The following is a 72,089-nucleotide window of genomic DNA, read 5'->3' as shown; positions in this document are numbered from 1 at the left end:
CGATGGCGCAGCGGCTGACAGCGGGCGGGGAGGACTTACCGCTGTTACGCAGACGCTGGAGAGAGCTGTGATCTGTGTGCCACAAGTCTGGTCTACTCAAGACCAGACTAGCGGCGCACAGATCACAGCTCCCTCTGCCGGCTGGAAGGACAGCGGTAAGTCCTCCCAGCCCGCTGTCAGTCGCTGCGCCTTCGGAGGAGACACATTAATCCGGAAGGGAGAGCCAGGAAAGGGAGCCCCAAGGTGAGGGAAGGGGGGGGGAGACTTCCCCCCTTCTCCGCCACTTTGCCACCAGCTCCCTTTCACTGGCTTCCTCCCTTCCTGGGGGCACCTATACACCTGGCTGCATATACTGGGGAGACCTATACACCTGGCTACATATACTGGGGGCACCTATACACCTGTAACGATCGGTGTAACACAGAGAGGGTCTGATTACCGGTGATCTGCAGTATCACCGAGAATACAGATATACACCCGATTATTGATGATCTGCAGTATCACCGATAATCAGATATATCTCTAACCTCTGGACACCTGGGTAAAGAGAGTGTTTGGTGCAACAGAAATACTTTGAGGACTGCACCTGTGGAGCAGGTGCACAGCAGTAAGGAGTACTGCACAGTAACACGTTCCTTCCGCAAGCCTGAGACTCTCCCGAGGGAGGGTCAGGCTAGGAGTAGGAAGGACAGAGTGTGAGTGACACCAAGGATGGGTGTCACCCCCAGGTCTGTGAGCTATCTCTTGACTGAGGAGATAGCTCTCGAGGTCGGACAAGCCGGGTCGGCAACAGACAGACAGATCAGGGACAGAGACAGGAGACAGATGCGGAATCCTAAGACAAGCAGAGTTCGGCAACAGAGTATCAGATATAGTGAAGTACCTAATCAGAGATCAGAAGAGTAGTCAGGAAAGCAGAAGGTCATAACAAATAATCAACAATGCCTAGTCTGGGGTGTGAGCTCCTTGATCATCAACACCCTGGAAACTGGTCTAATAATAACACAGATAATATACAGTTTTCCCTAGACTGAAGTGTGAGGTCCTTGATCATCAACACCCAGGAACTGGTCTAAATAATAACACAGATAATACAACAGATACTGACAAGGTCTGAGTGCTACCACGTAGTGATCGCAATGCCAGACACCAGAGAAATGACCAGCACCCAGTATATATACACCAGTGCTGGACCAATGAAACCTGATAGAATTGTCAGCTGATTGGCTAGATCAGCTGACACCCTTATGACTGCCATAAAGGCTCTGCCTCTCAGTGCGCGTGCGCGTCCTTCTGAACCTGTGTGGACTATCAGTCCAAGCCACACCAGACATGTGTTGTAATGCATCTCTAGGTTTGAACGCAGGGCCAGCCGCACCGCTGTCTAGAGTTGGGCCGAACGGTTCGCCTGCGAACGGTTCCAGGCGAACTTTGGGGGTTCGCGTTCGCCTGCATCAGGCGAACTTTTGCGGAAGTTCGATTCGCCCCATAATGCTGTATTGAGCAACATTTTTAGCCTCCATTTCACTGTCAGCAGACATGTTATTGTCAAACACACTGCTTTCAGTGCTAGAGAACCCTCTCACCCTCCCTTCAAGCTAGGTCCTTTATACCATTTGACTCAGTTGTCTGCCTACACTAATTAATTATGGGACAGCTGGTACACACTCTGCTAGGGAGATTTTAATTCCTCCCTCCTCCCCTTCTACCTACCGGAGGGAGGAGGGTCTCTTCTGCCAGGGAATTATACTATTTTAAAAACCAGTATACATCATACCATAGCTGGTACATCATACCATAGCTGGGAATACATACATGAGTATGCATCATACCATAGCTGGTACATCATACCATAGCTGGGAATACATACATGAGTATACATCATACCATAGCTGGGAATCGAACCCAGATCTCACTGTGTGGTGGACACGTCACCCTAAGCACTGTACCACTACAGAAGTAAGTGAAGCTAGCCTAAAATTTAACATTTATGCTCAATGCAATAGAACCATTAGGTTGCTTAAAGGAGAACTGTAGTGAGAGGTATATGGAGGCTGCCATATTGATTTCCTTTTAAGCTATACCAGTTGCCTGGCAGCCCTGCTGATCTATTTGGCTGCAGTAGTGTGAATCACACCAGAAACAAGCATGCAGCTAATCTTGTCAGATCTTACAAAAATGTCAAACACCAGATCTGCTGCATGCTTGTTCAGGGTCTAGGGCTAAAAGTATTGGAGGCAGAGGATCTGCAGGATAGCCAGGTAACTGGTATTGCTTAAAAGGAAATCAATATGGTAGCCTCCATATACCTTTCACTACAGTTCTCCTTTAAAGGGAACCTTAACTGAGAGTGATATGGCTGTTTCCTGTAAACAATACCAGTTGCCTGGCAGTCCAGCTGATCTTTGTGACTGCAATAGTGGCTGAATCACACCCTGAAACAAGCATGCAGCTAATCCAGTCTGACTTCAGTCAGAGCACCTGATCTGCATGCTTGTTCAGGGGCTGTGGCTAAAAGTATTAGAGACACAGGATCAGCAGGCAATTCAGGCAACTGGTATTATTTTAAAAGGAAAAATTAGCTGCATGCTTGTTTCTGGTGTGATTCACACTACTGCAGCCAAATAGATCAGCAGGGCTGCCAGGCAACTGGTATAGCTTAAAAGGAAATCAATATGGCAGCCTCCATATACCTCTCACTACAGTTCTCCTTTAAGCAACCTAATGGTTCTATTGCATTGAGCATAAATGTTAAATTTTAGGCTAGCTTCACTTACTTCTGTAGTGGTACAGTGCTTAGGGTGACGTGCCCACCACACAGTGAGATTTGGGTTTGATTCCCAGCTATGGTATGATCTGGTGTTTGACATTTTTGTAAGATCTGACAAGATTAGCTGCATGCTTGTTTCTGGTGTGATTCACACTACTGCAGCCAAATAGATCAGCAGGGCTGCCAGGCAACTGGTATAGCTTAAAAGGAAATCAATATGGCAGCCTCCATATACCTCTCACTACAGTTCTCCTTTAAGCAACCTAATGGTTCTATTGCATTGAGCATAAATGTTAAATTTTAGGCTAGCTTCACTTACTTCTGTAGTGGTACAGTGCTAAGGGTGACGTGTCCACCACACAGTGAGATCTGGGTTCAATTCCCAGCTATGGTATGATGTATACTCATGTATGTATTCCCAGCTATGGTATGATGTACCAGCTATGGTATGATGTATACTGTTTTTTAAAATAGTATAATTCCCTGGCAGAAGAGACACTCCTCCCTCCGGGAGGAGGGAATGGGTAGAAGGGTAGAAGGGTAGAAGGAGGGAGGAATTAAAATCTCCCTAGCAGAGTGTGTAGCAGCTGTCCCATAACTAATTAGTGTAGGTAGGCAAATGGTATAAAGGACCTTGCTTGAGGGAGGGAGGGTGACTTCTCCAGCAGTGATGTGTATTTCACTCAATTAGGTGTGGCTCCAGGTATTAGAGCTTTTTAAATATGTTTTCTATCATTTTTCCAGTTGATAGAATTTTTTTAAACTTTGAAAGTTCGCCTCCCCATTGAAGTCTATGGCGGTTCGCGAACCTTTTCGCGAACCGAACCTTTCGCGGAAGTTCGCGAACAGGGTTCGCGAACCTAAAATCGGAGGTTCGGCCCAACTCTACCGCTGTCAGAGCATGCGGCGGTTTCCCCGCGTTCCACCATACTGCTAGTGGTAACCCCATGCGTGCAAACCGCCACGTCGGACGCGGAATCCGCCGCCTTGTTCACTGGGCATGCGGCGGTTTCTCCACGCTCTGTCAGGCTAGTGGATGCAGGCCCATGCGCGCCAGCTGCCATGTTGAACGCGGAATCAGCTGCCTTACTCTGAGTACTCGCGGCAGCTTTTCCGCGTTTTCTCACAGTACCCCCCCCCCCCCCCCTGAGGAGTGGACTCCGGACAGCTCCTACCCGGTTTCTCAGGATACAAAGCGTGGAATTCCCTCCTTAATTTATCCGCATGCATGCGACACTCAGTTACCCATGTTCTCTCCTCAATACCATACCCTTTCCAGTGAACTAGATACTGCACTGAGTTCTGTACAACACGTGAGTCTAAAATCTTTTCTACTTCGTACTCAGGTTGGTCATCTATCATCACAGGAGGAGAAGGAGTGGAACCTACATGAACTGCTGGTTTAGGCAGGGACACATGAAAGGATCTTACACCACGCATGCTGGCAGGAAGATCAATGGCATAAGTAACATTGTTGATCTTCCTGGTCACTGGAAAAGGGCCCACAAATCTGGGTCCTAACTTGGGCGAGGGCTGTTTCAAATGACGTGTGGACACCCAGACCAAGTCTCCTGGCCGGAACTTCCACTCTAAGGAGCGTTTCTTGTCAGCTTGACCTTTCTGACTTTGAAAAGCCTTCTCCAAATTATTTTTCACGATCCCCCAAATGTTCTTAAATGACTTTTGCCAAGCCTCCAAAGCTGGAAACAGAGTGGAAGCTACTGGCAGTGGGGAGAACTTAGGCAACTTTCCAGTTACCACCTGAAACGGAGAAAATCCAGAGGAAGAGCTTTTCAAATTATTGTGCGCAAATTCTACAAACGGCAAGAACTTGACCCAATCATTTTGCGCGTCCGCAACATAACACCTTAGAAACTGTTCCAACGACTGATTAATTCTCTCAGTCTGACCATTGGTCTGTGGGTGGTAGCCCAACGAAAATGACAGTTCCATGCCCATTTGATGACAAAATGCCCTCCAAAATTTAGAAACAAATTGGACTCCCCGATCTGACACAACGTTTTCCGGAATGCCATGTAGCCGGAAAATGTGGATGATGAAAAGATCGGCCAACTCCTGGGCTGAGGGGAGTCCTTTCAGGCGCACAAAGTGGGCCATTTTACTGAAACGGTCGACTACCACCCAAATGACCGACATGCCCTCAGACCTCGGAAGCTCACCCACAAAATCCATGGACAAATGGGTCCATGGTTCATTCGGGGTGGGCAAAGGTTGCAACGTTCCCACAGGTGCCAGACGGGAGGGTTTGCTTTTTGCACATACTAATCTGCCCCTTTCTTAGTAAGACTGGTGAGTGGTGCTATGACTGTGGAGTACCCCTTTATGAACCTTCTATAGTAATTAGCGAATCCTAAAAATCTCTGGAGAGATTTCAGTACCACTGGCTGAGGCCACTCCAGGACAGCAGAGACTTTGACAGGATCCATAGAAAGGCCCGAGGTGGAAATTATGTACCCCAGAAAAGTGACAGATGTTACCTTAAAAATGAATTTCTCCAATTTAGCATAAAGCATGTTCTGTCTTAACTTATGCAGCACAAATTTGACATGAGCCCTGTGCTCAGAGAGGTTATCTGAGAAGATTAGTATATCATCCAGATATACCAGAACAAATTTACCCAACACCTCCCTAAATACTTCATTAATGAGTTCCTGAAAGACGGCCGGGGCGTTACACAACCCGAAGGGCATCACCAGGTACTCGTAATGCCCATCGGGTGTGTTAAAGGCCGTCTTCCACTCATCGCCCTCTCTGATCCGCACCAGGTTGTATGCACCCCGCAAATCCAATTTCGAGAAAATCTTAGCATTGGTGACCTGAGTGAATAAATCGTCTATCAAAGGCAATGGATAGCGATTTTTCACTGTGAATTTATTCAGGCCCCGGTAATCAATGCATGGTCGAAGGCCTTCGTCTTTTTTCTTTACAAAAAAGAAACCTGCTCCGGCAGGCGACCGGGAAGGGCGAATGAAACCCTTAGCCAAGTTTTCACGGATGTACTCTCACATGGCCACTTTTTCTGGCCCAGACAAATTGTAGAGATGACCTCTAGGGGGCATACAACCAGATCGGAGGTCGATGGAGCAATCGAAAGGGCGATGTGGAGGTAGTTTCTCTGCAGCTTTGGGACAAAACACATCTGAAAATTCAGAATATTGTTCTGGTACTCCCTCCACATGAATCTTGGTCTGACCCAAGGTTACCCTCACTAAACATTGATGAAAGCAATGGGCTGACCAGCTTGTTAGCTGACCAGTGGCCCAATTAATCTGAGGGGAGTGAAGGTGTAACCAAGGCATGCCAAGGATGATAGTGGAGGTTGTCATGTGTAACACACAAAAAAAAAACTTCTCCGTATGCAGCACCCCTATAGTGACTCCCACCTCTGGTGTCTGAGACAGAGGGCGGTTACGTTGCAGGGGGAAATCATCCACTGCCGTAACTTGGATAGGTGGTGTGTTACCGGGGTGAGCGGAATACCCAATTTCTTAGCAAATTCATAATCCATAAAATTAGCCGCTGAGCCCGAATCAATGAAGGCCTCAGTGACTTCAGATTTATCTTCCCATGTAATCGTACAAGGAAGAAGCAACCTTTTATCATCTAGGGGTAAAAGTTGTACGCCTAGGGTACCCCCAACTACTCCTAGGCAATAGCGTTTCCCGATTTCTCTGGGGGAATTCTGTACTCTATGACCCCCCTCTGCACAATAAAGACATAACTGCTCTGAAATCCTGCGTATCCGCTCCACTTGGGACAACTTTGACCGACCAATCTGCATTGATTCGGGTGGAGGTGAAACAGGAGGTGGAGTTACAGGAGGCGCAGCATAGGACATCATCCTTACATGGTCTCTACCTCGGGTCTGTTTCTGATAGCGTAGCCTACGGTCGATCCTGATGGCCGATGAAATGGCCTCATCAATGGTCTTAGGTTCAGGCTGACCCAACATAAGATCAGAGACCTCATCTGACAACCCTGATAAGAAACAATCTAACAGGGCAAAGGTGCCCTACCTTGCTGATACTGACCACCTTCTGAATTCAGCAGCATACTCCTCGACCGGACTCTTGCCTTGACGTAACAACTTGAGCTTCCGCTCAGAAGTCGAGGCAATGTCTGGATCGTCGTAAATTATTGCCATGGCTTTAAAAAATTCATCTACAGAGGTTAGGGCTAAGTCTCCAGCGGGTAGACTGTACGCCCAGGTCTGAGAATCGCCTGATAACAAAGTCTTAATAAATGTGACCCTTTGGGCCATAGTTCCTGAAGATCTAGGTCTCAACTCAAAGTATGATAACAATCTATTCCTAAAATTTCGGAAATCAGATCTGTGACCAAAAAATTTTTCAGGTACAGGCATGCGTATGTCTGTGCTAGGAGGAGATCACACTTCATCCACAGCCGTCTGGAGGGTTTGCAAAGACCCGGACAAAGCGTCAATTAATGCCCGGTGATTACCCAGCACTTGGTTGATGGTATCCACCGAAGTGGTAAGTGCGCCCAGATGGTCGGTGTGTGCGTCCATTTGCATTTTTTGGTCTGGCGTTCTGTAACGATCGGTGTAACACAGAGAGGGTCTGATTACCGGTGATCTGCAGTATCACCGAGAATACAGATATATACCCGATTATTGATGATCTGCAGTATCACCGATAATCAGATATATCTCTAACCTCTGGACACCTGGGTAAAGAGAGTGTTTGGTGCAACAGAAATACTTTGAGGATTGCACCTGTGGAGCAGGTGCACAGCAGTAAGGAGTACTGCACAGTAACACGTTCCTTCCGCAAGCCTGAGACTCTCCCGAGGGAGGGTCAGGCTAGGAGTAGGAAGGACAGAGTGTGAGTGACACCAAGGATGGGTGTCACCCCCAGGTCTGTGAGCTATCTCTTGACTGAGGAGATAGCTCTCGAGGTCGGACAAGCCGGGTCGGCAACAGACAGACAGATCAGGGACAGAGACAGGAGACGGCTGCGGAATCCTAAGACAAGCAGAGTTCGGCAACAGAGTATCAGATATAGCGAAGTACCTAATCAGAGATCAGAAGAATAGTCAGGAAAGCAGAAGGTCATAATTAAATAATCAACAATGCCTAGTCTGGGGTGTGAGCTCCTTGATCATCAACACCCTGGAAACTGGTCTAATAATAACACAGATAATATACAGTTTTCCCTAGACTGAGGTGTGAGGTCCTTGATCATCAACACCCAGGAACTGGTCTAAATAATAACACAGATAATATCACAGATACTGACAAGGTCTGAGTGCTACCACATAGTGATCGCAATGCCAGACACCAGAGAAATGACCAGCACCCAGTATATATACACCAGCGCTCTCCAGCGCCTCCCCTAAGTGCTGGACCAATGAAACCTGATAGAATTGTCAGCTGATCGGCTAGATCAGCTGACACCCTTCTGACTGCCATAAAGGCTCTGCCTCTCACCGCGCGCGTCCTTCTGACCCTGTGTGGACTATCAGTCCCAGCCACACCAGACATGTGTTGTAATGCATCTCTAGGTTTGAACGTGGGGCCAGCCGCACCGCTGTCAGAGCATGCGGCGGTTTCCCCGCGTTACGCCATACTGGTAGTGGTAGGCCCATGCGTGCAAACCGCCGCGTCGGACGTGGAATCCGCCAACTTGTTCACTGGGCATGCGGCGGTTTCTCCACGCTCCGTCAGGCTAGTGGATGCAGGTCCATGCGTGCCAGCTGCCATGTTGAACGCGGAATCAGCCGCCTTACTCTGAGTACTCGCGGCGGCTTTTCCGCATTTTCTCACAACACCTGGCTGCATATACTGTAGAGAAAAATGTGTCTGTGTCCGCACTCCAATTATTGAATTTATACATATACGGTGTGCTAGCCGCAGGATTTAAGAGCAGAATTTCATAGAGACAATAGTGGAAAGCAATCCTGCATAAATGCTGCACCACCAGTTATGAGTATAACAAAGCTTTATTGAACATTCTGTATAAACATCATAAAAACATCTAAAACAAATGCCAACCTTAGCAATTGACCACAATACAGTATTATGTGGAAAAGAAATCACAAATGCCTCACCTCCTTTGTAACAAATAAACCCCTATGGCTACCAAGGGATGATTGACTCAAAATGGGCTCATGGAATTGAGCCCACCATAGAGTATATGACCCGGGTCTGGGTAGGGACTCTGAATGTTACAAGTGACAAAACCATAAGTAAAAACCCCTTTTAGTGCAAAGGTGAAAGGAGAATCAGGATAGTGCTGAAAATGACAATATGCTCATGGACCATGAGAGATTGCAAATATATGATGTCAAACAGTGCATATAAGGATCAGGAGTTACCTGTATATAATGGAGTATACATACATGACCCGGGGTGACGTTTGGAGGCAGCCATAAAGTAAGGGTGGAGGGAGACACACAAAACGCTCCACGCGTGGCGTGGTTCAAAAAAGACCACTTCCTCAGGAGCAGTGCATTGTGGGTACCCAGTTGCTTAAGAGCTAAAAATCGCGGAGAAAGAAGCCCGCCGATTGGGCGGCTAAATTAGAGTGGGCAGGAAAGGGCGCGGAATGTGCGGAGGTAAGCCTGTTCTGTATGGTGTGCGTAGATGGGAGGTGGCATGACGTGTGCGAGCAACAAGCCGCATGCGCGTACCATCCGTAATCGAGATGGAACGCACAAGGAGGCGGGGATGCCGCTATGTACGCACAACGTCTTGGGTAGCCAATGGGAGACACGGAAATACGTGTTCCCTTACTTCTGGAGCGCAATCCGGAACTGTATGTTCCCTAATGCGCCTGTGCAGCCTATCTGAAAGATCCTCAATACGCAAAAACAGGTATTTAAAGGTACATTGAGTAGGTACTATGCCCATACTGCCCAAACAAATATTTAAAAAAAACGTTTTGACAAAATATACAAGAAAGCCAATACAATATAACATAATATTACATTTAAACAAGGATCTATGTACATATAAGGCACAGTAGTTTTACACGGAATACATTGCTGTTACCACTGCAAGATAAGGGGAACGCTGTCAGAGAATATATGTATAAAATAACGGAGATATGCAGTGGGCACATGACTCCAGCGTCCATACACTGCATAAATAAGAGGCACTGATCACAGTGTCACTTGATAATATCTTCAAAAGTTTTGAGCTGCAGAGAAAGTGTTTGACAGGGGAGTGTTCACCAGGCATTCTTCTATGGGTATCCAAGCAATAGTAATCATCAATCCATCATATGTTGAGATGGTCGTGAGCATACTTCTTAGGCTCCAGAGGATCTAGATACAAAAAATTGTCAAAAACAAGGTATTCTACTCAAAAAACATAAAGCTGGGCACCAAAGAGAAGGGCCAAACACTTCAAGAGAGATCTTTGAGATGTTATATATATTGTGGGCATAATAATGTGATGATAATTATAATATCAAATGTGAAAAGTGTAGTGAAATCCCATTAGGTCTGTTCGATCCCTTACCTAGGATCATCCCAGGCCTACCTATCCAATGTAAATACATGTATATGTGCCTGTGGTATACATGCCACCACACATGTGAAATCAAATGTGCAAGTAAAAAAGGTGAGAGTGGTCCACTCACCAAGGACCACCAACATCTCACCCATGCAGGTGAAGAATCCCATCAAAATAAATAATCCGCGCTTACCTTCGCAGCAATTAACCCATGCATATAAAAGTCAGAATTATGTGTATATTTCATGGTGGCCCCCGCAAATCCATATATTTCATTGTGACCAAAGATAAGTGAATAAATATATATAATGTGCATATACTAAAAATGCCCAACGTGATAATTAATATATAATGTATACTTACCCAAGAAATGATTTAAAGGAGAATTCCTCATTTAGACCTCTGGGGGCTCTACTCCCCATTTGGTAGATCCATCTTAGTTCTCTTTGAAGCAAACGCTTGGTTAAATCACCCCCTCTGGAACCGATCCTTATGCTTTCCAGGACAGCAACATGTAAGCCTGCTGTTCTCCCCTGATGATGGAACAGGAAGTGTGAGGCAACACTTGTAAGTTTTTTATGATTTAAATGATCCCTATTCGCTAACGAAATATTTAATAGGTGTTGTTGCACCCTCTTTCTAAGTTGGTTACTTGTCTGTCCTATATACATTTTATTGCAATACGCTATATACGCTATAGCACCACAGAGGGTGTTATAGCGGCTGGGAACGCGGAGAATCACTCGCGTTCCCAGCCTGTCAGCGGCTGTCGCCGAACACGGAAGTAGCCGCCGGCAGGGACAGGAGGATCAGAGCCAGGCTGCGAGGGCACCATACAGCTTCAGGGGGCTGAGGCATGCCCCAGGTGAGTAAAAATCATTTTTTATTTTTGACTTAAAGAGAACCCGAGGTGGCTTTGTATAACGTTAGTGGGGCACAGAGGCTGGTTGGGCACACTAACACGCAGCGTGTCGCCAGCACAATGTTTACCCTAGCGCTGTCTGTCAGCGCCGCTCCGCCGCCTCCTCCGCATCGCCGCTACCCGCCCTCGTCCCTTCCCTCACGCTGATTGGAGGGAAGGGACGAGGGCGGGTAGCGGCGATGCGGAGGAGGCGGGGGAGCGGCGCTGACAGACAGCGCTAGAGTAAACATTGTGCTGGCGACGCGCTGCGTGTCGCCAGCACTGCGGGAAGGATAGCGGCGAGCAGGGGGGTCTTTGACACACACCATGGGGCAACAGAGGCTGGTGTTAGTGTGCCCAACCAGCCTCTGTGCCCCACTAACGTTATACAAAGCCACCTCGGGTTCTCTTTAAGTATCCCTTTAATGTACTCCTGCATTGCCAGCTTCTCAGGCCCTGACAAATTATAAAGATGACCTCTAGGGGGCATACAACCAGATCTTAATTCTATGGGCAGTGGCGTACCTAGGGCATTTGACACCCAGTGCTAGGTATTGAAAGACACCCCCCACCCACGGTACACCACCTGCGGCGCGCAAAGCGCGCCGCGGCAAAAAATGGGTGTGGCTATGACCGGATGGGGCGGAGCTAATTGAAAAGTGCACCCAAGTTTTAGTCAACCTTTCTCCAGAAAATTCACATCATTGCGCAGCTTTTCTCCAGAAAATACACAAAATGTCAGAAGCTTTCAACATAAAATACACGTAATGCGAGAACATTTCACCAGACATTACACGTTATGTGAGCAGATTTCACAAGAAAATACATTCAATCATGTCGGCAGATTTGACCAGAAAAAAATCATTCAATCTTGCGGCACATTTGACCAGAACATACACAATGTCAGCACCAGATTTCACCACAAAATACACAATATCGGTAGTTAAACTGACCACAAAATACACAATGACGGTAGTTAAACTGACCACAAAATACACAATGACGGTAGTTAAACTGACCACAAAATACACAATGTCGGCAGTTAATCTGACCACAAAATACACAATGTCGGTAGCAGATCTGACCACAAAATACACAATATCGGTAGCAGATTTGAGTGTTGGCAAGCTGATAGCCTGGTGGGTAGGTCGTGAAGGGTGAGCAGCCTGATTGCCTAGTGGGTAGGTGGGCAGCCTGCTGGGTAGCAGTGGTGGGTAGGGGGGCAGCAGTGGTGGGTAGGTGGGCAGCCTGCTGGGTAGCCTGGTGGGTAGGTGGGCAGCCTGGTGGGTAGGTGGGCAGCAGTGGTGGGTAGGTGGGTAGCATGGTGGGTAGGTGGGTAGCCTGGTGGGTAGGGGGGCAGCAGTGGTGAGTAGGTGGCCAGCCTGCTGGGTAGCCTGGTGGGTAGGTGGGCAGCCTGCTGGGTAGCAGTGGTGGGTAGGTGGGCAGCAGTGGTGGGTAGGTGGGCAGCCTGCTGGGTAGCCTGGTGGGTAGGTGGGCAGCCTGCTGGGTAGCCTGGTGGGTAGGTGGGCAGCAGTGGTGCATAGGTGGGCAGCAGTGGTGCGTAGGTGGGTAGCAGTGAAGGGTAGGTGGGCAGCAGTGGTGGGTAGCCTGGTGGGTAGGTGGGCAGCCTGCTGGGTAGCAGTGGTGGGTAGGTGGGCAGCAGTGGTGGGTAGGTGGGCAGCAGTGGTGGGTAGCCTGCTGAGTAGCCTGGTGGGTAGGTGGGCAGCAGTGGTGGGTAGGTGGGCAGCAGTGGTGGGTAGGTGGGCAGCAGTGGTGGGTAGCCTGCTGGGTAACCTGGTGGGTAGGTGGGCAGCAGTGGTGGGTAGGTGGGCAGCAGTGGTGGGTAGGTGGGCAGCAGCGGTGGGTAGGTGGGCAGGAGCGGTGGGTAGGTGGGCAGCAGTGGTGGGTAGCCTGCTGGGTAGCCTGGTGGGTAGGTAGGCAGCAGTGGTGGGTAGGTGGGCAGCAGCGGTGGGTAGGTGGGCAGCAGTGGTGGGTAGGTGGGCAGCAGTGGTGGGTAGCCTGCTGGGTAGGTGGGCAGCAGTGGTGGGTAGGTGGGCAGCAGTGGTGGGTAGGTGGGCAGCAGTGGTGGGTAGCCTGCTGGGTAGCCTGGTGGGTAGGTGGGCAGCAGTGGTGGGTAGGTGGGCAGCAGCGGTGGGTTGGTGGGCAGCAGTGGTGGGTAGGTGGGCAGCAGTGGTGGGTAGCCTGCTGGGTAGTCTGGTGGGTAGGTGGGCAGCAGTGGTGGGTAGGTGGGCAGCTGCGGTGGGTAGGTGGGCAGCAGTGGTGGGTAGGTGGGCAGCAGTGGTGGGTAGGTGGGCAGCAGTGGTGGGTAGCCTGCTGGGTAGCCTGGTGGGTAGGTGGGCAGCAGTGGTGGGTAGGTGGGCAGCAGTGGTGGGTAGGTGGGCAGCAGCGGTGGGTAGGTGGGCAGCAGTGGTGGGTAGGTGGGCAGCAGTGGTGGGTAGGTGGGCAGCAGCGGTGGGTAGGTGGGCAGCAGTGGTGGGTAGGTGGGCAGCAGCGGTGGGTAGGTGGGCAGCAGTGGTGGGTAGCCTGCTGGGTAGGTGGGCAGCAGCGGTGGGTAGGTGGGCAGCAGCGGTGGATAGGTGGGTAGGTGGGCAGCAGCGGTGGGTGGCCGGGCCGGTGCACCTGTAAAAGAAAAAAAAAAACATTCACTTACCTGCAGATGAAACCTCTCTTCCGAATCCCAGGCAGCCTCTCTCTCCGCAGCTCCTCTTGAATGTCCCGCGCCGTCTCCTGCTGCGTCATCAGTGCAGGGCTACGGGAAGATGCCCGCCGAAGCCCGCACTGGAGACAAAAATAGACGGCAAGATGGCGTCGGCGGCCATCTTGCCGTCTATTTTTGTCTCCAGTGCGGGCGTCGGCGGCCATCTTCCCGTAGCCCTGCTCGGGTAAACTGAGGGTCAGTGTCCGTTGCCGGCGCCCGTGGAGTGGAAGCGCCGAAGGAGGGGACCCAGGTGAGGGAGATGTGGGGGGGTATTTCCCCCCTCCCCGCCGACGCTGCCACCCCTCCTTCAGCGCTGCTTCCCCTCCTGTGTCATCAAGGCTTCTGGGGAGGCCTTGATGACACCCCCCCTGGAGCTGACACCTGGAGCGGAGCGCTCCTGGCCGCCCCATGGTAGGGACGCCACTGTCTATGGGACAATCAAAACTCCGGTGGGGTGGGACATTGGGAGTTTATCTGCAGACTTCGGACAGAACACATCAGCAAATTTAGCGTACTGCACTGGCACCCCTTTGACCTGTACCTTGGTGGCGCAAACAGCAACTCTCTCCAAACAATGATAATGACAATGGGTTGACCAGCTCTGTAGCTGACCTGAAGCCCAGTCTATCTGAGGGGAGTGGAGTTGCAACCAGGGCATACCAAGGATAATGGTAGAGGTTGCCATTTGCAGGACAAAGAACTGTAATTTCTCTTTGTGTAGCACCCCTATACTACATAATAACAAGGGGGTCTGAGAAAGAGGCTGTCTACACTGCAAGGGAGAGTCATCTGCCGCTGTGACCAATATCTGTCGGTCTAAAGGGCGTAAGGGAATCCCCAATTTTTTTTACAAAGTCATAGTCTATAAAATTGGCTGCAGAGCCGGAGTCCACAAAAGCTTCTGTGAGTGTGGTCTGACCTTCCCAGGTAATGGAACAAGGAAGGAGTAAACGATTATTGTTTAGAGGTAAAGACTGCTCGCCTAGGGTATTACCTCTGACTACACCTAGGCGGCAGCGTTTCCCGACTTCTTAGGACAATTCTGGACAATGTGACCCTCCTCAGAGCAGTATAAACAGAGCCTTTCTGACCTTCTGCAATTCTTTTTGTAGTGGCTGGATAGTGTAATGGTTAAGGGCTCTGCCTCTGACACAGGAGACCTGGGTTCGAATCTTGGCTCTGCCTGTTCAGTAAGTCAGCACCTTTTCAGTAGGAGATCTTGGGCAAGTCTCCCTAACACTGCTACCGCCTATAGAGCGCGTCCTAGTGGCTGCAGCTCTGGCGCTTTGAGTCCGCCAGGAGAAAAGCGCAATATAAATGTTCTGTGTTTGTTTTGTTTTCCACTTGCGTCAGCCTAGAGTGTCCGATTTGCATCGGCTCGTCTGGCGATGACGAGGGTGGAGAGGAGGCGTAGGAGATAGATCTTACTGCATTCCTACCACGGGTCTGTTTCTGATAGCGTAAGCGGCGATCTACCCGCACAGCCAGAGAAATTGCTTCATCAATGGATTTGGGCTCAGGATGCCCTAACATCAAATCAGAGACTGCATCACACAACCCTGACAGGAAACAGTCTAGCAATGCATATGTTCCCCATCTAGCTGACACAGCCCACTTTCTAAACTCTGCCGCATAAACCTCCACCGGATTACGACCCTGCCTGAGAGCCTTGACTTTCCTCTCAGCAGTGATCGAAATATCCGGTTCATCATATATAATGGCCATGGCCTTAAAAAATTCCTGAACTGAGGATAGTGCCACATGCTCAGAATGAAGACTATACGCCCATGTTTGCGAATCTCCTGACAAGAGAGTCTTTATAAATGTTACCCTCTGGAGCTCTGAACCTGACAAGTTAGGCCTCAACTCAAAATAAGATAGCACACGATTCCTAAAGCTTTGAAAGTCAGATCTATGCCCTGAGTACTTCTCGGGTACGGCCATGCGAAGGTCCGTGACTGGAGGGGATCGCACTTTCAACAGCCGTTTGAAGTATCCGTACTGTCCCAGACAGTTGTGTGATTTGAGTCTATTGGGTATTAATCATCCCAGTGAGATTGTTCACCGTGGTGATCAGGACTTCAACTTGGCTGTGCAGTGCGTCCATATTGTTTGGTCTGCTGTTCTGTAACGATTGGTATCAGCTAAACAGATTTTCTGATTATTGGTGATCTGCAGTATCACCAATAATACAGATGCTATACCTGATTCTGTGGTGATCTGCAGAATCACTAATAATGCTAGTATAGCCAGACACAGGACTACCAATGTGAGTAGTGTTTGGTGCAACAGTAATGAGGAAGAGGAGGTCTCCCGAGGAGCGGGTGACTTCAGACAATACTGCAGCCAAGGATCACCTGAGGAGCAGGCGAGTCAGGCTGTACTGCAGCTAATGGACACCTGAGGAGCAGGTGCTACAGGCAATGCTACCAAGGATGATCACCTGAGGAGCAGGTGATTAAGACAGTACTGCAGCCAGTGGACACCTGAGGACCAGGTGTAACAGACAGTGCTGCAAAGGGTGATGCCCTGAAGAGCAGGTGATTAAGACTATACTGCAGCTATTGGACACCTGAGGAGCAGGTGTTACAGACAGTGCTGCAATAGAGCTTCACCTGAGGGGCAGGTGAATGCTACAGATCCCTCACCAGTGGCTAGGCCCACTGGCGAGGATAGAGTGGTCAGACAAGCAGAGTAGGCAACGTACGGACAGATAAGGTACAAAGGCAGAAGACTGATTCAGAGTTGAGTTCAGGCAGAGTCGGCAACGTGAATCAGATGGGCAGAGGTACAGAGTCAGCAAGCAGGAGAATAGTCAAAGGAAGCAGAAGGTCATAACAGATAATACAATGTAATTAGTACTTTAAGCTATCAACAGAATCTGGCTAAGTGTGGATCCCCAGCTCCGGCTGGTTCTAGCACACTTTGGGATCTGACTAAGGTCTGATCGCTCACACGTTAGCATTGGCAACAGCAGACACGGAGCAACTGACAGTCTGGTACTATATATACAAAGTTGCTCCGCAGCGCCGCCCCAGCCACTCAGCCATTCCGAAGTACTATTGGAGTCAGCTGACTTGGCAGATCAGCTGACTCCCCTTCTATTCGCATAAAGGCGCGCGCGTAGCCCTCAATCTATGTGCAATAGAAGGACCAGGCAGATCACCAGCATGTAACTGCGCGGCAGAGGCCGCCGGTTGATACATGGAGATAGCCACCATGCCGCTTGTCTCCGCGGCGGTATCTCCGGTCACAGCGTGACCAAGTGTCCGGTGTGACACGAAACGGCCGTCGCTCTCCGCCATCCTCACCCGCCACCCACCTCCTCCACCACCACAGTCCACGCATGGGTCAGGTAACGAGAAGGCTCATGTAAGACATCTGATATGATGGAAAAGTTTTGCTGCTAATAAATATACACTTCAAAGGACGGAAGGTGCACGTTTGTTTTTCCTCTGGTTATCTGCAATAAATGAGAGGTTACTCACCCTGCTCTCGGCATTCCACTGACGAGATCTCCCTTCAGTCAGGGGCAACTCTAGCTACTTAATACTGAGGTTTCTCTAGCTACCTAATACTTGAGGACACCTCTAGCTATTTAATATTGAGTGTACCTCTGGCTACCTAATACTAAGGCGCACCTTTAACTACCTGTGATGGGCAAGGGAAGTAAGGCAAAAGTGACAGCCAGCACACTTGCGGTGCAGTTCGGTGGGGGTTTGTACAGGGGTGTAAATAACTAGACTTAATAGGACTCCCTTGCAAAAATGATAGCATGGGTCCCCCTTGGCTCTGAAACCCATGAGGGTCATGTGATTGGGAGCCAGCGAATGGCAACAGAGAGTGCTCTGCTGTGAAGCAGCATCTAAAATCATGAAAAAAATTAGATGCTCCTGCTACTCGCTACTCAGCATGGCGAGAGGAATTGGAAGGGACAGTTTTTGTGAGCGAACGGGGAGGTCTTCTTGATAATTGGCCGCACTTGCGGTTGGAGAGAGGAAGGAGGAGGGGCCCCCAAAGTCTCTGGGCCCCTCCTCCCCTTTGGGTCGCAGGGGTGATTGCTACGCCCATGGGTTTGTAGGTTCATATAAAGAGAAGTCTAAGGTGCCAGGACATCTCCCCCCATTCCTTTAGATTGTAAGCTTGCAAGGGCAGGGCTCTCTCACCCTTTTGTGTTTTGGAATTTGTTACACATTTATTCATACTAATTATGTCACGGTTATTATCGATTCTGTACTTTGTACTGATTCTGTATTTTGTACCAACTCTGTATTTTGTATATTGGTGTATATCATTGTCTGTATTATTTTGTACCCATGTTTGTTTCTTACTTTGTAGAGCGACACAGAAAATGTTGGCGCTTTATAAATCAATAATAATAATCTGTGCCTGTAGTCTCCTGTGAGGTAAATACGGGCCTGCTTCTGCAGCAACTTTTGTTTGTTGGTTTTTGTTCTTATAGCTACTAACAGCTAGCCAAGTCTTGTTCCCAGTTCTCCTTTGGCTGTTTTTGTACCGCGTGTAATATCTGGAATATGCTTCCCTGTATTGCTATGTACTTCATTAAACTTGGCTTGCGGTAAACAAAAGTTTCACACAAACTTTGTATCTCTGCCACAATTCTGCAGCCAGCGAGCACAACCCACTCATCTGAATATCTACAGGATATACAGGGGGCTGGGCACACTAGTGCTGCGGTGTAATAAGCTTCCTGTCACTCTAACTGACAGATCTCTGCCTGGCCCCACAGGTTATACATCTCTGAGCATTATTTGCTGTGCAGATCTGAGATGAGCGGAATGCGCAGTGTGATGGTGACGGTGTGCCAGCAGGATGGAGCAGATACAAGTTACATTCTATCTGCAGGAAAAGAGCTGGAGAGGACAGGAGAGCAGACAGGCAGCTCACAGCCCACTGGTGAGTAGACAGAGGCTGCTGGGACACTATTAGGGGGACAAGCGCTGCAAAAGTCTGGACACCACCATAGGCGTCCAATATAAAGGAGGCGCGGGACCTATGCAAAATGCAGCTACAAATAGTGGGCACTTGCTACGGGGGATTATGCATACATGGGGGGAAGGGGGGTTGGTAGTGCTGATGGTCAAGGTCAGGCATCAAAGAGGAGGAGTCTAGGGTTAGGCATCAGAAGAGGGATGGTTCTTTGTGAGAAGAAGGTTAGGTTTGGCTGTAAATGGTAGCAAAATGTTACTATCAGTAAATTTTACAATATTTTACTATCACCTATTTCTGGGCGCCAAACTTTCCAGGCAATCTTTTTGCATGTACTGTATGCTTTGTGCCATGTTAACTTTTGAATCAGGATACAATTACTTGGCTAACTGTAAAAGATAAAGCAGAAGTAAGTAAGTAAGCCAGTAACTGTTATCAGGGTGACAGATCGGGGGGGAATCTTTAACCCACAATGGCCTCGATTCATAAACCATCACCACATGGGGTAATACAGAAAACAGCTGATTCTACAGAGCATTTAGGAAAATGTCAATTCATAAAAGCTGTTTTAAATGAACAAATATAGTCTTTTTATTTTTCTTATCAACGTCTTCACAGTTGCGGACACACGGATAAACACAGTTTTCAGATTTCCAAATCACAAATAAAACGACCGCCTGACACATGTTTCACGATCAAGGATCGCTTCTTCAGAGGCATACAGTATACATGTACATCTGTTAAAAAACACACACAATGGAAAGCCTTTATATTACATACCACTCAAGGTGCATACGCATCGCAGGATACAGGAACAAAAGGAAGAGAACCTTATCCTTGATCGTGAAACACGTGTCAGGCAGTCATTTTATTTGTGATTTGGAAATCTGAAAACTGTGTTTATCCGTGTGTCCGCAACTGTGAAGACGTTGATAAGAAGAATAAAGAGACTATATTTGTTCATTTAAAGCCCCATATTTATTTGTGTGTAAAGTTGGTATTTAATTCAGGGGTGGAACTGCACTATTGTGGTTTTATCTGTAACGTGTTATCATAAAAGCTGTTACCGCATGAAAAGCTGAAATTACTGAGCAGTGAGGTAAATTACCGCCTTGTGCGGCAAATACCTCAACACATGTCAGTAAATGTCAATTCATAAAGACTACAACATGCAGTAAAGCCCAGAAACATATGTGGTGATTACCGGCAGCTCTGGTGTGTCGGAAACAGTGCGGAGACTGTGCTGAGCCATGACTCACAGAAGAAGAGAGGGAGTAGCTATGACTGACAGGAGCAGAGAGCCAACAGAAGCAGCCCCTGTCTCCTGCAAATCCCGCATCTGATAGGACGCTGATAGGATGCGATAGCTTCTCGGGAGGAACAAGCTTTTCTACCCCCCCCCCCCCCCCCCCCCCCCCGGCAGCGGAGGAGAGACAGAGAGATTGCCGAACAAAAGAGGATCCCCCTGTGGCCCTTCAGACGTTTAACCCATTAGGTTCCCGTTTGAAGATGCGGAGGCCCAAGTGAGGAAATCACCTAAGCATTGCATGTTTAATGTTTCTTGGATTTCATCTAAGCTGTGGCAATAAAATAAAATGTTAAGAAAGACTAATGGACAGATTCAGGGGGAGCAGAGGCAGTATACCAAACATGTACATTCCAAAGGGATGTTGGGGGTGCCTCTTACTATTGTAATGCCGATGCCGTCACTGCATGGAACAGCATGGAACAACACAGAGACACTCCACACTCTTCTGCTGTTACCTAACAGGTTTTTGTCAATTGAAGTCCGCACCTCTAAATAAGTCTAAAATACTGAATGCGGTATTTTAACAGCCTCATTTTTTTATTGCACAGATCTTTATAAATCGAGACCAATCTGTGAAGCGCAAGAGAAGCTAAAACAGCTCTTCTTCTGCCTTCCAGCAGCCAGTCCCACCCCCTGTAAATGGCAGCAGCCACTAGGGCTAATCCTTGGACTCTTGACAGAGCAAAATTCAAGTTTAATTTTGATTCTTTCAATTGAATTAAGTTAAGTCTAATTTTACACACACAAAAAAACTGAGGGGGACAGAAAGACAAGAGGTGCCAGAGAAGGGGAACAGACAGACAGGAGAAGGCACACAAGGTGGAACAGAGACAGGAGGAGGCACATAAAGTGGTACGGGCGTCAGGAGGAGGCACATAAGATGTTACGGGGGACTGGAGGAACAACAAAAGGTGGTACATAGAGGTACATAAGGTGGTATTGGGGATAGGAGGAGGCACATAAGGTGTTATGGGGGACAGGAGGAGGCATACAAAGTCATACAGGGGACAGGAGGAGATGCATAAGGTGGTATGGGCAGACAGGAGGAGGCACATCAGGTGGTACAGGGGGACAGGAGGAGGCACATAAGGTGGTACGGGGGAAAGGAGGAGGCACATAAGGTGGTACGGGGGAAAGGAGGAGACACATAAGATGGTACGGGGGAAAGGAAGAGGCACATAAGGTGGTACAGGGGACAGGAGGAGGCACATAAGGTGGTACGGGGGAAAGGAGGAGGCACATAAGGTGGTAAGGGGGAAAGGAGGAGGCACATAAGGTGGTACGGGGGAAAGGAGGAGGCACATAAGGTGGTACAGGGGACAGGAAGAGGCACATAAGGTGGTACAGGGGACAGGAGGAGGCACATAAGGTGGTACAGGGGACAGGAGGAGGCACACAAGGTGGTACAGGGGACAGGAGGAGGCACATATGGTGTTATTGGGGATAGGAGGAGGCACACAAGGTGGTACGGGGGAAAGGAGGAGACACATAAGATGGTACGGGGGAAAGGAAGAGGCACATAAGGTGGTACAGGGGACAGGAGGAGGCACATAAGGTGGTACGGGGGAAAGGAGGAGGCACATAAGGTGGTAAGGGGGAAAGGAGGAGGCACATAAGGTGGTACGGGGGAAAGGAGGAGGCACATAAGGTGGTACAGGGGACAGGAAGAGGCACATAAGGTGGTACAGGGGACAGGAGGAGGCACATAAGGTGGTACAGGGGACAGGAGGAGGCACACAAGGTGGTACAGGGGACAGGAGGAGGCACATAAGGTGTTATTGGGGATAGGATGAGGCACACAAGGTGGTACAGGGGGCAGGAGGGGGCACATAAGGTGTTAAGGGGACAGGAGGTGGCACATAAGGTGATACAGGGGGCAGGAGGAGGCACACAAGGTGGTACAGGGGACAGGAGGAGGCACATAAGGTGGTACTGAGGATAGAAGGAAACACATAAGGTACTGGGCCCGGGAGGAGGCACATAGGGGGCACAGGGTGACAGGAGGAGGCACATAGGGGGCACAGGGTGACAGGAGGAGGCACGGAGGAAGGACAAGAAGATGACAGAGGGAGCACAGTGGGACACTGGAGTCACAGGGGAACACAGTGCTCATACTTATAAACACATTCAGCTTAACCGCTTCTTGAACTTACTGATTGAAATCTAGTTTGTGGTATAGATTTCTAGCAGATTTGATTACAGTGTGACCAAATATGAGGGATATTGATGGGTAAAATTGCCCAGGGTATTGCCACCATAACTAAATCTGGATTCAGAATAACAAATTCAGTAGTATATTATGAGATCATCAATTCACTTTGAACTGACAAAACTGAGGTGCAGGTCTAAGCTGTCTGCAGGTTTCATGTTATTGTAGATGCCAGGCACTTCTCCTCCCATGCACACGTTGAACAATAGATCTGAAGAATAGTCTGAGCTTTAGGTGCTATTTACTGGAAAAATTTGAAGCTCAGAAGAATATGAGGTGTTCAAAGCAGGGGCGTAACAATTGAGGATGCAGCCCCTGCATCCTCGGGAGGGGGGTTCTGGGGCCCACTCAGGGCCGTTTTGGGGGGCAGAGGGGGTCACAGCATGAGGGAAGAGCATTGCACATCGGTGGGGAGGGAAGACAGTTCCCCCCTCCCTCACCTGGGGCTCTCCCCGCTGCGCTCCCCTCCTGAATGTATTACTGGCAGCGGGCGGCGGCACTTACAGGTCTCCGATCTGTAAGTGCTTCATACTACTTCCTGTTTAAACAGGAAGTAATGTGAAGCACTTGCAGATGGGAGACCTCCGGCGGTGCATGGAGGTATGTATTGCTGCTGCCACCGCCTGCTGCTAGTAGCAGCTGCTGGAAGGGAGCGCAGAGGGGAGAGCCCGAGGTGAGGGAGGGGGGACTGCCTTTCTCCCCACCGATGTGCAATGCTCTCCCCTCATGCTGCGACCCCTACTGCCCCCCAAAAACAGCCCTGAATGGGCCCCCCCGGGGGGGGGCATCCAGATTCTTGCAGGGGGGCTCGGTGTGTTCTAGTTATGCCCCTCGTTCAAAGTTCTAATCAGAGAAAATGTAGGGAAAAGGAAGTGATGTAGATTAGGGGGTGGGGTCTACTAGAATACTCAGGGAGAGACTTGGAAGGTGTCCCTTCTGGTGGCCTGGGTACGTTGGAGAGGAAGGTTTGGTACATCTGTGTAATGGATAACTATTTTCTTACATTTTCTATGTTTTCTGTATTTCATTTATTGTTCATCTTTATTTATTGTTCAAGTTCAAGTATTTATTGTGTGATAACATTTTCCTATCTGCTAAGATTTATTCTATATAGTCAGAGCTTCTCTGCACAAACCAAGAAGTTGTATTTTGGAACTAGGTTGTAAATTCCTACAGGATATATATATATACATTGTGGTGACAGGAGAACCTGAGAGGACAGCTGATTCTCCATAGTGACAATGAGAAGCTGAGTAGTGGTCTTCTGTTTATGGTAATGCTCTTCTTTCTGTATTTTTAACTGTTACATAATATAATGTAAGCTCTGTGTGATGATCCGCTCGGCTGCCTGCGCAGGCAGGCAGCCTTTTGACCACTGTTCAGGTCTGCATTCTGCAGGTCTCACGAAAATAGACCTTTTGTCAGTTTTGCAGCTTGCTGCTGCTGAGGAATTTGCATACGTTTGTCATGCAAATTTCCTAGCCACATCCTCTGGAGGTTTGTACTATAAATACCTTGTGATATCACAGACCTTCGCTGGTCATAACAGTTTGTTAACATACTCCTGGAGTGTCAGCCTGCTCTGTTGGATTGTTTAAGAGTAGCTTAGAGTAATTCTTGGGACTGCGCTAGGCATCCTTGTTAGGAGCAGTCAGGACTGTATTATCTGTTTGCCTTGTTCTGTCTGGGAGTGTAAGCCGGAGCAGCGGTTGCTACCGGTAACCCCTTCTGTCTTGCGATTGTCCTGTCGCGGGCGGTGGTCGACACTCGACAGGAGATCGTTCTGTCTGTCTGGATCGCACTCGCCCTAGCGTTAGAGGCGGTGGATTCTTGTGGTCTGTATCTTGGAGCTAACCTTAGCTACAGTCGCGACTGGTTACTCCTTCTGTCTGTTATGTGTGCTTGGATCACACTGCTCTGACGGAAGAGCAGTGGATCTTTCTCGTTCTTGGTTCGCACTGGCTCTGACAGTAAGAGCAGTGGTTCCTGTGTGACTCATTCCTGTTGTTCGTTTGTATGTCTGTCTACGCCTGCTGGTGCCTGCGGTAAGGCAACCGTGTAGCAAGCGTGTCTGTCTTGTGTTGGTTAGTTAGGCGTGCTTGTCTCTGTTGTGCTTAACACGCGGAGACCGCGATGCAAACGCGTTCGCTGTTGCGAATGAGTGCGGTGTTCGTGTTTAGTTAGCGTTTGTTATTTTCCTTATCTTCTCTTTGTATGATTTGCTGTGCCTTTGCTACTCTCGTGCTCTGCCTTGCTGTAGCCTTGTGTCACCTCTGGCAATCGCCTCTCTCGCGATTGCGTTCCTACTTCATACCTGCTGTTGTGTATGCACCGTTGCGGGTTGGCGACTAGATTGGTGCACACACATACAATCTGTCCCTTTGCTCATTCTCATTCTCATTCGCAATCGCTTCTCAGGCGATTGCGTTCTCACTCTGTTTCCTCTGTTGTGTGTCCACCGTCGCAGGTTGGCAACTAGATTGGTGCACACACATACATTCCTCCTCTGTGCTTATTCTGTCTTGTGTCGCTGTTAGCAATCGCCATCTCCTACGATTGCCTTCTCGCCTGCTCTTCATGGTTGTGTGTTCGTCGTCGCTGGGTAGCGACTAGATTGGTGGACACACATACCCTCTGTCGCTTCATTCTCTCTTTAAGGGCTACCTTGCCCTGTGTTCTTCCCTTCATACAATTTCTGTCTGGCGTCTGTGGCAGGGCAGAGGATCTGTTCCTCTGCACTCCACAGCTCCATCTGCCGACAGGAATTTCCCTCTACAGGTGCATTGCACCTTTTGCTGGGTTCTCTCAAATTATACGCTTGTGGAGGATTTCCGCAGTGTCAGCGCGCGTCCTGGGCGCTGACCACGGAGAGAATTCCGCAATCGTTACACTCTGTCAATGAAGTGTATAAAGCTGAGACTTTACTCTATGAATTCAGTAAAGCACTTTTAGACACGCATGTGTGTGTCTCTGTGTTCTTACTCCAGGCCTGTACAAATATGATATATGTACTAAAAGCAGTTAGTTCTTTGCATGTAATGAGATAGACTTTTTACAGTATCTTTGTCTCAATCTTTTCAATCAACTTCTGAACCTCCTTTTCTAAAGATGACCCTACACTTATTGATTTCCCAGTTAGATTCCAATCAAACAAAGTCTCAGGCCCCTTTTATACTTGCCTTACAAGCATGCATTGCATTACCCTCTTTTGCCAGGTTAACTCAACGACAATGCAAAGCAATGGGGCCCGGCACACATGTCGCGTCGGAGGCGCCCGATCAGCCTCCGCAAAGTCAACTGCGTGTTACCATTGAACTTACGCTGCGAGGCAGCAGTGGTGGAAGTAATGTAAGTCCATGGGCAAAGCGGGGAAATATGTTGGCAGCAGTGGTGCTGTGCATTGTGTTTCCAGCAGAGAGCACACAATGTGGCACTGTTGACTTTGCACTGTATTGGACAGTGCAACGCTGCAGTTTGATCGATTTTCGATGGATTCCATGCTAGAATCTATTGAAAATTGATGTGCAGTGTGTTCCTTCCTGAATGAATTCCTTTCAGAGAGAAATCGATCATTTTGCCTCATCAGGCAGCAATCTATTATATAGATTATCATATATAATATATGGCCAGGTTAAAGCCTAGTACACACCTTTCCATTGGCCAATTTTGCCACCTCCATGTAGTATGAGGGCCAACAGATTTTAAATGCTATGAATAGATTGTGTAGGTAAACTCTCACACTACTTGCTACTACATACAGGTGGTAAAATTGGTCAGTGTTTGGGCAATCAAAATTAAAGGTGTGTACCAGGCTTAAGTCTGATCTTTGTTCATTAATTCCTCTATGTTGCTCTGCTATCCATTGGACTAGAAAAATTAGCACATCTCTGCTCGCTTTTTTTGAATCTCTAAATATCGCATCATATACATATACATACATTCATACATACACACATACATACACACACACACATATATATATATATATATATATATATATATATATATATATACACAGTGGGTTGCAAAAGTATTTGGCCCCCTTGAAGTTTTCCACATTTTGTCACATTACTGCCACAAACATGCATCAATTTTATTGGAATTCCACATGAAAGACCAATACAAAGTGGTGTACATGTGAGAAGTGGATCGAAAATCATACATTATTCCAAACATTTTTTACAAATAAATAACTGCAAAGTGAGGTGTGCGTAATTATTCGGCCCCCTGAGTAAATACTTTGTAGAACCACCTTTTGCTACAATTACAGCTGCCAGTCTTTTAGGGTATGTCTCTACCAGCTTTGCACATCTAAAGACTGAAATCCTTGCCCATTCTTCTTTGCAAAACAGCTCCAGCTCAGTCAGATTAGATGGACAGCGTTTGTGAACAGCGGTTTTCAGATCTTGCCACAGATTCTCGATTGGATTTAGATCTGGACTTTGACTGGGCCATTCTAACACATATATATTTTTTGTTTTAAACCATTCCATTGTTGCCCTGGCTTTATGTTTAGGGTCATTGTCCTGCTGGAAGGTGAACCTCCGCCCAGGACCCAGTCTCAAGTCTTTTGCAGTCTCCAGGAGATTTTCTTCCAAGTTTGCCCTGTATTTGGCTCCATCCATCTTCCCATCAACTCTGACCAGCTTCCATGTCCCTGCTGAAGAGATGCACCCCCCGAGCATGATGCTGCCACCACCATATTTGACGGTGGGGATGGTGTGTTTAGAGTGTTGTGCAGTGTTAGTTTTCCGCCACACATAGCGTTTTGCATTTTTGCCAAAAAGTTCCATTTTGGTCTCATCCGACCAGAGCACCTTCTTCAACATGGTTGCTGTGTCCCCCACATGACTTGTGGCAAACTGCAAACGGGACTTCTTATGCTTTCTGTTAACAATGCCTTTCTTCTTGCCACTCTTCCATAAAGGCCAACTTTGTACAGTGCATGACTAATAGTTGTCCTATGGACAGAGTCTCCAACTTGAGCTGTAGATCTCTGCAGCTCGTCCAGAGTCACCATGGGCCTCTTGACTGCATTTCTGATTAGTGCTCTCCTTGTTTGGCCTGTGAGTTTAGGTGGATGGCCTTGTCTTGGTAGGTTTACAGTTGTGCCATACTCCTTCCATTTCTGAATGATCGCTTGAACAGTGTTCCGTGGGATGTTCAAGGCTTTGGAAATCTTTTTGTAGCCTAAGCCTGCTTTAAATTTCTCAATAACTTGATCCCTGACCTGTCTTGTGTGTTCGTTGGACTTCACGGTGTTGTTGCTCCCAATATTCTCTTAGACAACCTCTGAGGCCCTCACAGAGCAGGTGTATTTGTACTGACATTAGATTACACACAGGTGCACTCTATTTAGTCATTAGCACTCATCAGGCAATGTCTATTGGCAACTGACTGCACTCAGATCAAAGGGGGCCGAATAATTATGCACAAACCACTTTGCAGTTATTGGTTTGTAAAAAATGTTTGGAAACATGTATGATTTTCGTTCCACTTCTCATGTGTACACCACTTTGTATTGGTCTTTGATGTGGAATTCCAATAAAATTGATTCATGTTTGTGGCAGTTATTTGACAAAATGTGGAAAACTGCAAGGGGGCTGAATACTTTTGCAAGCCACTGTATATACACATACATATACATATAGCTGGTGGCTATGAGGAATAGCGGAGCCGCTGCCGCGCAGGGCAGCATGGCGGCGGCCTCCGCTTCCCAGCCGGCGGTTTCCGACTGCCATACGGAGCCGCTGGCACAGAGCAGGGCTGTCACCGCCGCGGCTGATAGTATGGTGGTGGGTCCCGCTACCCAGCCGGCGGACTTCGGCGCGCGGGCGTGCGCTGACCGGGAACCTGGCCTCTCTGATGTTCAGAGGCTGAGGGTCATGCGCACGTGCGTGAGGTGGCAGGATATTTATTGTTTGAGAAGACGGGTCAGCTGATCCGGCGATCAGCTGACCTCAGCCAGCCAATCACATGCTGACTTCAGTTCCAGCCCCCTGGGTGGGCTGGTGGAACAGGGCTTCTGCATTTAAGCCCACAGATGTCATTTGCTCATTGTCTGCTGTCGTGATACACATCGTGTTAGCGCTCAGACCTTAGCTCAGTTTCCCAGGCGTTGTCACCAAGGACGTCACACCTTAGATTAGGATTGTATTGTATATTTACCTGTGTTTTGACTCTGGCTATCCCTGACTACTCTTTACTCTAAACGCTCTTGTACTTCTGCCTATCTGATTCAAGTTGCCGACCCTGCCTGTTTAAACGACTCTGAATCAGCCTTCTGTTTCTGTACTGTTGCCGCCTTCTCTGTTGCCGAACCTTTGCTCGCCTGACCTTTCTCCCTTCAGTGGATTGTCTCCCACTGTAGGGCTATCTCCGAGGCTTGCCTCTCCGAGACGCCTGCCCTAGCAGACTATTACTGCTAGAGGCCGAGATTCCTCTCTTTGCCTGGACTGAGGATCTCACACACGGGGTTCCCATTCAGAGGTAACCACACCTCTGAGGAATCGCCGAGTGGTGGACTTTTCCACGATCTTGCGATTTTATTACTGTTGCTATTGTTTATTTCACTGTGTTAGGTGTCCAGAGGTTAGTCGCACTTGTATTATTGGTGATTCTGCAGATCATCAATAATCAGGTGACATCTGTATTGTTGGCGATACTGCAGATCTCCAATAATCAGATTCTCTCTGTGTGCTGACACCCATACATTACAGTGGCCCGACGTTGCCCGGGTATGTATTTAGCTGATGTCGGCTCCGTCCACTTTTTCTAACCCTAACACACAATTACTCAGTGACCTAGTTTGTAAGCTTTGTGGTCTTTGACATCAATAATTTGCATTGACATGAAATAAATCTGATTGCCTGTTTGTGGCAGCTTTAAAGCCAATGGGTACCGTTTAAAAAAAAAAAAGTCAGATACTCACCTCGGTCCTAATGAGCCTTCCCTCTCCTCTCCCGGTGCCCTCGGTGCTGCGCTGGCTCCCCCGTTCGCGTCCGCCGCCGCAGGGACTTCGGAGGTCTTCGGGAGCACTTGGGCTTCCGAAGACGGGCCGCTTCATACTACGTACGCGCGAGCGCGTCATAGAGGGCGCTCGCGCATGCGTAGTATGGAGAGGCCGCGTCATCGGGAGCCCGAGTGCTCCCGAAGGCTTCCGAAAGCTCCCTTCGGCATGCGGAAGTGGCAGTATTTGACCGAACTGGTCGAATACTGCCATGGGGGATCCTGCGCGGGACCGGGCACCGGGAGAGGAGAGGGAAGGCTCATTAGGACCGAGCCTTCCCTCTCCTTAGGTGAGTATCTGACTTTTTCTTTTTTAAAACGGTAAACATTCACTTTAAGTTTGAGAACCCTACCATTAACAGTGTAAAAATGGCTGCAGTTTACATTTTCTCAGTGAAATTTGTATTTGTCTCCGCCCACTGATGACCCGGCGTTGCCCGGGTATGTATTTTGCTGATGTTGGCTGTGCCTACTTTTTCTAACCCTAACACACAATAACTCAATGACCAAGTTTGTGAGCTTGCAGTCTTTGGCATCAATAATTTTCATTAAACAAACATGAAACAAATCTGATTGGCTGTTTGTAGCTCCACACCCTTTTCTGAATTTGAACCCCAGTCACCCAATGACCAACTGTACCAGGTTTGGGCTTGTGCCATTAACAGTGCAAGAATGGCAGTAAGTTAAATATTCCCTTTGAAAATCAATAAGTGAATTTTGTTGGCTTTTTAGGCTCCACCCACTTTTCTGAATTTTAATCCCAGTGACCAACTGTGCAAAGTTTGAGAACCCTGCCATTAACAGTGTAAGAATGGCTGCAGTTTAAATTTTCCCAGTGAAATTTGTATTTGTCTCCGCCCACTTTTTGGTTATAGTCATAAAAAGTATCCTATAAGTTATTCCAGGTAATGTACTATGTGTGTGCCAAATTTCATTCAAATCCGTTCAGCCATTTTTGCGTGTTTGAGTAACAAACATCGAAACTTTTGCATTTATAATATTAGTGAGATACAGTATATACCGTATATTCTGGCAGATAAGACGACTGGGCGTATAAGACGACCTCCCAACTTTTCCAGTTAAAATATAGAGTTTGGAATATACTCACCGTATAAGACTAACCCTCTTCCAACGCACACCAAATAAAAATTAAAAAAATCATCATATACTTGTGCGATGTATGAACAGATAGTGGTGCTGTACTATATGTGGTACCCAGTATATAACAATATACAGGTGATTGGATAACTCTCCCTCTCCATAAGCGGATTGGTCAGCTCTACCTGTCTTAAGGGGCCCATACACTAGTCGATTTCAGCCATCAATCGATTCTATAGAATTGATCGATCAAACCGAAATGGATTCTATCAAATCTATCGATCGATCTATTTGCAGCCAATTTCGATCGATTTGATCTATCTGACAGGATGAGAAATCTAGGTCGATCTGCTGCTGGCAGCAGATCGATGACCCATAGAGCTGCATTGGATCTAATGGTCCAATAATGCATTTAGATAGATTTCAATAGATTTAATTCTGAAATCTATTGGAAATCTGTTCCTAGTGTGTGGCACACATCAGATAGATTCCTTTCAGATTCGACTTGACGGGCATGTGACAGAAATCTATCTGATGGTCGAATCTGCTGCAACTCTACAAGTGTATGGCCACCTTTAAAGTAGATTGGTCAGCTCTCCCTGTTTATCAAAGCGGTATGGAAGAATAGATTGTGCTGTGCTCATAAAACATGCCTCTTTCACCCATCTGGCTCGCCCTTGTATCCCATTTACCTCCTTCTCTGCCTCTCAGATCTCGTACATGTGCGCCTGTGCCTCTTAGCTACAGTCCTCAGCAGCCAGATCTAAGAGGCGGTAACAGGATAGGGTGGTCCAGCCGGGTGGAAGAGGTGTTTTATGGGCACAGCTGTATAATACCTGCTTTCCCAATAAACGTCAGACAATTGTTTGATACCATACAACTTGTGTGTGTGACTTCTTCATCAATAGTTGTCTCCTGGTTTACCAGCCAAGAAGGTGAACCACTGACCAGATCAGGTGCCCAGTTGAGGGTCGATGCTTTTCAGCCGCGGTCATTGTAACAAAAAGAAATACGTCCACGCAGGTCCGGATTTGTACTTTTTACCGCCCTAGGCCAACAGTCGACAACCGCCCCAGTCAGTGACATGACTATACATTTGTGATGATCCGCTCAGCTGGCTGCACAGGAAGACAGCTGTTTGTCCATTCCTCTAGTCTGTGGGCTGCAAGTCTCTGGAACAGAGACCTGTCTTTCCATTGCAAGTTTCTGGTCTGTTCTCTTGCTGGGGAATTTGCATACATTCGTTATGCAAATCCCCTACCTGCCTTCTTTGATGACTGGCACTATAAGAGCTTTATGTTTCCCAGAAGGCTTTGCTGGTCATTTCCTTTCCATGGTCTGTTCCTGATGGACACTGCATGAGTGTCAGCCATTGCTATCTAGTATAGTTAATTCCTGGGGGTTGCTTTAGGCTCCCCTTCTAGCCCAGTCAGGTTGTATTATCTGTATTGCCTGTTCTGTCTTGTCTTGCCTGTTGCCATTGTCCTGTCCCAAAGGTGGTCGACAGGAAATGGTTTTGATCTCTGTTCTTGGAGTATAGCTGGTGCAGCGGTTGCTACCAGCTATCTCTTCTGTTCTGTCTCCTGGGATCGCGCTAGCTACTTTTCGCTGGCGCTGGGGATCCTTCTGTTCTGTCTTCTGGGATCGCGCTAGCTACTTTTCGCTAGCGCTGGGGATCCTTCTGTTCTGCTACTCTGTACCTGGATTGCGCTAGCCACTTTTCGCTAGTGCTGTAGATCCTATCTCTCGCTTGTCCTTGTTTTCGTGTGTCTGTCTTGTCTGCTACGCTTGCTGGAGGCTCGGTGAGGTAACCGTTAAGCAAGCGCTCGCGTCCTCTGTTTTATGTTTGTCTGTCGATGGTTAGTTAGGTGTGCTTGTCTCTATTGTGCTTATCATGTGGAGACCGCGCATAACCGCGTGCACTGTTGCGAATGAGTGCGGTGTTCGCGGTTAGCTAGCGTTTGTTATTTTCCGTATCTCCTTATTGTATTATTTGCTGTGCCTTTGCTACCCTCGTATTCTATTCTGATCTGCCTTGTGTCACGTCTGGCGATCGCACCTCTCGTGATCGCGTTCCTATTTCATTTCTGCTGTTGTGTGTGCGCGGTCGCGGGGTGGCGACTGGATTGGCGCACACACATACAACCTGTCCCTTTGCTCAATCTCATTCGCAATCGCCTCTCTTGTGATTGCGTTCTCTGCTTCGTACAATTCCTGTCTGGCACTTGTGGAGGTACAGAGGATTGGTTCCTCTGCACTCCCCAGCGCCATCTGCCGACAGGAATTTCCCTCTACAGGTGCGTAGCACCTTTTGCTGGGTGCCTGCAAATATACGTTTGTGGAGGATTTCCGCCGTGTCAGCGCACGCGTTGTGCGCTCATCACGGAGAAAGTTCCACAATCGTTACAGAATGACCAGCCCAACCCAAAACCCCAGTGTAGATGGAATTTCCGATTTGTACGATTTTGTCGAATATGGCTCTTGTACCTTTAAGAGATTTAAAAAAACTTGAACCTGAATCAGCAGACGAATTTTTGTCTGAGTGTACGAAACTGTTAGCGAACCCTGAATTCCAATGCACCCCAGTGTCTACCTGGGCCCCCCAAATGGTCTACATTCTGTTGGGGGGCGAAATGTCAATGTGGGATTATGATGTGTTAGATCATACCACCCTGAGTCAAAGACCCCTGGAATTCTTGGCCTTTTTAATTCACAATTGGCTGAGATTACCTCAATTACCATACCCCCTTAATGAGTTGTTGTCAGCAGCTCAATCAGCTGTTCCATCTACTCTTTCATCCATAAAGCAGCCATCCAAAGCCTCTAAGTCTAAACGTAAAAGATCTAGGAAGGCTTCCCAGCGGAAAGATCCGTTGCCCATGGCAACCACAGATAGAGAGGTTATTTCTGTCAAGTCTGAAATGGGCAAAACCATACAGTATGATAATGATGTTTATAATGCATCTGCTGATCAGTTTCCAGGTTTTTTGCCCCAATCCAAAGCTTATGTGGATCCTGCTATAGGTAGGATTGCACACTATATTAAAGCAGTTAAAAGATCTGTACTCGTTCCTGATCCCCACCCATATGGAGATTATTTAGATACTGGGTTGTTCGAACCGCCATTTGCCTCATGGGAAATCGGGGCCTTGGTGGAGGAATTTGATTTGGATTGGAAAGCCTTTTGCGATTTTTACATCGCAAAAAACGCGGATGTCCTGAACGATTGTCTTGACTCTATGTGCCTTTTGTTTGATTCTGATGAATGTGACGAGTAAGTTGTGGATCTGGTGATGTATGTGTGGCAGATCATTTTGGATGAATTACACACACACCAATTAATTGATCCCAATAAAGAGGTAAAAGATTCCCGTTCTGTTCCTGCTCCAGTTCCATCTGTAGACTGTGCGCACTATGATTGTTCATCCTTTGTTAAGTGTGCATGGGAGCCCCCGTTTGAGAAATGGGAGATCGAGCTCCTGGTCTATGAATTGGAATGTGATTGGAGATCGATTTGCAATCATTACCGTTCTAAAAACGAAGCAGTTTTGTATGCGTGCATTGAGTCTGCGTGCACTTTAATCAAGACTGGTGAATGTATCTCTGACTTTGTGACTCCGCTGTTTGACGTGTGGAGAATGATTTTGGATGAACTACATGCGCTTCAATCTGCTAAAAACACATTGTCAGCGGACGATTGTTCCAATCCTCTGGATTTAAAGAAAGTGAGTTTTGAATGTATTCCCTTTCCCAAAGCAACTGAGTGTTTGAAGTCTGAGTGCAAGTCGTTCAGAGCAGTTGCTTGTGTGGAAGTTGAACCAGTGCGGTCTGATGTCGCCACCGCACGTATGGCTGCAAAAGGTCTGTGTGGTCCTGTGTCTAATGAAGACAGATTTTTTCCCTCAGGTTCTCTAAGATCGTCCGTTTGTGAGCCTGCTATGGGGAAAATTCCTAAGTTATGCAACCTTAAGAAAATTATTGATGTGTCTAATAAAGTTTCTCCTGTTGTTGTCGCCACTTCTTTTGCAAATGAATCTATGTCTTATTCTGTTCGCACCTGTGCAGGCCTGTTGCCTGATGACAGTTGCTCCAGTGTTTCTGTCCTAGATGCCTTGCAGTCTGCTCCGCAGATCGCGGAGGTTTGCGATATGGAAGCGTCAGTTTCGCAACCTAAAGCGATCTTGGATCCGCAAATTTTGCGTTCTGACTCCTCGGATTCGACATTGTTAGCCGAATCTAAGAGTGAGACAGCGCTTCGGTTTTGCGAATCTGATGCTGAAGCTTCTTTGCCTTGTCCAGAGAAGCTTTCTCTGAACCTGCCCTGTACCATGAATGAAGGCATGATGTCCACTTGCATTGACATTTGCGAGTCTGATTCTGAAGACAGTATTGACTCTCCACCCAGTACTCTGGATGAGTCAATATTGCCTTGTACAATATCTCCTGCCCTGCCCCTAGAGGCTCGTCTAGGTATTGCTGCTATTTTTACCTGTCTTTCTGCAGTTTTGGAGTTGCAAGCTAGTTTGACTTCTACGCAGAGTTCTGGGTGCAGCGAGATTAAAGTTAGGGAGTCAGTGTGTGGTCCAGTGAATATTCCTGTACGTTCCACTCATGATGATGAAATTCAGTCTCAGTTTATGGTGGAACCTTCCCTGGGACATCTGCCCTGTTCTCAAAGTAAAGTTCCAGTTTTGCCCTGTAACATGGATAGTACAGAATCCTTCTTAGACAACTTGAAAAAAGATGTTCCTGAGGTCTTGTTTGATGATCTGAAGGTCTCCGAGTTCCTCCCAAAGGGTGCAGAACTTGTAGGAGATGTCTCCTGCCCCCCAGGTCCTTCTGAGGTGTTTCCCACTTCAGTAGGCATTGCTGCCTTGCTGACTACTTTTGCAGCTCTTGTGGAGCTTCATTCATGTGTAGTCAATGATGATATTACAGTTACAGAAAATTCTGAATTTGAGTCCGAGTCTTCTTTTGAAAGACCAGTACCTGTGACCTTTACTCGTGATGATTTTCTGCCCGGTACTGGTTTTGGTCTTGTCGTGTCGGACTCTGAGGTTGGCAGTTCCCCGACATGTCCTGAGGTTTCTCCTGTACTAGTGTACCCCGATGTGCTCTGTGACCCAGAAAGCCCAAGTGTGCCTCGGTTACCAGCGTACTCAGATGCTTCCTCAGTGGAGACATGTTCTGATATAGCCTGCCTGCTTGCATGCCCAGAAGTGGTCCCTGAAAGTCCTGATCTTGATGGGTGTCCTGCTAATTTTGAGTCTGGAATGATCATAGGTTCTATAGGGGTTCTTGGTGGTTCTCCATGTGAGCCTGCTGAGCGTTCTGGCTTCTTGGGATCTCTGCGGAGCTTCAAGGCGTTCTGGGAGATTCCGGGAAAGGTTTTGCTTGGTGCCCTGAATACGATCAGCAATGGCTTTGGTATTGTAAGGGACACTTCGAACAGGTATTGCGGCAGGTTTGGTATTCTTGGACGCTCCTTGGAAGGTGGTGGGTATTGTCTGGAGGGTGTCGATGGCTTCTTCTCTGGTGTCCACAGTCCTGATGGGTGTTACGCTGAGACTTGTAGTGCTGATGGGCATGTTTCGGTGGCTTCTGCTTCCGATTAGGTCGGTTTCGGATGGACAGACTCTGGAATTGGGCCTTGTCGGGCTGTCCCGACCTTCATGAGTCTTCAGTTAGAGTTTTGTGATGATACCAGTTTTGAGGGATGTCTGGAATCCATCCCTAGAGGGGGGGGGGGGGGTACTGTGATGATCCGCTCAGCTGGCTGCACAGGCAGACAGCTGTTTGTCCATTCCTCTAGTCTGTGGGCTGCAGGTCTCTGGAACAGAGACTTGTCTTTCCATTGCAAGTTTCTGGTCTGTTCTCTTGCTGGGGAATTTGCATACATTCGTTATGCAAATCCCCTACCTGCCTTCTTTGATGACTGGCACAATAAGAGCTTTATGTTTCCCAGAAGGCTTTGCTGGTCATTTCCTTTCCATGGTCTGTTCCTGATGGACACTGCTGGAGTGTCAGCCATTGCTATCTAGTATAGTTAATTCCTGGGGGTTGCTTTAGGCTCCCCTTCTAGCCCAGTCAGGTTGTATTATCTGTATTGCCTGTTCTGTCTTGTCTTGCCTGTTGCCATTGTCCTGTCCCAAAGGTGGTCGACAGGAAATGGTTCTGATCTCTGTTCTTGGCGTATAGCTGGTGCAGCGGTTGCTACCAGCTATCTCTTCTGTTCTGTCACCTGGATCGCGCTAGCCACTTTTCGCTAGTGCTGTGGATCCTATCTCTCGCTTGTCCTTGCTTTAGGCTCCCCTTCTAGCCCAGTCAGGTTGTATTATCTGTATTGCCTGTTCTGTCTTGTCTTGCCTGTTGCCATTGTCCTGTCCCAAAGGTGGTCGACAGGAAATGGTTCTGATCTCTGTTCTTGGAGTATAGCTGGTGCAGCGGTTGCTACCAGCTATCTCTTCTGTTCTGTCTCCTGGGATCGCGCTAGCTACTTTTCGCTAGCGCTGGGGATCCTTCTGTTCTGTCTTCTGGGATCGCGCTAGCTACTTTTCGCTAGCCCTGGGGATCCTTCTGTTCTGCTACTCTGTACCTGGATCGCGCTAGCCACTTTTCGCCAGTGCTGTGGATCCTATCTCTCGCTTGTCCTTGTTTTCGTGTCTGTCTTGTCTGCTACGTTTGCTGGAGGCTCGGTGAGGTAACCGTTAAGCAAGCGCTCGCGTCCTCTGTTTCATGTTTGTCTGTCGATGGTTAGTTAGGCGTGCTTGTCTCTATTGTGCTTATCACGTGGAGACCGCGTATAACCGCGTGCACTGTTGCGAATGAGTGCGGTGTTCGCGGTTAGCTAGCGTTTGTTATTTTCCGTATCTCCTTATTGTATTATTTGCTGTGCCTTTGCTACCCTCATATTCTATTCTGATCTGCCTTGTGTCACGTCTGGCGATCGCACCTCTCGTGATCGCGTTCCTATTTCATTTCTGCTGTTGTGTGTGCGCGGTCGCGGGGTGGCGACTGGATTGGCGCACACACATACAACCTGTCCCTTTGCTCAATCTCATTCGCAACCGCCTCTCTTGCGATTGCGTTCTGTGCTTCGTACAATTCCTGTCTGGCACTTGTGGAGGTACAGAGGATTGGTTCCTCTGCACTCCCCAGCGCCATCTGCCGACAGGAATTTCCCTCTACAGGTGCGTAGCACCTTTTGCTGGGTGCCTGCAAATATACGCTTGTGGAGGATTTCCGCCGTGTCAGCGCACACGTTGTGCGCTGATCACGGAGAAAGTTCCACAATCGTTACAACATTCTATAGTGCTTCAGAAGATGTCAGCAATATATAAATACATATTAATATGGTAGGACATTAGACTATGATTATGGTATGTATTAGATTGTGAGCTCCTCTGAGAACAATTACATGATTATGTACTCCGTAAAGTGCTGCAGAACATGTCGGTGCTATTTAAATACATAATAATAATAATAATAATAATATGGTAGGACGTTAGACTATGGTAGGATTATATTGCGAGCTCCTCTGAAGACAGTCAGTGACATCTCTATGTACTCTGTAAAGTGCTGCAGGAGATGTCACTGCTATATAAATACATAATAGTATGGCAGGACAATAGATTATGATTATGGTAGGGATTAAACTGTGAGCTCCTCTGAGGACAGTCAGTGACATGACTATGTGCTCTGTAAAGTGCTTCCGGAGATGTCACTGCTATATAAATACATAATAGTATGGCAGGACAATAGACTATGATTATGGTAGGGATTAAACTGTGAGCTCCTCTCAGGACAGTCAGTGACACATCTATGTACTCTGTAAAGTGCTGCAGAAGACGTCAGTGCTACTACAAAAAAGCATAATGATAATACGATAAACAGACTATGGTAGGGATTAGATTGTGAGTTCCTGTGTGGACAGTTGAAAGTCAAAAGAGAGAGGGGAAAAGAATAGAGATGGGAAGGAAAGTAAAGCAAGGGAGAGACAGCACAAGATGGAATAGGAAAAAGAGAGAACAAGATGGGGATGAGGTGATGGGGAAAAAGACAGAAATAGAGAATACATGGGAGAGGACAAGAGAGGGAAAGTGTGATCTGAAGGAAAGTAAAAGGCTGGATCAGGAAAACAGACTTTATAACCGTCACAGTGGAGTGACTGAAAATAGGCAATAAATCAGGAAAGCTTGTTTACTTAGAAGTGCTGACCTCTTTACTTTGATCCGTTTTCTAATGACCCCTGCGTGTGCACAGAGCTTCTGTTATCATAGTGCAGTGCTTCCTGACCACTGACACTTCTGTACAATGTCAGTGATAGCCCTGCTTGCATCTCCATTACAATGTTCCCCTCACTTACTTCACTGCTTACACAGAAGCTTGCAGATCCTTAGCAGCGTGGTGGCTCACAGTGATGATGAGAGAGGCAGTAAGTGATTACTTCATGTATACAGCTGCCGCTCGTTACAGGGCACCGCTCTCTCTTATCACTGTGAGCCTCGCTGTTGATGACCTGCAGCTTTCTGCATCCAGTGCGGGGAGCTGTGAAGGAGGGCAAGTAAATCACTCTGATCATGCAGGCAGGTGGGCAGACGGACCAGCTGCGGTACTGAGGAGAGGACGCACTGAGGATTGGCTGTCAGCTGCAGGCCGCCCTAGCTCAAGCCCCGCCCTAGGCCCCAGCCTACTTGGCCTGCCCATAAATCCGGCCATGCGTCCACGTTACTTCCTGTTTGTGTACTAATAGTGTGCACAGGAAGAAAAAAAGTGATGGGACATCCTGTGGCCAAATAGTAAAATTACACCTACATACATTTTTTTAATAAAACAATTACACAAATATTTTTTTCAAAATAACAATAAAAAAAAAAATACAAAAACAGTTACCCTAGGGGCTGAACTTTTTTTTAATATGTATGTCATGACCGGGACAAATGGGCAAATAAAATGTGTGGGTTAGTAGTAGTGATGGCCCGAACCGTTCGCCTGGCGAACCTTTCTGGGCCTCTTACTACTTCCGGGTCGCAATGACCCAGAGTAGTACGCCTGTGCTGCCCGGCGGAGCGCGTCCTAGATCGTGCTCCCGTTGCCGGGCACTTTCTGCGCATGTGCGTGACGTCATGAGTGACGTCACGCTCATGCGCAGAGAGTGCCCGGCAACAGGAGCGCGATCTAGGACGAGCTCCGCCGGGCAGCGCAGGCGTACTACTCCGGGTCATTGCGACCCGGAAGTAGTAAGAGGCCCAGAGTAGCAGAGCGATTCGCCGGCGAACGGTTCGGGAACCGTTCGCTACATCTCTAGTTAGTAGAACATTTATTAAAACTATAATGGCCGAAAACTGAGAATCAACTAATTTTTTCATTTTTTTTCTTATTATTCATATTAAAATGCATGTAGAATAAAATGCATCCTAATTGGTGACGAAAAAAGCAAGTTATTGATCACTTCATTGTGACAAGTAGCTATAAAGTTATTGGTGAATGAATGGAAGGAGCGCTGAAAGGGGAAAATTGCTCTGGTCCAGAAGGAGAAAAAAGCCTCAGTAGGGAAGTGGTTAAAGGGGGCTGCAACATCCCAATCTATATATATAATAGAGTAAGTGCCTCAACCTTCAAACAAGAAGAAGAAGTAGCGCCCTGCCCCCAGGGCCGGTCCAAGCAAGAAGAAGGGGCTGGTCCAAGCAAGAAGAAGAAGTAGTGTCATATCAAACCAAGGGCAAAGAGGGATAATTTGCATATTCAGTAGCAGTGGGTAACCACAAATGTTCACTTATAGCTGAATTATTGCAGATTTGCTTCTGTTTTAAGAAGGAAAATTACACCAAGCTTTGCTTTTTTTAGTAGGAGGGCTTTTTGGTCTCTTTTATCCTCCTATATACATTCCGAGTGGTTTGGGTCACCCTGAGCTGCTTGGTTACTCTGTTGTACTGGTCCAAGCCCTATCACATACAGCCATATCAATCCTTGCTATGTGCTGATGAGAACCAAAAGTCTGAAATAGACTGCTACATGTGGGTTTGATATGCCAATGTAAAGTTTAAAGCTATAGGGCTTGATTCACAAAGCAATGCAAACTGTTTAGCACGGGCATGCTAAACAGTTAGCTTGTAAAGTGCCGTTCGTGGACTTTTGTGCGCGCAAAGTGCCGTGATTCGCGCTATTGCGGTCTTTTGCGTGCACAATTTGCTGCGATTTGTGCGATCGTGGACTTTTGCGTGCGCAAAAGACCTCAATCACGGCACTTTGCGCGCGCAAAAGTCTGCGAACGGCACTTCACGTGCTAACTGTTTAGCACACCCGTGCTTAAAGGATACCACAACTGACATGTGGCATAATGAGATAGACATGGGTATGTACAGTGCCTAGCACCCAAATAACTATGCTGTGTTCCTTTTTTTCTTTCTCTGCCTGAAAGAGGTAAATATCAGGTATGTAAGTGGCTGACTCAGTCCTGACTCACACAGGAAGTGACTACAGTGTGACCCTCACTGATAAGAATTTCCCCCTTTTTTATCTCTTTCTTGCTCTCAGAAGCCATTTTCTTCTAGGAAAGTGTTTTATAGTTGGAATTTCTTATCAGTGAAGGTCACACTGTAGTCACTTCCTGTCTGAGTCAGGATTGAGTCAGCCACTTACATACCTGATATTTACCTCTTTCAGGCAGAGAAAGAAAAAAAGGAACACAGCACAGTTATTTGTGTGCTAGGCACTGTACATACCCATGTCTATCTCATTATGCCACATGTCAGTTGTGGTATCCTTTAACAGTTTGCACCGCTTTGTGAATCAGGCCCATAGGCTTGCTTGACTTACCAAGGGTGAAAAGGAATAATTTGCATATTTAGTAGCGGTGCATTGTGGGTAACCACAAATGTTCACTTATAGTTGAATTATTGCAGATTTGCTTCTGTTTTAAGAAGGAAAATTACACCAAGCTTTGCTTTTTTTAGTAGGAGGGCTTTTTGGTCTCTTTTATCCTCCTATATACATTCTTAGTAGTTTGGGTCACCCTGAGCTGCTTGGTTACTCTGTTGTACTGGTCCAAGCCCTATCACATACAGCCATATCAATCCCTGCCAAGTACAGATGAGGACTGAAAGGCTGAAATAGGCTGTCACATGTGAGTTAGATATGACTGTGTAAAATGTAAAGCTATAGGGCCTGATTCACAAAGCAGTGCAAACTGTTTAGCATGGGAGTGCTAAACAGTTAGCACGTGAAGTGCTGCAATTCGTGCGATTGCGGTCTTTTGTGTGTGCAATTTGCCGTGAGTCGCATGATTGCGGAGTTTTACGCGTGCAAACTGCTGCGATTCGCGCAAATTGCGCACGCAAAAGACCGCTATTGCGCAAATCGCGGCACTTTGCGCGTGCAAAAGTTCACGAACGGCACTTCACGTGCTAACTTTAGCACACCCGTGCTAAACAGTTTGCACCGTTTTGTGAATCAGGCCCATAGGCTTGCTTGACTTACCAAGGGTGAAAAGGAATAATTTGCATATTTAGTAGCGGTGCATTGTGGGTAACCACAAATGTTCACTTATAGCTGAATTATTGCAGATTTGCTTCTGTTTTTAGAAGGCAAATTACACCAAGCTTTGATTTTTTTTAGTAGAAGGTCTTTTTGGTCCGTTTTATCCCCCTATACATTCCGAGTGGTTTGGGTCGCCCTGAGCTGCTTGGTTACTCTGTTGTACTGGTCCAAGGCCTATCTCATACAGCCATATCAATCCTTGCCATGTACAGATGAGGACCAAAAGTCTGAAACAGGCTGTCACATGTGGGTTTGATATGACTGTGTAAAATTTAAAGCTATAGGCTTGCTACACACCAGTGGATCTGGATGCTTGCTTGGGTTACTAAGGGTGAAAAAGAATAATTGACATATTTAGTAGTAGTGTATTGTGGGTAACCACTAATGTTCACTTATAGCCGAATTATTGCAAATTTCCTTCTTTTTTAAAAAGGCAAATTACACCAATACAGTGGGTGGCATTGCAGGAAGTGACAACAGTGGAACACACGCTGGAACACGGAAGAGGTGAGGCATCCCCGCCCGCTGCCTCTTACGCTGCCTCCTTAAGCAGGAGGGGGACCCAGGTGAGTGAGGGAGGGGGGGGGTGGTTCCTGCTGAGCTTAAGCTGGAGGGGGAGCACACATGAGGCTCCCAGTTGAGGGGGGGTGGTTCCTGCTGAGCTTAAGCTGGAGGGGGAGCACACATGAGGCTCCCAGTTGAGGGGGGGTCCGACCCGCCGCTGTGCCCAATACCCCCTTCCTGCCCTCTACCCCCTTATGCGGCGTATGCTACGCCGCGGGTCGGCTAGTAACTAATAATTGCCTAATAATAGTTAGTGCCTCAAATATGTATTTAAACCCCTTTTTTTCAAAATAGGTTTGTGCATGTCCCCTAAATTGTATTGTTTCTTACCTGGCCTGTGTGCCCTTTGGTGAACTGTACCATACTGTACAGTGCCAACAGGATTGTGGGAAGTCTTTTTTTAGTAGCAACACTAACAAACTTTTCTCAAAATGCAAATAACAGAAACTTCCCATGTCAGATAAGATAAGGACACTTATGACCAGATAGTAATTTCTCCCTGACGATTTTACACTATGACGTAAGCCTGTTATCTAGGTTATGTTTATTGTGGGAGTGACAGTAACAGTTATCGTGGGAGTGACAGTACATCTAGCAATTCTGATTCTATCAACAAAGCAAAGCAATTGAAGTGTGGTCCGGTGTTAGTCGAGGAGCAGAAATGCAGACATCTAATCAACAAATATTGATTCCAGTGTTACCTTTAATGACTAACTGTACATGCTTTATTGCAAGTTTTCAAACTGTTAAGTGAAGAAACTTAACCACTTAAGTACCAGCGTTCTCTGCCCCCCTAAGGACCAGAGACCGCTGGTACAAGAAACGGCAGAATAGCGTCGAATACCGACAAATCACCACACGTACCCGCTGCAATCGCCGTCACCGCCGCATGTCGGGGACCTGGGCCACCCACTCTGCCGTCTCTATGATGGCAGAGTTCCTGTGAGCCGGTCAGGAGCCGCTTTCATTGGCTCCTGACCCTGCCTATCAATGTAAGCCAATGGGAGCTGCTTACATTGATAGACAGGGCCAGGAGCCAATGAAATCGGCTCTTGATCTGCTCACAGGGCTCTGCCGTTATAAAGATGGAAGAGCAGGTGAGCTGCGGTGGGGAGGCAGCGGCGAGATCGCCGGGAGTGGCAAGAACGCATGTTGTCGGTGGATTGAAATCTACGCCCTGGCAGCCAGGTAGCCATCAAAACAGGGCGTAGATTTCAATAATTAAGGTCCTTAAGTAGTTAAAGGACCACTGTCGTGAAAATCTTAAAATTTAAAATATATGTAAACACATAAGTATGTTTCTTCCAGAGTAAAATCAGCCATAAATTACTTTTCTCCTAGGCTGATGTCACTTACAGTAAGTGGTACAAATCTGACATTACCGACAGGTTTTGGGCTAGTTCATCTCTCCAGGGGATTCTCAGCATGGCCGTTATTCTTTATAAAGACACTTCCTCAAAAAGATTTACAGTATATAAAGATGCTGGCCAGCCTGCCTGCTCACCACACACTTTTTTGACAGTTGGAAAGAGCAACTGCCATTCACTAAGTGCTTTTAAAAATAAAGAAACCACTGAGAACCCCCCATGAGGAGATGGGCTAGTCCAAAACCTGTCGGTTCTGTCAGATTTCTACTACATACTGTAAGTGACAGCAACATAGGAGAGAAGTAATTTATGGCTCATTTAACTCTGGAAGAAACATATTTCTTATTTGTATAAGTTTACACATATTTCATATTTTAAGATTTTTGTGACAGTGGTCCTTTAACTTTTCGAAAACTTGCAATAAACCATGTACAGTTAGACAATAAAGGTGTCACTAGAATCAGCGTTTGTTGGTTAGATGTCTGCATTTCAACAAAGCGATCAACTTTATTAATTGATCAAAAGGCGATCTAGACTAGTGGCCCACACACTACAGGCAATATCCTATGCAATTCACCTTCACTAATTGATCTGAACGATGTTGAGTCTCCATGTTGAGTGCTCTGAATACAAAAATCGATTCAGAGTCAATCAAATAACATGTGTACAGTAGCCGATTCCTGTGCAATCGACCCATATCTTTCATCCTGCTCGGCCGACTCAGCTGGTTGATTTGACATGATATCAGCACTTTTCATCGATTGGGCATACTGGAACACATTTGATTGTATCTTGATTCTCTCTAGATTCTATAAAATGATCAAAACGAACAGTTGATCGTACACCCAAATTGCTAGATGTATGGCCACCTTAACACTAAGCTTGGTTAAAAAAAAGAAAAAAAAAGAAAAGGGCAGAACTTTTGGCATCACAGAGAAACAATAAAGATGGAAACCAGCAAAAATATTTTCTTTTTTTTTTTTTCATATCACATTTCTCTTAAATCGGACAGTGAGCACTAAAATCAACAGGCTAACTCAGCTAAATAAATAATTTCTTATTGGATTTATTTTCATTTTTTCCAGTAAATATGGTGTTTCATTTCACTTTAACTACTTCAGCCTTCAGTCGTTTTTTAACCTTATGCATCCGAGCAATTTTCACCTCCCATTCATTCGCCAATAACTTTATCACTACTTATCACAATGAACTGATCTATATCTTGTTTTTTTCCACCACAAATTAGGCTTTCTTTGGGTGGAACATTTTGCTAAGAATTATTTTGCAGTTTTCGGCCATTATAGCTTTAAAATAATACATGCTACAAAAATTAAAACCCACGTATTGTAATTTGCCCATTTGTCCCAGTTATTACACCATTTAAATTATGTCCCTATCACAATGTATGGCGCCAATATTTTATTTGGAAATAAAGTGCATTTTTTCAGTTTTGCGTCCATCACTATTAACAAGCTTATAATTTAAGAAATAATAGTAATGTACCCTCTTGACATGCATATTAAAAAAGTTAAGACCCTTAGGTAACTATTTATGTTTGTTTTTCGGGGGGCAGATGGGACACAGAGCCATGTCCTCTGCCTAATGACATGGCTCTGTGTCCCCCAACCATCATTCTCTGCCCCCCCACCATGGCGCTATAGCCCCCCGAGTCTTGTCGCTAATTTGAAATTAAACACAGGGGAGAGAAATTCCCTGTTTAAAACACCCACCAGGGGCGTTTCTTCAGGTTTTCCTGAGCTGCCATCGGGCAGCTCTCTCTCCCTGGCCGCGCCTCCTGCCGCTTCCCCACCTCCCTGCACACTATGAGAGACACAGTCTCTCAGTGCAGCGCTGTGACCCAGAGGTCACGCAAGTGAAAGTGGGTCATTGCAGCCCACTGGAGCGGCAGGGAGCTGCGGTTTTTGAGGCTACCTCATCCGCTCAGCCCCACAGATCAGTAAGGGTGCATACACACATCAGACCATAGTCTTTGGAAAATGAAAGATCACAGACCAATTTTACCCCCTTACATGTAGTATGAGAGCCATATCTTCACAGTCTATTCTATTGAGCTGAACTCCCCATCAGATAGAAATCTTTGCAAGATGCTGCACACAAAGATGCTGTACACATTTAAAACATCAGTATCTGCATAAGATCTGTTCCTGCAAAAGATCCGTTCCTGCAAAATGCATTCATATCTATGATATCTGCAGATCCTCATACACACCTTGTTTAACAGACATTCATCTGCAGATCAGATCCACCAGGATGGATCTTCAGATCTGCAGATGATTGTCTGATCTGCAGATGAATGTCTGTTAAACAAGGTGTGTATGAGGATCTGCAGATAGCATAGACTATGAATGCATTTTGCAGGAACGGATCTTTTGCAGGAACAGATCTTTTTCAGATACTGATCTTTTGAATGTGTACAGCATCTTTGTGTGCAGCATCTTGCAAAGATTTCTATCTGATGGGGAGTTCAGCTCAATAGAATAGACTGTGAAGGTATGGCTCTCATACAATAATAAAAAGGGGGTCACTAGACCCAAGGGAAAGTTCAGCTAGATCCCAAGGAAATATTTAAAGGACAACTGACGTGAGACGAATATGGAAGCTGCCATAATTATTTCCTTTCAATCTATAAAAGTTGCCTGGCAGGCCTGCTAATCTCTTTGGCTGCAATAGTGTCTGAATAACACTAAAAACAAGCAGTGACAGATTTGACAATAATATAAGATACAAATGATCTTCTGCATGCATGTTCGGGGTCTATAGCTAAAAGTATTAGGCAGAGGATCAGCAGGATAGCCAGGAAACTGGTACTGCATAAAAGGAAATAAATAGCCTCCATATCACTATCCCTTCAGTTGTCCTTTAAATAGTAGGGCGAACTACTAGTTCACTAGGACAAGCTGTACCCAAAAGGAGTGGGAAAATACTTGTCTTTTCACAGACTTTCACTGCTGGCTTCATTTGAACAATTGTTATTGAGATTTTCAAAGTTTTACTTTGGTGCATCAAATTAATTTGAAAAGTTGGGTTTGGTGGTTGTACTCTAAAATGCCCAACAGCTGCACACACTACAATAAAAGTAGCGAGGAAACAAAAAGAAAAAGCAGATCTTATAGAGAGTTGTGTTGTATGTGATAAATGATTTGTTTTTTCTTCTGTTACAGCGGTTGTTACACGTTCCAAGAGAACTTCCAAGAAAACAGGCATCATGCCACATTCCATCCATGGTGACCAGGAACCAGTCAAAGAGCAGAACGTGGCAGATGACAGATTAGTAACATCAGATGAACAGGGTGACAGCAGCAATGAGTCAGAGTACAACCCCTCTAATGATGAGCTGGACTCCCACTCTGACACAGAGGAGCAAGAGCAAAAGACAACATCCAAAGGAAAGTCGGAGTTCTCCTGTGATGAGTGTGGAAAACACTTCACATATAAATCCTATCTAGCGATTCACAAGAGGCTACATACAGGAGAGCGGCCCTATGAATGTCCAGAGTGTGGGAAACGTTTCACTCAAAAACAACATCTTCAGAGACATCAGCGTATCCACACTGGGGTGAAGCCTCTACACTGTGATGAGTGTGGGAAGGGGTTTCATCATAAATCAGAGCTTATGACCCACCAGAGGTATCATACAGGAGAAAGGCCTTTCCAGTGTACAGAGTGTGGGAAAAGTTATGCTGCAAATAACTTGCTCCGTATACATAAACTGTCCCACATGGAAGTCAAACAATTTTCATGTTCAGAGTGCACAAAAAGCTTCCCCACCAGAGGCCAACTAGATCGCCACCACATTGTCCATACCGGAGAGAAGCCGCATGAGTGCCCTGAATGTGGGAAATGTTTCTCTTCAAAGGGTCAGTTCACCAGGCACCAGACAATCCATAGCAATGACACACACTTTAAGTGTTCCAAATGTGGAGAAGGTTTCCGCCTTAAAAGTCACCTTGATCAACATGAAAAAGATCATATGATAGAGACAATTCAAGTGTGTAGTGAATGTAAGAAGGAGTTTTCCACAAAGGCTGGTCTTCATGTACACGAGAGAACTCACACAGGAGAAAAACTGTTTGAGTGTCGTGAGTGTGGCGAAAAGTTTCTCTTGAAGTCTGAGCTCCTTAAACATGAGACAACTCACACAGCAGAGAAAAAGTTTGAGTGCCCCGAGTGTGGGAAGGTGTTTTCCACTACATCTGGCCTTTATGTACATGTGAGAAGTCACAAGGGAAAGAAATCACTTGAGTGTCGTGAATGTGGGAAAAGGTTTTCCTATAAGTCTGCTCTTTTAAAGCATGAGAGAAGTCACACAGGAGATAAACAATTTCAGTGCCGTGAATGTGGGAAGTGGTTATCTATGTTTGGTCTTCGAGTACATGAGAGAAATCATGCAGGAGACAAACCGTTTCCATGTGTAGAATGTGGGAAATGTTTTGCTGCAAAACACACAATGAGAAGGCATATGCTCATTCACACAGGTAACAAACACTTGGCCTGCTCAGAGTGTGGGAAGAAGTTTCGTAGTAAGAGAAAGCTACATCATCACCTCTCTACTACTCATACTCAAGCATCCAGGCACAAAAATAAGGCCCAGATACCGTTTCAATGTCCCGAATGTGGAATGTGTTGTTTACATAAATCAAATTTAATAAACCATATGAGAGTCCACACTGGAGAGAAACCTTTCAGTTGTTCAGAGTGTGGGAAATGTTTTCAAATAAAAGCACATCTGGTCGTTCACCAGAGAATCCACACTGGATTAAAGCCATACCCTTGCCCCACATGTGGCAAGTCTTTTTCTGACAATGGCAGTTTAGAAAAGCACAAAATAATTCACACAGAAGAGAAGCCTTTTGAGTGTTCAGAGTGTGGGAAAGGTTTTAAGCGGAACAAGGAACTTGAGTATCATCAGAGGGTTCACACTGGTGAGAAACCGTTTGTATGCTCTGAATGTGGGAAGGCCTACAAAGATAAAGGAAACCTCATCATACACCAGAAAAACCACACTGGGGACAAACGTTTTGTCTGCTCTGAATGTGGGAAGAGATTTTCTATAAACTCTAATCTTATCAAGCACAGGATGAGGCACATAGGTGAGAGATCTATTCCTTGTCTGGAGTGTGGCAAAACCTTTAAAGATAAGAGCAGTCTGGATAGACATCATCGGATCCACACTGGAGAAAAACCATATGAGTGTCGGGAGTGTGGAAAATGTTTCCGGGATAGTGGGAGCCTTCGAAAACACGAGAAAAAACACACAGCTCTTGACTCATAACTGTAAAAAGTCTAGGACATGCACCAAATAGACATGGACAGTCCTTCTGACCACAGTAGTGTTTGGGAGGGGGACTTTGTACTTGGAGGTTGTAAAAATGAAAATTTGATGTGTTGTTTAGAAATGCTAATTTTAAAATAAACCTGAATTACATTTTGAAATGTCTCCTGACCCCCCCCCCCACCACCCACCACCACCACCACCACCCATCCACCGTAGAGCCAACATTATCAAGTGTCAACCGGGACATCATCATTACTCCAGGTGTTTCTAAATCTGTGAAGGTGCTCTTTTATCAAAGTCATTGTCCTATCTGACAACCGAGTGCCAAACACTGCCAATCCCCCAGACAGAGAGATAACCCACCCTTGCTCTATCCAAAACTCTGTTTTCCATATTTAGCACCAAAACCAAAAAACACTTGCATCACCATAGGGTTTATTGTTCCAACCTCTGTCACCAACACTGATCATGTGGTGAGCAAAGACAAACCTAAAACATAGTACCCACCCCCTCCCATCTAGCTCCTCCTCCACCCAATCTTCCACTCACCTCCTTCACTCCTACTACCATTGAGGAAATCAACAACCTACTGCAGATTTCCCATGCCACTATCTCCCCCCTTGACACCGTCCCTTCTGACTTACTCCATCCTCACTTCCTGGATTTGCCCCAGTCCTCACTGCTCTGTTAAACCTCTCCATATCCACAGACACCTTCCCCTCAGACTTCAAGCAGGCTACTGTATTACTTCTGATCAAGAAGCCCTCCCTCGTTACCCTAAAGGTACCACTCTATCTCCCTCCTCCCCTTTGCCTCAAAACTTCTTGAGCATCTGGTTCACAAACGCCTGACCCAGTACCTTAATACCAACTCCCAACTAGACCCATTGCAATCTGAATTTCGGCCTGCCACTCAACCAAAACAGCTCTCACCAAAGTGGCCAATGACCTTGCCTTAGCTAAAGCTGAAGGCAAATACTCCATTCTCCTCCTCCTTGACCTTTTAGTAGCTTTTGACATTGTGGACCATTCCCTAATCCTCCAGTCCCTTCAGTTCATGGGCATTCATGGCCTCAGCCTGGCTCTCATCCTACTTCTCCAACCGCTCCTTCATGACCTCCTTCGGTGGAAGTCCCCCAAGGCTCAGTCTTTGGCCTCCTACTGTTCTCCCTATACACATCCTCCATTTGCTAGATTATCACCTCCATGGGTTTTAACTATCATCTGTATGCAGATGAAACCCTGATCTACCTCCACACCCTGACCTATCCATCACTACCATGGACAAGGTCTCCTCCTGCCTATCAGCCATCTCCTCCTTGATGTCTGCTAGGTTCCTGAAACTAAACCTGGACAAAACTGAACTTTTGTTCTTCCCACCCTGGCCATCCCTGACCCTCCCAGATATGCATGTCACTGTTAACCACACTACCAGTCACCCTACCTCTCAAGCCCGCTGTCTGGGTGTCACCCTGGACTCCTCACTCTCTCTTCTTCACCCCCCACATCTAAAACCTCACAAAAATTCCTGCAACTTCCACCTCCGTAATATCTGCAAAGATCCACACTTTCCTGTCCTCTGTCACCACCAAACTCCGTCATGAATGCAGCAGCCAGATTTATCCACTCCTCCCATCACTCCATCACAGCAGCTTCCCTCTGTGAATGCCTCTACTGGCTTCCTATCCAGTCCGGAATCAGATTCAAGGTACTGTGCCTGGCCTAAAAATCTGTTCACAAAACCTGCCCAACCTACATTTCCGATCTTACTCAGAGATACACAACTATCCTCTCACTCCGCTCCTTCAATGAGCTTCGTCTGACTGCCCCCTGCCCCACCCAGTCCCATGCATGCCTCCAGGACTTCTCAAGAGCTGCTCTAACATGTTGGAACTCCCTACCTTCCTCCATTGGGGTTTTTCCCTCCTTCAACATCTTCAAGAAGGCCCTTAGAACACACCTTTTCACTCTGGCCTACCCCCCCCCCCCACTGGTGCTATAAACCCGCAGTTGGACTCTTGTCCCCTACCTTTCGTGTCCCTACCCCTTCCTCTAGATTTTAAGCCTTCGGCAGGGTCCTGCTCCTTGTGTCTCCTACCTGTTCACACACATCCTTACCGTACACCCATGCCATGGTTCTAAGTGAACTCTTGAGTGAACTCGACTTGCCTAATATACATGCTCCCATCCAGTGACTGACAAAGCATTACCTTGTACTCATACTGTGCTGCGTGATCTGGTTTGCATGTATTCCTGTATTGTCTTATTGCTGTATGTCACCCCTAAATATTGTCTGTAACCTTAACTAATGTCCAGTGCTTCGTGATTTGTTGGCGCTTTATAAATACAATAAATAAATAATTGTGTTACTAAAGTTATCATTGGTAGTACACATACAATTAATGATCTCATAAGTTTAGTTTCACTTCAGGTTCACTTTAAATCCCATTTTTATATCTTAGTACCCAGGACCAAGTGCAGCCTCTAACTGCAAGCCATGGCAATTAATATAGTAGGGGTATATTGTGGGGTGTACATGACAGCTAGGTATGGAAGGGGATTTAGGTAGGAGGGAATAAGGGAAGGCAGCAAGTGCAGATCTAATTTACGTATCCAGAATGCCTCTTTTTTGAAGAGGGCTTTCTCTCTGTCTCCTCTCCATTGACTGGGCACCCCATCTATAGCCATCGGTATGTCATTGCAGCCTTGCTTTCCACAATAAAAGAGCTATAAACCTACTTTTGGTGGTGTCGACCCATCCTTTGCCATTTGAGACGTGTACCCCTGGAGGCACTGGGGTAGGGGGTCAGGGCACGCTGTTACATTCATTGGTGCTCCTACACTCTCTTCTTTGTGATGATTGGCTGGCTGCATGCCAACGGAAGTCAAGGGGACCTGTATAGCTGCCAGAGCAGGTAATGTATAACACTCCACAGGGCCGGTTTAAGCCACACGGGGACCCCAAGGCAAAGGTAACCTGGGGTCCCCCACTACCAAAGTTAGCCCTTGGAGACACTGATCTAGCCACAACACATTCATGCTGATTGCGGCAGTTCTGATCCACTTGCAGTGCTGCGTAGGGAATGCGAGGCCATTCATGTCCACACTACAGCCCCCACAATCCTATGCAACGCTTCTGCGCATTCCAGGTGATAGCTTCTAGCCAATGAGCTTTCGCCAGGTATGAGCAGTAGGCAATGCAAGGGTTTGTGGGGGCTGTAGTGCAGATACGTGTGGCCTCTGCATCCCATACACAGTGCTGCAATACTGGGCAGCCAGCCTCATATTGCCCTGGGCCCCGGAAGCAGTCCGGGGGTGACCACCTGGCTTTCGGGTGGTGCAGGGTACAGGCAGCTGTCGGGGGCCCTGAGGCAATTGCCTTCTGTGCCTTAACTGATCCTGACACTCCACTGTCTCTGTGCACTATGTACATGACCGCCCTCCCAACTACCACTCCCAGGCCTCGTCCTGGACATTGGTCACAGGGGCTATTGCTATGCCCCAGGGTTGTCCATTAGTTTGTGACCCAAGTATATGCTTACTTAAAGGGAACCTAACATTAACTAAAAGAAAAAATGTATACATACCTGGGGCTTCCTCCAGCCTCCCTCAGGCTGATTGGTCCCTCGCTGCCTTCCTGGGATGTCTGGATCCTCCGCTAGGCCGCATAGCATTTCCGACAGTCGGGGTGTACTGCACGCCCTATCGTGCTGCCGTCGCCTGGAGAGTCCTGCCCCTGCACAGTACTACTGCATAGGAACAGAATGCTCCCTGCTACTGGAGCGCGATGTGGAAGTGCGCATGGCCGACTGCGCCTGCATGGACTGGTGGAATTACTGGCCCCCCAGCAGAGGATCCAGGCAGCCTGGGAAGATGGCAAGGGACAGATCAGCCTGAAGGGGGCTGGAGAAAGCCCCAGGTATGTATACATTTTTTCTATTAGTTAATCTCAGGTACACTTTAATATCCTTCCTGATCTTTTTACTGGTAAATACGTAAAACAGTTTGCCATGGACTGGAAGTACTACATTTGGCGCACAAACTACTAACTAAACACAAGATCATTGCAACTGTCCCTACATGTACAAAGGGGATCAAATGCGTGAATACGGTGCCCTTTGTATGAAAAGTGGCGCATCAAAGTTGTGCCTACGTTTGACAGAGTATGCAATGGATGGATAGATTCCCCTTAGACTAAACTAAATAATACATTTTAACCTATTTCTTTTCTCCGATGCTGGCACCATGGTATGGTGATCGCCTAATGGTTGGTGACTGACCTCCCTGGACTGATTTATGGCTTAATAACTTCTGCCAGGGCCGGGGCTACAATTAAGGCAAAGTAGGCAATTGCCCTAGGGCCCCATAGCCCGGGAGGGTCCTCCAAGCCTGCCCCTTCTTCACCATTTAAACATTTCATTCATCTGGACTGGCTTCCAGGTACCATTGGTTGGATAAGCAGCATTTAGGCAGGGGAAGGAGAAATGGCCTCCCCCAGAAGCAGCTCCAACACACCCTCCCGCTTGCACATATGCATAGCGATGCTATCGGAAGCGATAGTAAAACCCACCTGTCAGCACCACTGGGAACTTCTACAGGTCTTCTTCCAATTGCACAGTTCTGTGTCTCCTCTCTGATGCCACCTAGTGGCAACTATCATTACTGCACCACTGGAGGATACAGAGAGGAGATACGGAACTGTGCAACGAGGAGAAGACAACTAACGGTGCTGACAGGTGAGTTGTACTGTTGCTTCTTCTCTCATCACTCTGCACATGGGGGGACTACTTAAAACGGGGGGGGGGGGGAGGGACATCTGGCTATCTATACTTGGGGTAGACTACCTAATACCGGGTGTACAGCTGGCACATTATACTTGCGGGAGCTACCTAATCCTGGGAGGGCACATCTGGCTATTAGTGGTGGGGGGTACCTAATCCAGGGAGAGCACATCTGGCTATTAGTACTGGGGGAAGCTACCTAATCTTTGGGGGCTCATCTAGCTATCTGTACAGGGGTCATTACCTAATCCTTGGGGGCACATCTGAATATATATACTGGGGGGGGGGTTACATAATCCTTGGGAGCACATCTGGCTATATGGAGGGAGGCTATCTAATCCTGGGGGGGGACATCTGGTTATATATACTGGGGGCTACCTAATCCTGGTGGACACATCAGACTATCTATACTGGGGGCTACCTAATCTTTGGGGACAAATCTGGCTATCTCTATTGGAGGCTACTTAACCCTGGGGGGCACATATAACCAGGGCCGGGCCGAGGCATAGGCTAGAGAGGCTCCAGCCTCAGGGCGCAGTGTAGGAGGGGGCGCAGAATTCATTCAGCTGTCATTCCTAGTTGTGTTTGAAGCAGAAATAAATAAGAAAAGGGGATACACAGCAGTGACTGCAAGACAGATAACTAGAGATTAAGGTGTTGGGGAGGTTGTGGGCCCTGTGGCGCCTCTTAGTCTAATAGCAATCAGTGTGTGATGGCTGGGGTGGGAGGGATGGAGGGGCGCACTTTGGTGTCTCAGCCTTGGGTGCTGGAGGACCTTGTCCCGGCTCTGCATATAACTATCTTTATTGGGGGGAAGTACCTATGGCAGTGCAGTAATGGAAGCGGTCAGGTAGTGGCCAGGAGGTCCCCCAAGTTACTTTTGCCCTGGGGCCCCATTGGACTAGAATCGGCCCTGACTTCTGCTCAGGGTCGATTTACCATAAGGCATTGTAGGCACATGCCTACAGGCACCTGATAATGGAAAGGTGGCTCACACCCCTCCTCTAGCACCTACCTCCCTCCTTCCCTATGCAGAGTCCTGATGAGAGTATAAATGAGAGGTTACTCACCCTGCTCTCGGCATTCCACTAACGAGATCTCCCTTCAGTCAGGGTCACCTCTAGCTACTTAATACTGAGGTTCCTCTAGCTACCTAATACTAGAAGACACCTCTAGCTATTTAATATTGAGGGTACCTCTGGTTACCTAATACTAAGGGACACCTGTAGCTACCTATGACAGGCAAGGGAAGTAAGGCAGAAGTGACAGCAGGGACAGCCAGCACACTTGTGGTGCAGTTGAGTGGGGATTTGTAGGTTCATGGAGGGCAAACTCTAAGGTGCCAGGACATCTTCCCCCATTCCGTTAGATTGTAAGCTTACAGGGGCAGGACTCTCTCATCCTTTTGTGTTTTGGATTTTGTTACACATTTATTCATGCTAATTATGTCACTGTTATTACCGATTCTGTACTTTGTACTGATTCTGTATTTTGTACCAGCTCTGTATTTTGTATATTGGTGTATATCATTGTCTGTATTATTTTGTCACCATGTTTGTTTCTTACTTTGTACAGCGCCACAGAAAATGTTGGCGCTTTATAAATAATAATAATAATCTGTGCATGTAGTCTCCTGTGAGATAAATACGGGCCTGCTTCTGCAGAAACTGTTTTTTTTGTTCTTATAGTTACAAAGAGCTAGTCGAGTCTTGTTTGCAGTTCTCCTCTGTCTTTTTTTGTACCGCGTGTAATATCTGGAATATGCTCCCCTGTATTGCTATGTACTTCATTAAACTTGGCTTGCAGTAAAAAAAAAGTTTCACACAAATGTTGTATCTCTGCCACAATTCTGCAGCCAGCGAGTACAACCCACTCATCTGAATATCTACAGGTTATAGAGGGTGGGTGGGGGGGGGGGGGGCACACTAGTGCTGCTGTGTAATAAGCTTCCTGTCACCCTCACTGACTCTTCTCCTGGTGTATCACAGGCTGTGTGTGCAGATCTCTGTGTAGTGAGCTTCCTGCCCCTCTCACTGGCTCTTCTGGTGTATCACAGAGCAGGCTGTGTGTGCAGATCTCTGCCTGGCCCCACAGGTTATACATCTCTGAACAGTATATTGCAGTGCAGGTGTGAGATGAGAGGAGTGCGCAGTGTGATGGTGACAGTGTGCCAGCAGGATGGAGCAGATACAACTTACATTCTATCTGCAGGAAAAGATCTGGAGAGGCCAGGAGAGCAGACAGGCAGCTCACAGCCCACTGGTGAGTAGACAGAGGCTGCTCAGCTAACTGGGACACTATTAGGGGGGGTGGAAGTGGTTGGTGTCTTGTACCAAGCGCTGCAAAAGTCTGGGCATCACCATAGGCACCCAATAAAAAGCAGGCGCGGGGCCTATTCAAAATGCAGCTACAAATAGTGAGTGCTTGCTACGGGGGGGGGGGGGGGGGGGGTGTTACGCATATATGGGGTGGAAGGGGGTTAGTGGTGCTATTGGTCAAGGTCAGGCATCGAAGAGGGGATGGCTAGGGTTCAGATCAGGGGAGGGATCTTGACAAAGCGGAGGACTGCGATACGTGTAGAGGGGCGACGGGGAGGGGGGGGGGAGGGTTTAGTCGGGGGTCAGGGGGATGGGCTACGGCGAGTCTCCTGGTCATCTACTAATCACTCACAGGTAATAGTGCTTTTATATTGGCTTATTACCTATCTGTACATTGCGTCATGAACTTTGGACTGTGATTTGATATAATACCAATTAGACCCCTCACATGCTATTGTGTTGTTTTGTTGTTTTTTAATTTTAAATTTTTTTTTGAGTTTTTTAATTGGTTTTGTTCCTCAATAAAAGTATATTTGATTATTCTAGCTGCCGGTTTTAGATACATTCTATTTTTATTGTTTAGTTTCCAATATGGATGCCTTGTCTTTATATATAAAGAAGAAGAGGCTTCTGTTTGAGAATAGGGTTAGGTTTAGCTGTAAATGGTACCGGAATTTTACTATCGTTATTAGCACTTTAAAAAACTAGAGCACTGTATCAGTAAATTTATCGAAATTCTGCTATCGGCTATTTCTGGCCGCCAAACTTTCCAGGCGATCTTTTTGCATGTATGCTTTGTGCCATGTTAACTTTTGAATCAGGATACAATTAATTGGCTAACTGTAAAAGATAAAGTAGAAGTAAGTAAGTGAGTAACTGTTATCAGGGTGACAGATCGGGGAGGGGGGGAATCTTTAACCCACAATGGCCTCGATTCATAAAGCATCACCGCATGGGGTAATGCAGAAAACAGGTGATTTTACCGAGCAGTTAGGAAAATGTCACTTCATAAAGGCTGTTACCACATGAAAAGCTGAAATTACAGAGCAGTGAGGTAAAATACCGCCTTGTGCGGCAAATACCTCAACACATGTCAGTAAATGTCAATTCATAAAGACTAGAACATGCAGTAAAGCCCAGAAACGTATGCGGTGATTACCGGCAGCTCTGGTGTGTCGGAAAGTGTGCGGAGCCGTGACTCACAGAAGCAGAGAGGGATAACCTATGGCTAACAGAAGAAGAGAGCCAATAGAAACAGCCCCTGTCTCCTTCAAGTCCCGCTGATCGGATGCTGATAGGAAGCGATAGCTTCTCGGGAGGAACAAGCTTTTCTACCCCCCCCCCCTTTCCCCAGAAGCTGAGGACAGAGAGAGATTGCAGAGCAAAAGAGGTTTCCCCTGCAGCCCTTCAGACTTTTAACCCTTTAGGTTCCTTTTTGAAGATGCAGAGGAGCAAGTGAAGAAATCACCTAAGCGTGGCATGTTTAACGTTTCTTGGAGCTCATCTAAGCTGTGGCAATAAAATGTTAAGAAAGACTAATGGACAGATTCAGAGAGAGCGGAGGCAGTATAACAAACATGTACATGGCAAAGGGATGTCGGGGATGCCTCTTACTGTTGTAATGCTGTCACTGCATGGAACAGCACAGAGACACTCCACACTCTTCTGCTGTTACCTAACAGGTTTTTGTCAAATGAAGTCCATTTTTCTGTAAATTACCAAACGTCTACTGCACCTGTGAACATTTTTATGAATTACCAAGCAAAAGTCTAAAAATACAAAATGTGGTATTTTACACTGTAAACTGGACTGTGAGTGCTTGTTTTTTATACTTGTTTATGATACAAATAAATCTTTAAGCGCAGTGCCAGCCCCGCCTCCTCTCTTCCTCAGCATTAATATTTAGTTTCACTTATCAACTATGTGGAAATTCCCCTCTAGATGTTTTGATAATGAGCAGCATAAAATGTCATGACGACCTGAAAGTCCCTAACCACAGGATGTATTTTAGTCTTATCTATCACAAACTTCCTCAGCTACAAGCAATTAGCATAAACTTGTTATTTTATATCTTTCCTTTACATATAGCACCTGGCCCCTGGAAACTGTAATGCTACATATGTATGCTTATACTTGTATAACCCTTTTGCACTTGCGCAGTCGAATCATGTTTACCTCACTCAATATTAGCTATATAATCCCTGCTTTCCCATTAAACGTCAGATAATTCTTTGATGCCATACAACTTGTGTGTGTTGTGTGATAAAATCCCTGGATCAACATCACTGGGCATTACCTAGTAATTATAGCCATGGATGTCTTTCAACGCAAGGAAAGCATCTAAGCCCCCTTTAAATTGAAAATTCCGATATAGTATTTATATATGTTAATTATATGTCCTCTGAGGTGTATTTTCTCTAGACTAAATAAACCCCTCTTGTTAAAGAGGAACTCCAGTGAACAGGGCCGCGCCTGGGCGGGTGCTGCGGGTGCATTGCACCCAGGCGCCTCTCTTTGTCAGGCGCCGCCCAGCCGCCGCTCACCCCCTCTGGCCGTCGCTCCCTCCCTCCCTCTAGCCACGTCCATTGGGCGAAGGGGGGCGTGGCACCCCAGATGACTGACACCCAAGGGGGTGTCGCCACGACCCCCCATGGTGGGGGAAGAGCAGATTATTTTCTGGTGAATGCTCCCCACATTGCGATTATTTTCTGGTGAATGCTCCTCACATATCGATTATTTTCAGGGAAATACTGCGCACCTAGCGATTATTTTCTGGTGAATGCTCCCCACATAGCGTTTATTTTCTGGTGATTGCTCCTCACATAGCGTTTATTTTCTGGTGAATGCTCCCCACATAGCGTTTATTTTCTGGGGAATGCCCCCACATTGTGATTATTTTCTGGTGAATGCTGCGCACATAACGATTATTTTCTGGTGAATGCTCCCCACATTGCGATTATTTTCTGGTGAATGCTCCCCACATAGCGTTTATTTTCTGGTGAATGCTGTGCACATAGCGTTTATTTTCTGGTGAATGCTCCCCACATAGCGATTATTTTATGGTGAATGCTCCCCACATAGCGTTTATTTTCTGGTGAATGCTGTGCACATAGCGTTTATTTTCTGGTGAATGCTCCCCACATAGCGTTTATTTTCTGGTGATTGCTCCCCACACAGCGTTTATTTTCTGGTGATTGCTCCCCACATAGCGTTTTTTTTCTGGTGAATGCTCCCCACATAGCGTTTATTTTCTGGTGAATGCTCCCCACATAGCGTTTATTTTCTGGTGAATGCCTGATTCACAAAGCGGTGCCGCGGAATCGCGACAAATTACGCGCGCGCAAAAGTCCGCGATCGCGCGAATCGCGGCAAATTGCGCGCGCAAAAGTCCGCGAAAAAGTTTGCACCGCTTTGTGAATCAGGCCCATAGTGTTTATTTTCTGGTGAATGCTCCCCACATAGCGTTTATTTTCTGGTGATTGCTCCCCACATAGCGATTCTTTTCTGGTGAATGCTGCCCACATAATGATTATGGACATGGGTGTGGTTATGTGGTTGGGTGCAGTTAATTTAACCACTCCCATAGGCACCAGAGAAAATCTTGCACTCAGGTGCCAGGCACCCCAGGCTCACCCCTGCCAGTGAATATAATGTAATAAAAAAGTGCTTTTTTTATTTTATAGTGCATTTATACATAATTATTGCAGTTTTACAATAATTATGTATAAATGATTTAGTCAGTGTTTGCCAATTGTAAAATCTTTCCTCTCCCTGATTTACATTCTGACATGTATCACATGGTGACATTTTTACTGCTGGCAGGTGATGTCAGTGGAAGGAGATGCTGCTTGCTTTTTGGCAACACCTGTAAACAGTTATTTCCCACAATGCAATGTGGTTCACAGACAGGAAACTGCCAGGACCATGGTTCTCACAGTTTCCTGTGGGAGAGATTTCACCACAAAATCAGCCATACAGAGCCCCCTGATAATCCATTTGTGAAAAGGAATAGATTTCTCATGTAAAAGGGGGTATTAGCTACTGATTGGGATGAAGGTCAATTCTTGGTCACGGTTTCTGTTTAAAGGGAACCAGAGACGAAGGAGTCTTAAATATGGAAAAAGATTTTATACATACCTGGGGCTTCCTCCAGCCCCATCCGCATGGATCGCTCCCACGCCACCTTTTTCCACTGCCTTTATTTGTCAGTACCGGGTCCCGTCACTTCCGCTGGACATGGCCAGTTTTCCGCATCCACAGGGACTCCCTCCGTCTCTTTACTCATGCGCCTGCGCAGTACGGCGCTTGCGTCGACTGGCCCTGACTGGCCGAAATGACGGGACCCGGTACCAGCGGATAGAGGCAGCGGAGAAAGGCAGCGTGGGAGCGATCCAGGCTGATGGGGCCCCAGGTATGTATAAATCTATTTATTCATTTGTCTCTGGTTCTCTTTAAAGGACTTAAGAGGCCAGTTTTACAAAAAAAGAAAAAAGTTAGATACCTGCATCAGTTCGCAAGGCACGGAGGACACCGTCCGCGCCCTCTGTGCCGTTTCGCCGGGTCCCCGCCGCTCAGTAGCCCCCCGAACGGCCCCCGACCGCACTGCCCGGGTCGGGCTCTCCAGCCTGCAGAAAGATGGCCGCCAGAGCTGGCCGCGGCTGCGCAGTCCGCATAGCCGCGAGTGCGGCTACGCAGCTCTAGGGCCAACCCCCGATCCACGTAACAAGCTGTTTCCTGTAGCGTGGATCGGGGGGTTGGCCTTAGAGTGTCCTCCGTGCCTTACAAACTGATGCAGGTATCTAACTTTTTTTTTTCTTCTGAAACTGGCCTCGTAAGTCCTTTAAGCTTCCTTAAAGCAACCCTCAAGCGAGTAACAAAAAAACAATAAAAAACCCTATGGAGGGGAGGCTTTGGATACCATAGAGCCTCACTCATCATCTCTTCATTCTCTCATTCCACCGCTGTCCCCATTTAAATTTTGCACCTTTGTTCTCAGAAGGCTTCAGAAGCACTCACATGCCCGAGTGCTTCTGAAAATGGGTGCATCCATACTGCGCATATGCAAGCCCGGACTCGCACATGCCCATTACGGATCAGCTCCTATTCAGAAGTACAAAGATGTATTCAACATGCAGGTCAAATAACCTCAGTGGAGGACAGTGATGGAAAAAGGGCATGGAGATAGGATAGGAATTCAGAGCCTTCGTAGGTGAGTATGTGACTCTTTTTTTTCCCTCCGAGAACACAGAGCACTGAATGGGTGGGGGAGAGCAAGTGAGATGGCTCTGAAAGGCGTTCCTCTCCTGCAAGGGACACCCTTGCACCCGACACCTTTTCTCTTCATGTCGGTAGATTGGGGGGGGGGTGCAGCAGGGCGCGGGGTACATGGAGAGCAGTGCAAAGGGGACACAGAGGCATGATGTTAGGCAGTGAACATGCCTCTGTGTCCCATTTAACTAAAAAATATCCACCTCGGATACACTTTAAAATAACATCCAAAGAGAGGGTAGAGAACGCCGGCACTGCTGTCAACTGCTTTATTGTGGTGTCAAATAGTTACATCATGCTGATCAATACAGTGAAAATAAATAGTATCACATACCGGAAAGTGTTGAGAAGCAGGGTGCGGTGGGTGCTGAGTGTGTAAGCCTTATGGCCATTTTGCGCAGTATGCGCTTCTACGGAGGTTGCCGACATACTTTCCGGTATGTGATACTATTTATTTTCTGTGTATTCATCAGCATTATGTAACTATTTGAAATCACACTAAAGCAGTTGACAGTCCCATTGGTTTCCTCCAGATCCACTCGGTTGTGCCCATCCAAAAGATTGCCGACTGCGCATGCACGAACTCAGCTGCATGTCTCCTGGATCACATTCATGTAGCTTGGAGCGCTCTGCACATGTTCATTGTAGTCTTTGCACAGTATCGCGTGACTGGTCCAGTTGGACCGGCAAGGAGGCACAACGGAGTGGATCGGGAGGCAGCCAAGGAACCTGTAAGGCTACAGGGGCTGAATGACCTTGTTCAGCCAACTAAGACCACTTCCTTATGAGCTGCTGGTATATTCACACTGCTTGTGGCTCCTGATTTGCCAGAACAATGTGAATATTAGTCTGTGTGTTTTGATGAGCACAGCTCACATGTTAGCATGCGCCTGTACTCCTTATCCACCCCCCTGACACACCCCCATCCAGCACCGATCAGCAGCTAGAAGCTGATGTAAGTCATTGTAGGTTACTTACCCTCCTTGTCAGGTCACTTCCCCTCCTTGTTCCTGCACTAAACAGCTCTCTCCTTCTTTAGACTCTTGTTTGTGCATTTACTTGGCCGTGGCTTGATGACATCATCAGCCGGGACTCGGCATTTGTGGACACTAGAGGGTGGCGGTAGGAGGAAGAGGAGGAGAGAGATGACCGCTGCAGGATCCAGGAGGGGGAGTATTTGCTTACACAGCTGCTTCCTTCCGTGGCCCTTACCTCAACGGTCATGAAGATCCTTGAAAAACTAGTCCTCACCCATCTGAAAAACTCCACTAACGCCCTCTTAGACCCACTTCAATTTGCATACAGGGCGAACAGGTCCGTAGAGGATGCCATCAACATCAGTCTGGCACACACTATGGAACATCTGGACAGACCCAACACCTATGCCAGGATCCTCTTCCTGGACTTTAGCTCAGCTTTCAATACGATCTGCCCGAACATCCTGTATAACAACTTAGGGCAACTTGGGGTTGATGGTAATCTCTGCACATGGATCAAGGACTTCCTCACAAACAGGACGCAACAGGTCAAACTTGGTAGCTGCCTCTCCCAAACGAGGACCACAAATACTGGCGCCCCCCAAGGCTGTGTACTGTCTCCGATCCTGTTTTCCCTGTACACAAACATATGCACCTCAACCGCTGACTGCGTTAAGGTAATTTAAATTTGCGGACGACACCACCATCCTTGGTCTCATCAGTGAGGAGGACGAACGCACCTACCGCAGTGAGATTGAGCGAATCTGCAACTGGTGCAAGGACAACATGCTTGTCCTAAACGCTGCAAAGACAGTCGAGTTGGTTATCGACTTCAGGAAACGCCCGCCCCCACTCAGCCCGGTATTCATCGAAGGCACTGAAGTCACCAGAGTATCAAGTGTTCGGTTTCTGGGCACTACCATCACCAACGACTTGAGATGGAGTGAAAACACCACTAAATGCCAAAAGAAGGTGCAGCAACGGCTGTTCTTCCTAAGACAACTCAGGAAGTTTGGGATGCCGCAGGAACTGTTATCAAGCTTCTACACTGCCACCATCGAGTCAATCCTGTGCTCATCTATCATCGTGTGGTATGGTGGAGCCACCACGAGCGACAGGTACAGACTTCAAAGAGTGATCAAGGCAGCGGAAAGAATCATTGGGTCACCCCTGCCACCTCTGGACCTCCTCCACGCATCCAGATTGAAAACAAGGGCATACAGGATCACAAATGGCCCGCACCATCCCGGCAGCCGCTTCTTCAACCGCATGCGCTCGGACCATTGTTTCAGAGCTATTTCCACCAAAACCTCCAGGCACAGGAACTCCTTTTTCCCCCAAGCAGTGTGCCTTCTGAACTCAAGTCACACACACAGAAAAACTAAATAGAACATCTGTGACCCAGGCCTAAATAAGTATGTACTTTTCCGTGGTTCCGCTCGGAGTTTTTGCACTACAATATCCTAAAGTCTTTGTCTGCACATGTTTTGCTTGCACTAAGTTGTTTTAATGTTCTTTTTCTGTTCGTCATTGCATGCTTTGCACTACTATGTTTTTGCCGCTTTGTACTATGCTCTATGCCGATGTGTACCACAAACAATTCCGAGTGTGGCAACTGCTGCACTTGGCGAAATAAATCTGATTCTGATTCTGATTCTAAATCTGATTCTGATTCCTGCTGCCGATCTCTGCAAGGAGGGGTACCAGGGGGACAGGGAACAAGACTACCAGAGATAAGAAGGGACACTACCAGGGGTCCGTTAAAGGAGAAGGAAGTACCACTAGACTAATGCTTAAACGGTAAGGGGGTAGCACTAGACTATCAGGAGACCCTGAAAGTGGTACCACTAGACCACCATAAAATCCTTAAAAGGGGAAGTGGTGGCACCACTAGACTGCCAGGGAATCCCTGAAAGGGGAAGGGGGCAGACCGCTAGACTACTACGGAAAGCTATTGGGGTGGAGCAGCCACTAGACTACCAGGGAACGGTGTGAGGAAAAGGGGGCACATTAGACAATCAAAAGGGGAAGGAGGGACCACTAGACTATCAGGGCCTACCATAAAGTGGAAGGTAGTGATCCCCCTGATAACTAGACTACATGGGAGCAATATACTTACATTGCAAGCTGGCAAGGGCAGGGCTCTTTCACCTTTTTTGTGTCTTGGAGTTTGTTGTACATTTTATTCATGTTACTTTTGTCACTGTACTTACCAGTTCGGTATTTTTTATTGATTCTGTGCTTTGTACCAGTTCTGTATTTTGAACATTGGTATATACCATTGTCTGTATTATTATGTATCCCATGTTTGTTTCTTTCTTTGTACAGCACCACGGGATATGTTGGCACTTCAAAAATCAATAAGAATAATAAAAGGGGGGGGGGGGTCACTAGACCTCAGGGAAAGGTCAGCTAGATCCCAAGGAAATATTTAAAGGACAACTGAAGTGAGAAGAACATTGAGGTTGCTTTATTTATGTCCTTTTCAGCTATACAAGTTTCCTGGCAGCCCTGCAGATTTTTTTGGCTGCAATAGAGTCTGAATAACACTAGAAACAAGCAGTGTCAGATCTGACAATAATATCAGAAACACTTGATCTTCTGCATGCATGTTCGGGGTCTATGGCTAAAAGAGGCAGAGGATCAGCAGGATAGCCAGGACACTGGTGCTGCTTAAAAGGAAATAAATAGCCTCCATATCCCACTCTCTTCAGTTGTCCTTTAAATAGTAGGTTAAACTACTAGTTCACTAGCACAGGGGGGATACTTATCTTTTCACAGACTTTCGCTGCTGGCTTCATTTGCACAATTGTTATGGAGATTTACTTTGAAGCATCAAATTCATTTGAAAAGTTGGGTTTGGTGGTTGTACTCTAAAATGCCCAACAGCTGCACACACTGCAATAAAAGTAGCGAGGAAACAAAAAGAAAAGGCAGATCTTATAGAGAGTTGTGTTGTATGTGATAAATGATTTGTTTTTTCTTCTGTTACAGCGGTTGTTACACGTTCCAAAAGAACTTCCAAGAAAACAGACAGCATGCCAGATTCCATCCATGGTGACCAGGAACCAGTCAAAGAGCAGAACGTGACATATGACAGTTTAGTGACATCAGATGAACAGGGTGACAGCAGCAATGAGTCAGAGTACAACCCCTCTAATGATGAGCTGGACTCCCACTCTGACACAGAGGAGCAAGAGCAAAAGACAACATCCAAAGGAAAGCCAAAGTTCTCCTGCAATGAGTGTGGGAAACATTTCATAAGAAGATCCCAACTAACTATCCATCAGAGACTTCATATGGGAGAGCAGCCCTATGAATGTTCAGAGTGTGGGAAACATTTCAATCGAAAACAAAATCTTCAGAGACATCAGCGTATCCACACTGGGGTGAAGCCACATCACTGTGATGAGTGTGGGAAGGCATTTCATTGTAAAAAAAGAGCTTATAACCCACCAGAGGTATCATACAGGAGAAAGGCCTTTCCAGTGTACTGAGTGTGGGAAAAGATATGCTACAAATTACATGCTCCATATACATAAACTATCCCACATGGAAGTCAAACCATTTTCATGTTCTGAGTGCACAAAAAGCTTCCCCACCAGAGCCCAACTACAAGGCCACCACCTGTGGGAAATGTTTGTCTTCAAGGTCATATCTCATCAGGCACCAGACAATCCATAGCAATAACACACACTTTAAGTGTTCCAAATGTGGAGAAGGTTTCCACTTTAAAAGTCATCTTAATCAACATGAGAAAGGTCACATGATTGTGACAATACAAGTGTGTCGTGAATGTAAGAAGGAGTTTTCCTCAAAGGCTGGTCTTCGTTTACACGAGAGAACTCACACAGGAGAAAAACTGTTTGAGTGCTGTGAATGTGGGAAAAGGTTTTCCTGTAAGTCTGCTCTTTTAAGGCATAAACGAAGTCACACAGGAGATAAAGAATTTCAGTGCCGTGAATGTGGGAAGTGGTTCTCCACTAAGTTTGGTCTTCAAGTACATGAGAGAAATCACGCAGGAGACAAACCGTTTCCATGTGCAGAATGTGGGAAATGTTTTGCTGCAAAAAACGCAATGAGGAGACATATGCTCATTCACACAGGTAACAAACACTTGGCCTGCTCAGAGTGTGGGAAGAAGTTTCATAGTAAGAGAAAGCTACATCATCACCTCTCTACTACTCATACTCAAGCATCCAGGCACAAAAATAAGGCCCAGATACAATTTCAATGTCCTTAATGTGGAATATCTTGTTTGGTGAAATCAAAATTCATAAACCATATAAGAGTCCACACTGGAGAGAAACCTTTCAGTTGTTCAGAGTGTGGGAAAGGTTTTCAAATAAAAGCACATCTGGCCACTCACCAGAGAATCCACACTGGAGTAAAGCCATACTCTAGCCCCATATGTGGAAAGTCTTTTGTTGACAATGGCAATTTGGAAAAGCACAAAATAATTCACACAGAAGAGAAGCCTTTTGAGTGTTCACAATGTGGGAAAGGTTTTAAGCAGAACAAGGAACTTGAGTCTCATCAGAAGATCCACACTGGTGAGAAAACGTTTGTGTACTCTGAATGTGGGAAGGCCTACAAAGATAAAGGAAACCTCGTCCTACACCAGGAAAACTACACCGGGGACAAACGTTTTGCCTGCTCCGAATATGAGAAGAGATTTTCTATAAACTCTCATCTTATCAAGCACAGGATGAGGCACATCGGTGAGAGATCTATTCCTTGTCTGGAGTGTGGCAAAACCTTTAAAGATAAGAGCTGTCTGGACAGATATCATCGGAGCCACACCGGAGAAAACCATATGAGTGTCCGGAGTGTGGAAAATTATTTTGGGATAGAGGGAACCTTCGAAGACATGAGAAAAAACACATAGCTCTTGACTCATAACTGTAAAAAGTCTGGGACATGCACCAAATAGACATGGACAGCCTTTCTGGGAGGGCGATTTTGTACTTGGAGGTTGCAAAAATGAAAATTTGATGTGTTGTTTAGAAATGCTAATTTTAAAATAAACCTGAATTACATTTCGAAATGTCTCTTGACACTCCCCCCACCGTAGAGCGAATATCATCAAGTGGCAACTGGGACATCATCCTTACTCCAGGTGCTTCTAATTCACTTCTCTAATTATGAGTACATCTATGCCCCACCCCCCAGTAGCTGGCATATTCAGAGGCGTGTCATGTCTGCGGCATTATATCAAGCATGTTGCTCTGCCACCTGCCAATACAGTAGAATCCCTTTATAGTACATTTCAATGGACCAGGAAAAGTAGTCTACTATATCAGAAGTTTACCATATCATAATAGGTCATACATAGTATATTTATACAAATGCAGTTGCTGGGACCTGGGGAGGCACACCTTTCCACCACATCCACACCCTCACCCTCCTCAAACATCACTACTCAGCTAGGACTATGGGCAGTTGATGTACAGTGCCTAGCAAAAGTATCCCCCCACCCCACCCCCCTTGGCATTCTTCATGTTTTGTTGCCTCACAACCTGGAATGAAAATGGATTGTTTGAAACAAACAATAAATCGGACAAAACATCAAAAAGCTTGAGCGTGCATAAGTATTGAACACCTCCCCTACCCCCCCTCTGGCCCCACCAAGACCCAAGTCATTACTGTGTGGAGCTACTCTTTGTGGCATTTACAGCTGCAAGTCACTTTGGATACGTTTTTATGAGCTTGGCACTGAGATTATTGCTCATTCCTCGAGACAAACCTGTTCCACCTCCTTCATGTTGGATAGTTTCGCTTGTGAATAGCAATGTTTATTTCTGACCACAGATTCTCTGTTGGATTGAGGTCTGCATTTTGACTAGGCCATTCCAACACATTTAAACGTTTTCCCTTAACCTCCTTAGCGGTAATCCCGAGCTGAGCTCGGGCTATGCCGCCGCGGAGGATTGCTCAGGCCCTGGTGGGCCGATTTGCATAATTTTTTTTTCAAACACGCAGCTAGCACTTTGCTAGCTGAGTGTTTGTTCCGATCACCGCCGCTCACCGCCGATCCGCCGCTACCCGCCGCTAAAGAAAGCCCCCCCCCTGCAGACCCCTTGCGCAGCCTGGCCAATTACCGCCAGGCTGCGCTATGGGGTGGTTCGGGACTCCCCCTGACGTCACGATGTCAATGACGTCGATGATGCCATCATGACCGTCGCCATGGCGATGGGGGAAGCCCATACAGGAAATCCCGTTCACAACAGGATTTCCTGTTGGGATTATGTGTCGGCGGCGATCGGAGGGGCTGGGCGGACGCCGCAGGGAGGGGGGAATCATGTAGCTAGCGCTAGGCTAGCTACATGTTAAAAAAAATTAGGCAAAAAAAACCTCCCGCGGCCGTGCGCCGCATAAAATCATAATGCCAGGTAGGTTAAACCACTTGAGTGTTGCTTTACCAGTATGCTTCGGGTCATTGTCCTGCTGGAAGGTCATCTCCGTTTCAGTCTGAAATCACTGGCAGACTAGCACAGGTTTTGCTCAGAAATATCCCTGTATTTAGCACCATCCATCTTTCCCTTGACTTGGATCAGTTCCCACAGTCCCTGCTGCTGTAAAATATCCCCACAACATGATGCTGCCACCAAGACGTTTCATGTAGCGATGATGTTTTTAGGGTTAAAACCTTTTAGGCCTTTCTAAAAAGGTGTGTTTATACTGACAGATCATGTGACTCTTAGATTGCACACAGGTGGACTTCATTTCACTTATGACTTTTAACCTCTTGTGGACCACAGGCTTACACCTCCTAGTGACCAGGCCATTTTTTACAATTCAGCACTCTGCAGTTTTACCAGTGCATGGCCATACAACTTAGCACACAAATTAATTTTGCTTCCTTTTCTTGCCACCAACAGAGCTTTCTGTTGGTGGTATCTGATTTCTGCAGCAACATCATTTTTTTCCCTTAATTTATTAAGTATTTTTTTTATTAAATTTTGTTATTTTTATTTATTTTCATCCCTTCCCCCCTCCTCCCCCGAGATCCACCATTACACCACCTCTCATAGGCATCAGCCTATGAGAGGGACACGACTGAGTGCCTCTGCTGGGGACAGCTCAGTGACAGAGCTGTCCCCCATACAGCACTGCACTAGATTGCAGCACTGTACAAATGATCTCTGTCTTTTCAACATTTACAGCCTGCCAGCTCCTATCGCGACTGGCAGGCTGTATGTGGCCGTCTCCCCTTTCCTCCTGCAGAGAATGGGCGCTCAAGCAAGTGCTCAATCATTGCTAATCTCGCGCATTGAGAGATGATACTCCAGTGCGTCGTGGAGGAACGAGGAAGCCACTCTGCGGCCGCCATCCTGCCTTAGGCAGTCGCAGAGTGGTTAAAGGCAATTTGTTGCACCGGGACTTTTCAGGCACTTCATGACCAAAGCAGTTCATTTTGGCATGTGGCACTGAGCGCCAAAGCTAGGCGCCATCATAGCAGCAAGGCTATGCTGCGTGCCCCCCGTATCGGTAATTCAGGGCTCCAGCGGCTGCCAGACCCCCTCTGAGTTGCGACAACTTGGAGGTGGAATAGTATTTAAAGCGGTATCGTCACCATAAAAATCAAATTTCAACAGCAACTGGTCTGAGTGTATTAAGTGATAAAGATGCTAATCCTGCATTCAAAACTTTCAAAACTTTTTCTGCTGTTATGTTTTGGAGTTATCATATACTTAAGGAACACTGGCCCTTTAGCATGCTGGGGGTTCTTTTTATCTATAATCTATTCCTCCTCTTCCCTTTATTTCCCTGCCAGCTTCTTATCTGAAACCTAATCCCCTACTCACTTGTGTTTACAAGCAAGGCTGAGGTGACTCAGCGATTGGAGGAGACAAGAAAAAAAGTAAAGGGCAGAAATGACATCACGAGTTAGCCTTAACTGTGGGCAAAAGACATGGCCCCCACCAGGAACAGAATTCTCGTAATTTACTATATAGCATTCACTGAAATCAAAACGTGGACAGTATAATACATGTGTTATGTAAGTAGATCAAGTATTTATCTACTTATATATGTGTTTTTTTTCCCTGGCATAGTATGGCTGATCCTACCGCTTTAATGCCACCAGGGAGTTTAGTGGCAGCAGAGAAAGCCGGCATTCAGCTTGCCCCGCGCCGAACTGCCCAGTGCCCAGAAGAGATGCACTCCTTCAAGACAAAGGGGTGAACACAAATGCACATGTAAATTTGCAATTGATTATCATATATATATACTAGCTAATGACCCGGCGTTGCTCAGGTATGTATTTGGCTGGTGTAAGCTCCACCCACTTTTTCAAACCCTAACACACAAACACTCAATGACCAAGTTTGTGAGCTTTGGCATCAAAAATTTGTATATTCCCATAGAAATTAAATAAATCAGATTGCCGTTTTTTGACTCTCCCCCCCCCCCCCCTCCAGCACTTGAACCCCAGTCACCCAATGACCAACTGTAGCAGGTTTTAACTGTAGCTATGAACAGTGTAAATAATGCAGCAATTTAAATATTCCCCTTGAAAATCAACAGGTGAATTTTGATATTATAGGCTCCTCCCACTTCCCTGAATATTAATCTCAGACAATCAGTGACCATATGGGCAAAGTTTGAAAACCCTGCTATGAACAGTGTAAGAAGGCCTGCAATTTATATTTTCCCAGTGAAGTTTGTTTTTGGCTCTGCCCACTTTTTGTAACCTGGACACACAGCCACTCAATGACCAAGTTTGTGAGCTTTCGGATCCTTGGCATCAATAAAAACAAATCTGATTGGCTGTGTGTGGCTCCGCCCCTTTTTTTTTTATTTGAACCCCAGTGACCCAATGACCAACTGTGCCAGGTTTGAGGCTTGTGTCATTAACAGTGCAATAATGGCAGCAATTTTAATATTCCCCTTGAAAATCAACAGGTGAATACTGATTGGCTTTTTTAGGCTCCTCACACTTTTCTGAATATTAATCCCATTCACCCAGTAACCAACTGTGCAAAGTTTGAGAACCCTGCCATTAACAATGAAGAAGGGCTGCAGTTTACATTTTCCCAGGGAAATCTGTTTTTGACTCCACACAGTTTTTGTAACCTTGACACACAGTCACTCGATGACTGTGAATAAAAGCAGTTTATCCAGTAAAGAAATCTGATTAGCTGTTTGTGGCTCCGCCCCTTTAGTGAATTTGAACCCCAGTAACTTAATGACCGACTGCAGCAGGTTTGAGGCCTCTGCCATTAACAGTGTAAGAATGGCAGCAGTTTCAATATTCCCCTTGAAAATCAATAGGTGAATTTCGATTGGCTGTTGTAGGCTCCACCCACTTTCCTGAATATTAATCCCAGTCATCCAGTGACCAACTGTGTCAAGTTTGAAAACCCTGCCAATAACAGAATGGCTGAAATCAATCTAACAAATCTGATTGGCTGTTTGTGGCTCCACCCCTTTAGTGAATTTGGACCCCAGTCACCCAATGACTGACTGTATCAGGTTGAGGCCTCTGCCATTAACAGTGTAAGAATGGTAGCAATG

At 46.8% G+C, this 72,089-nt stretch overlaps 2 protein-coding genes across 2 annotated transcripts; both read left to right on the top strand.

The window, feature by feature from the left end:
• The first annotated feature begins 18,611 nt into the window (after positions 1–18,611).
• LOC137534526 (zinc finger protein 11-like) lies at positions 18,612–52,294 on the top strand. The gene is made up of 2 exons (XM_068256064.1): positions 18,612–18,805; positions 47,114–52,294. Exons 1-2 carry the CDS (start codon positions 18,679–18,681, stop codon positions 49,222–49,224), a joined length of 2,238 nt encoding a protein of 745 aa, XP_068112165.1. The 5' UTR covers positions 18,612–18,678; the 3' UTR covers positions 49,225–52,294.
• Positions 52,295–66,081: 13,787 nt separating this feature from the next.
• On the top strand, positions 66,082–67,458 carry LOC137536820 (oocyte zinc finger protein XlCOF6-like). The gene is made up of 2 exons (XM_068259016.1): positions 66,082–66,721; positions 66,863–67,458. Exons 1-2 carry the CDS (start codon positions 66,082–66,084, stop codon positions 67,456–67,458), a joined length of 1,236 nt encoding a protein of 411 aa, XP_068115117.1.
• Positions 67,459–72,089: the final 4,631 nt, after the last annotated feature.

Source organism: Hyperolius riggenbachi, chromosome 10, assembly GCF_040937935.1.
Source record: "Hyperolius riggenbachi isolate aHypRig1 chromosome 10, aHypRig1.pri, whole genome shotgun sequence".
In the NCBI taxonomy this organism is placed as follows: domain Eukaryota; kingdom Metazoa; phylum Chordata; class Amphibia; order Anura; family Hyperoliidae; genus Hyperolius; species Hyperolius riggenbachi.
Note: the sequence above shows the minus strand (reverse complement) of the source record. Positions and strands in the feature narration are given on the sequence as shown.

Coding starts and splice junctions, on each gene's coding strand:
- LOC137534526 (XM_068256064.1), top strand. CDS start 18,679: ATGAGCGGAATGCGCAGTGTGATGGTGACGGTGTGCCAGCAGGATGGA. Junction 18,806..47,113: donor AGGCAGCTCACAGCCCACTG/GTGAGTAGACAG, acceptor CTTCTGTTACAG/CGGTTGTTACACGTTCCAAG.
- LOC137536820 (XM_068259016.1), top strand. CDS start 66,082: ATGCTACAAATTACATGCTCCATATACATAAACTATCCCACATGGAAG. Junction 66,722..66,862: donor GTGTGGGAAGAAGTTTCATA/GTAAGAGAAAGC, acceptor ACCATATAAGAG/TCCACACTGGAGAGAAACCT.